The sequence below is a fragment of the Amia ocellicauda genome, chromosome 2 (genome assembly GCF_036373705.1).
Source record: "Amia ocellicauda isolate fAmiCal2 chromosome 2, fAmiCal2.hap1, whole genome shotgun sequence".
NCBI classification, from domain to species: Eukaryota; Metazoa; Chordata; class Actinopteri; order Amiiformes; family Amiidae; genus Amia; species Amia ocellicauda.
In genome coordinates this window covers 42,615,798-42,687,886 of record NC_089851.1, presented here as the reverse complement: position 1 = coordinate 42,687,886, position 72,089 = coordinate 42,615,798, and positions in this window count along the sequence as shown.

Here is a 72,089-nt window from a genome sequence, read left to right as displayed (position 1 = left end):
AGAGCATAAACAACAAAAATGCTGTCCAAAACAGAATTGAGTCTGTGGCTTTAATTGGCTGGACAGGCAATGTTCAATCCCAGGGTCAGTTTGATCAGGGTTCGTTATCCATGAAGTCAGGTTCTCATGCAGAAGGGTAGTTCCAATGCCAGTCATGTTCCTCAATTCCAATCCTAGGTCAGTGCCGGGTGTTCAATCATTTGTTTGTTTGTTTGTTTCTCTCTCTCTCCAGTCCAGTCGAATACTAGATTACATTTCAGGAGGAGTGAAATATGAAAGGTTTGGCTTGATTTTTCCCCCCCCATGACTTTCCATTATCAGTTCAATCTCTATTACATTAGCCCAGTATTTTATCTGTTTTATGTATTTTTTCTCTTTTAGTCCTGCTTCTCCCCATTATTACTTTCTCATTACATTACTTCACCTGCAGGAAGCCTACCCAGTTTGTTGTGTTTGGATTTTAACCGGCTGATTCCCCAATTGCAATCTTGAGGCCAATCCCTCCACCTAACACCCAAAGTATACATTTATGTATTTATGTATTTATTTAGTTTAGTCATAGGGACATTCATTTTTAAGATGCCATTCTATATTGAATGGTTTAAATGAATTAAATGCATTTACTCTTTAGCCTGTATTTTTCATTCTTTAATCTAGTCAGCAAAGTGTGGTGGAGCCTTTCCATAACTGAAATAAAAACAGACCCCCTGTGGTTATTGTCGCACCTGAGCTAAGATTAAACTCAACGTGTCTGTGTGAGGAACAGACAAGCACCCTACCTCATCAACACCACTTGCCCTTGCTTTTACAGCTGCTGTTTTGGTTTGCTGAAACAATGGTGCAGCATTCAAGCTTCCCATTGCATGTAGGGATTGATCACTGTAGTCAAAGCTAATTATCTTTTCTTCAGTGAGTCACTACCTTTACATCCCCCCGGTTTTCATTATTTCATAATCTGAGAAAATGTTCAGTGCCGCCAAACCAAGGAAAGTTTTAAAAGAGCTGAGCAGTAGAAATGTCCCTAGTTTGGAAGCAATCTCTTGGCCACATTTAAGTTCACTGGGCCAAGAGACAATCTGTACTGGCTAAAAGACTCCCAGTTTGTCGCAATTCAAAATTGGTGCTTTTTGGCTAGTGTTTTGGTGATGTTTTTGAAACTTTTTAATTGCGTTTTAAAGAATTTGTGTTTAGCTTCATAACGCATACACCGTGTGTAGAATTGGTCCAATTTTTCTTATACACTGTGGGTAATGTATCATTATATGATGCTTTGGCAAAAGATTTCTTTCAGGAAATAATGTTTTGAATAGCTGGTGATGTTCAATTATTAAATGTTTAAGATAAATGGTCATGCCTTCTGTTAGGACTGGTGAAAATACAATGTTGACAATTTGCAAAAGTAAAAGCAAAAGATGCCAGTGTGTATCACCTCTTTGCACTAAATCACCAAATAATAGGGGCATGTTGTGCAACAAGCACCAAGATTGGATTGCATTTAAACCCAAATCGTTTCTTCCATCAAACAATTTGACCACTGGAGGACGGTTCCTCTGCTGATTGTAACCATAGTCAAAAGCATGTACTCTACCAGCAAGATCATCAGCGCTCAGAATTACACTGAATGTACTGCAGAACAAGTTTTACCTCTAGCTGAGCAACTCCTTCTAGAATGTCGTGCATTATATCCACAGCGAAATTGTTGGCTGTGTTGAAATACTTGAGTGAATTTAACAAACATGTCCGTTTGACACCATAAACATGGGGTAGTGTAGAATTAGTTTGTAAAGTTTCACAGTGCAGAGCATGCATCTCAGATGTTTTTAGTACAACCTCAGGATTATCTTCACAGAACACAGACTGAAAGCGATCTTTCTCAAGAAGACAGAAACGACAGCAATATCGAGCCCCAAATGATTCGAGAAACCCAAACATGCCGTGCAAGCCAAGATTATCCCCAGTGACTTGAACAATAGTACCCCTAAAACGACTTCCAGTTACTGGATTCTGAACCCCCTCAATCTCAAGTACTTTCAAATCATTAACTAGAGGCTCAATTATAGAATTAAAACCATAGTGCCTAATATCCTGTGTATGAAAGAGGGCACATAAATGAATATTCACCAATGAGGTATTAAAAACTGGGGGGAAATTCCTTAATGTAAAATAGATTGCACCCAATTTGTGTATACCCCATTTGGAACCCAAAGGATTAGCGGTCTCAAAATCATCATAAAATAGCTGAATTTGTAAGGCATCCTTTTCTGTATAAAATAAGGGATTACTTTTAAAATATGCCACATCACTTAAGTCAACATAAACGCCTTCCTTTGGAACATGCCTGGGTTTAAACAAATCAGTAAGTTGCGGATTTTGTAAAATTGCCTTCAGTGTTTCTAAAATGGGAATATAAGCAAATGTATCAGTTACAACAACTTGATCAAATGTTCCTGTGGTTTTATTTCTCCTGCTGTCAAGCACTGTTTCGCTTAGTTCAATAATTCCCCATTTTTCCATAAAGAGTCTCTTTCGTTTGGCTTCAGAATTTAACAAAGTAAATGGATTTTCCAAGTTTTGAAATTAATTTTCTATCTTCCTTTTAGTAGCAGTGTCCTGTGAAGACAGACAGAGCAAAGCTACATCCTGAGCCTGACTATGAATCTCAGAAACCATTTCCTCCATTGATGAAACAAAACCATTTAGAGCAGATTTACTTAATCCTGCAACTTTTAGTTGTGCAACAGCAGACGCACACATATCAAAAGTGCTCTTATTTGACATTAACAATACAGATGTTGTGGCCACCTCTCCGGCACTGCCAATCTGATCAAATATTTCAGCACTACTTTGTCCATCTGCCTTGGCAGTCTCACGGCTATCAACGGTGTCAAAATTCTGCTCACTGTCACTTTGCTCAGAATGTTTTACGTGCAGATGTTTCCTAAAACCTGAAAAAGTACCAAACACAGAACCACAACCTGCTTCTATGCATTTAAGGTGAAGATTCTTTCCAGGAACAAAACCATGAACTAATCTGAAGTGCCTAAGAAGCATTTTTGAACCATTTAAATCAGCCTGACAAACAAAACACTTCATGAGGGCAGAAAAAAATAAGGGACTTAGCTAAGCAGCCTTGTTCTGACCTCAGCAACACGAGGAGTCTCTTTCACTTCGCCAACATCTATGTTGTACACAGTGGTCTGAATGAAAGTGTACATGTTGTGTAGCATAGTGTTGTAAGAGGTACCAAAAACAAAGTGTGCCTTAAACAGTTCGTCAAAGGCACCAAGAGAAGAGGTTGACTTGCATGGAATGGCATGCTGATCGAGAATAATGAAGTACTGGTGAACTGAATTCTTCTGAGGTCCCACAGCCAGGAGATAGGGCTGAGCACTAGCAGTGATGTCTCGAAGATGCTCCTCAATGTTTGTTCCACTCTGAGAAGACTACAATAAAAACAAAAGACAACAAGATGTTTCTCTGCTTGATAAGCAGACACCTTTCCTGGTCTCTTCCGGCCTTGGGCAGAAGGTGGGATCAGATGCAACAGTAGTAGTATAGAAGAGAGGTCAGTGTCCCAAACTGTTCAGACAGTATAAAATATGTTAGCAAAACTTCAAAAATAATGAAAACTGCTACTAAAGAATAAATATTAAAAACATTTATGGGGACTAAATACTTCACCCTTATGTTCCTTAAAATATTAAACAAATATTATTAAAATTACCCAAGTATTAAATTAATCTTAAACATTTTAGAAAAATTAACACCCTCTTCTGAGTCATCAGTAGGAGATTCAGCTGCTAGCAGGAGTTCTTCAACATCACTGCTGGTTGGAAGCTTTTTGCACTGCTGAATCACTTTTTTCTTGAAAGCAGTTGTCCACTTCTCCAGTGGCTTGCCTGACACTCCTTCTCCAAACATCAGAACAAAGTCTTGCTCAATCTAAGAAGGGGAATCATTATTAGATATTGTGGCAGCGTGAGAGTCAAGGCTGGGGTCAGGGCGGGTCTTTCTGTGGAGGAGACTACAAAACCTCTCCTCCAAGACTCCAAACCCCAGAAGCCAGCAGGGCTCCTGATGGCCACAGCCCCGCCCACAACTTCCCCTATAAAAGGAAGCAGGAAGCGAACCAGTGTGTGCATGCTTGGCTGGGGTAGCAAGGTGCACAGGAGGGCGAGAAGACAATGGCGAGAGGCGAGAGGCGAGAGGCGAGAGGCGAGAGGCGAGAGGCGAGAGGCGAGAGGCGAGAGGCGAGAGGCGAGAGGCGAGAGGCGAGAGGCGAGAGGCGAGAGGCGAGAGGCGAGAGGCGAGAGAGTGGAAGAGCAGGAGAAAGAAGGGTAAAGCTCACAGTTGATGGATTCACTGGCTTATGACCCTTTTTCTGGACCTGGACCATTCTCCCTCTTGAACCCCGGACTGTCTGACAACCCCCCACCGGTAACTAACTTTGATTACGGACTGTGACTACGAACCTGCCTTGCCCCTGTCGTGCTTCTGTTTGCCCGGTGTTCGGCTCTACCGAACCGGGCATTTACTGTTATTGTTTGTTTTGTAGTTAGGGATTGTTTACATTTAGTTCTAGCTCTGTCTGAACACTGTTTTGTTTTGCTTTTTGACACTGTGCATGCCATTAAGGGAAGCAATAAAACAACAGCAAGCCTGTTTTGTACCCTTGGCCTGCCTCCCTACTGTGTGTTTCAAGACCAGACCCCACCTACATACAGCCCTTTCTTGTGACGGGCCCCCCAACCCGTTACAATTGGTGGAGAATGCGGGCATAGGCTGTGTGGTCTGGATCAAGAAAAGACGCACATGCAAGGTTGTTTTGGGGAAAAAAAAAATGGGCCGAAAATCCAAAGCCAAACAACAAAGGCAAGCACACAAAATGGCAGCGGTGGAAAACACAGTGGAGATTGGTGCTGACTGGTTGTTTAATCCCAGCTCTCCACTGTGGCTGCAGACCGAAGGCCTCAAACACCTGCACCGAACCACTTGCTCCTTACTGTTGGAGTTTCTGTACCTGTCTGTTCCTGACAAAATGGAAGTTATCCAAGGAGGTCAGTCTGACATGAAGACAGCTGTGCAGGAGTTACTGGATTTCATGGAGAAATGGAGCCAGCAACAGCAGGAGGACAAGGCCATGCAGCCAGAGGAGGCAAAGCTCTTGCCGGTGCCCCACTTCCAGCCTGAAGGAGAAGAGGAAGGGCCTCTTCAACTGCAGTCTTCCCCAACCACTGATTGCAAGGTCTATCTGGTGTGCCTTGCAGAAGATGAGGTGGAGTTTCCCTCCCTCACAGAGCTGCAATGGGAGGAAGAGTACTGTCTGGAGCCTGAGGAGAAAGAGGAGAAGCTTCTGTCTGTCCCAGAGCTGGAGACAGAGCAGGAGACATCACTGACATCCTGCATTGAGGAGGAGGTCGAGCTTCTCTCCCTCTCCACCCCAGAGAGACGGGTGGAGTTAAATGCCTTCCCTGAGCCTGAAGAAGAGGAAGAGGACCTTCAATGGGAGGAACTGGTGCCTTGGCAAAAGACCAGGAGAAGATGAACTGTTTCTTCCACCATGGCGGGGACAAGAGGAAGACCGGCCAGGGAGAGAGGAAGAAGAGGACCTGCTGTGGCTAGAGCAAGAGAGCCTCTGGCCGTTCCTGCCGCCGGAGCCACAGAGAGCGAAACCTGAGTGTCCAGCGCACCGGAGGGAGGAGCCTGAATCTCTCGTATCTGAAAGGGAGGAGCCCGAGTGTCCAGTGCCCCGGAGGGAGGAGCCCGATTGTCCAGAGCCCTGGAGGGAGGAACCTGAGTCTCCCGTGTCGGAGAGGGAGGAACCCGAGTGTCCAGCACCCCGGAGGGAGGAGCCCGAGTATCCTGAAGATGAGGAAGAGGTGCTGCCTTCCTCGTCCCACTCCAAGGATGAGTGTTCGCCACCATACCTGGTGGAATAGTATCCGCCACCGTGTCTGGCAGAAGAGAGTATGCCCCTGAGCACTGAGGAGCTACCAGGAGAAGATGACTTCAGGAGGGAGTCACCATCCATCTCCTCCGAGGCCACACCAGAACAGGAGGTGCCTACAATCCAGGAGAAGGCATCACCTGTTGTCCCCTGCACTGAATCAGAGGGGAAGAATATACCAGGCCCTGAATCTGGAGAGCAGCCGGAGCAGCCGGAGCAGCCGCAAAAGGAACAGCTGCCGCAGACTCTGCAGTTAACTCGGTCGGGATCCTGGAAGACAGAGGAGTCCCAGCAACCAAAGGGTGAGACTCTTGTGCTTCCTCCATCAGGTCTCCTGGACAACCAGAGTTCCTGTCCTCGACCTGAGTTTCTGGCTGCAGTAAAGGAGATGGAGACACCTCAGCGTGCCCAGGACCCGCTGTGTCTCCAGGCTGGAGCAGAGACTGGAGGGGAACCAAGTGATGCTCTGGCAGCAGAGATGTCTCCGCCAGACAAGCCTGGTTCCTGGAGGGATCAGGGAGCAACAGGGGAGCCACCTTCATGGCAGTCCACCCCGAGGACCAGATGGGTGCGATACGGAGAAGGACAGGACATGGGGGAATGGCACATCCACCACGAGGATGACCCAGCAGATGGAGACCCCATCTGGCTCTTCGGCCCACCCGCCCGCCCCTTGTGTCTTTTGGAGGGGGGCTTGGCCGTGGTATGGCCGTCATCATGTGCGCCCCTGGCTTCACTCTTGAGGGTGAGGCTATGTGGCAATGTGAGAGGCAAGGCTGGGGTCAGGGTGGGTCTTTCAGTGGAGGAGACTACAAAACCCCTCCTCCAAGACTCCAAACCCCAGAAGCCAGCAGGGCTCCTGATGGCCATAGCCCGGCCCACCACTTCCCCTATAAAAGGAAGCAGGAAGCGAACCAGTGTGTGCTTGCTTGGCTGGGGTAGTAAGGTGCACAGGAGGGTGAGAAGACAACGGCGAGAGGCGAGAGGCGAGAGGCGAGAGGCGAGAGGCGAGAGGCGAGAGGCGAGAGGCGAGAGGCGAAGGGCGAGAGGCGAGGTGAGAGAGTGGAAGAGCAGGAGAAAGAAGGGTAAAGCTCACAGTTGATGGATTCACTGGCTTATGACCCTTTTTCTGGACCTGGACCATTCTCCCTCTTGAACCCCGGACTGTCTGACAACCCCCCACCGGTAACTAACTTTGATTAAGGACTGTGACTACGAACCTGCCTTATCCCTTTATGCTTCTGTCTGCCCGGTGTTCGGCTCTACTGACCCGCGCATTTACTGTTATTGTTAGTGTTCGTTTTATAGTTAGGGATTGTTTAAGTTTAGTGCACGGACAGAGCTAGGGTTTGTTTTGCTTTTTGACACTGTGCCTGCCATTAAGGGAAGCAATAAAACAACAGCGAGCCTGTTTTGTACCCTCTGCCTGCCTCCCTACTGTGTGTTTCAAGACCAGACCCCGCCTACATACATCCCTTTCTTGTGAAGGGCCTCCCAACCCGTTACAATATAAACCCTGAACAAACCCTTGTCCTGATGATTAAAGCATTTTACGAGCTTCAACACTGCTTAAAGAATGCTATATGTAGATAATACTTAAAAAAAAAAAAAAAAAAGGTAAAAGAGCCTCATCTTTGTACAAATAAAAATGTCACAGTAAAGGCAACTCCGTAGCAACAAAACTGTGATAGATGGCACAATGAGCTATGAAAAAAAGCAAAAAAGGCAGGTGATTTCTAAATTTCATTCTGTACCCTCAAATGATGCACGTCATTCTTTAGCCAGGCCTCTCTGTATAGTTTTGATTCTCCATGCCAAGTACCCAGTGCCACTCTCACTATCATAGTAATGCTCCTTAGAAAGACAAAAATACAGAAAGAGAAAAAAAAAAAAACTTAAAATTCAAGAGCAAAATACACCACCTGTATTATGGGTGTGTGATCATCAGCATTTAAGACATGTCAACACAGAATTAAAATTCAAAAACTGTGATACTTACGTAGCCATTTTTGGAGAAGGGGTCACTGAGGTAAGGGAACGAAGACACAATTCCTCTGGTGTATTTTTCTTTAACCTGCCTTGATGGTGATGTACTGTATAATTTAAAAAAAAAAAAAAAATCACCTATCTTTATCCCAGGTTCAAAAAACAAGAAAGTGATAGATCAAAGACACCAGTTAATGATATGCAGATTACCCATTCTTTTCTGTCATGTCAGCTGCCAGGATGTTCACCATTTTCCTCCTCGTTTCATCTCCCAAAGTCTTAAATCGGTTGTATTAATTTATTATACACTCCCCACCAGGTTTCTGGACAAGAATGGATTCCACCAACTTAATAATAATAATAAAAATAAAAAAAGCATAAATATGGCATGTTTACGAACAAAACATTACCTCAAACAAGATGTGTAATTAAAAAAAAAAAAAATTAGATTGATGAATTTCAACAGTCTTTTCCCCCCAAAATGTATAAATAATAACAACTTGATGCCCACCTTTTTAGCTTCATCATCTAGCCTCATCCTTTTACTTGAAGAGCTTTCTTCAATAATGGCTGTATCCTGTGAGTCAGTGGAGTCAATTGATGAAGACAGGGACCGATTTAACTGCACAGGAGAGGCTTGTGGAGAGGCAGATTCCAAGTCTAGTTGCATATAGGGTGGGAAAAGTCTTCATGATACTAATAAATAAGCACTGAGAAAATGTCTAGCAAGTAATGTAATAAATACAAACCTGCACCATGTTTTATGGTGAGAACACCAACTGAGGGATCTTTAACTACATCCCCAAAAACATCATCATCCACCTCAGTCCCTGATTCATCAACAACCTTCACATTCTCGGGTACAGTTGGGACACCGAACTTTAAAAAAGCTGGAAAAAAGGTATGCAAATTAATGAGAAAGGGTACACATTACAAGGTTGATCAGTTACTTGCTGGTAACTCTAAACATCAGAGCAAATTCAACATGTGACAGTATATATTCTAAAATAAAATGACCAAATATCAAACAATAGAAATATGTTTAACAAATTCATAAAAATACCTAAATTAATATAATAAAAGTAGAGAGTTGCACGATTCTGGATAAATTGAGAATCATGATTTTTTTTTAAATTCAAACAGAGATCATGATTTTCCCATGATTCTGAATAGACAACAAAAAAAGGCTCTGACAAAATGTTAATTGCTGCAGTCTAAATAATGTTTTTTTATTAACTTGAATTAATTATTCTACCTATTGGCGTAACGATGAAATTGATACAATCTTTATTTGAAGTGTGAAGTTATTTTCAAAAGGTGATTTGCTCGATTTTTAATCGCTACCATAGACAGTGTTTATATCCAGACAATAAACTTTTATCCCAGTACTTCTGTGATTAATTTTAATATTTGCAACACAGAAACAACGAATCTGCGTGGTTGAAAAGACTGTGAAGCTGTTTCATACCCTACACAACTGCTCTCTCTGGGTCAGCAGCAGCACAAACGCATATTTGAATATTCCGTTGTGATTTTGTCAAAGGTTTAATAGACATAGGCAATTTTGTCATTTAGAAATTAGATTGCGTGGGTGTTTGAATCGAGAACACGATATTTAAACAATGCAGTGCTATAAAAGTATATATATATATATATATTTCTTACCAGCAGACAAAAATTCCTTCAGGCTCAGCTCGGTTATTTTAACACATTTTTGGTCATCCCCAATTTCACCTTAACCAGCATGCTCTGTAATAGGTGATAGAGTTTTGACAGTGGAAACAGGTTTTGTGCCTATAACAAATAAATAATAGCAGAAATTCTGTTGCAACAGTTTGCATAGTCACCACATCGTATTTTTAACTAGGTCTTTAAATTTGAACATTGCAATTTCGACCGTCCCATAAAATTGGGCAGCTAATGCTCAATGTAGTTAGATAACTCAACGTTTAAAAATAACAATATACAAATTAACTGGATATAACTATGCTAACTGCAACCAATAGAAATACAAATTAAATAAGATTATTGACATCATTCCAGATTTATCATTACCACATTGTGACAAAATATTTCTCCACCATATGAACTCACCGCGAAAGAGCTTACCTTTCGGTGCGATGTAAAAGAAAATGGCGACGACGAGAAACTTCTGTTCAGATTCAGATCTGGTTAGCTTGAGGGGGGGAGCTTAACAGAGTGAAGTTAACGAGGCAGAATTTAACTCTGATAATTTTCACCAACACTAGGGGGTATCTTTCACTAATTGTTGTTAAATCAACTCCTTAAGAGTAAATGTAGAGTAACACTGCTCACTCGTTTAACACTGCCAGTTTTACTGTGTATTTCTCAATGTTTTTTGTATTAGTTAGGGAGGTAGCAGTAGAAATGTATATTTATTTTTCCCTTCTTATGCATTTATAACAAAGACAAGGAAACAGAATTGGCTTGTGTATGTATGTTGTGCTTGGTTGGAAGTCGGGATAGAAGGAAGGGTATCTTTTATTATGTTGCGGTCTTCCTAGATGGACCGTAACATTATTATTATTACTATCTCAGGTATAAAAGTCTGCAAAAGGAGCAAATACGGAAATAATTATTTAAGCTTAAAGTTGAAAGGATAGAGAAAGAAGGAATTTGGTAACTCAATGCCAGTCCTTGAAGGCCAGTGGCATCTTTCTGTTTCCCCTCCCCCTTGTGTTCCAAATTATACACCTGAGCAATTTATTCCCCTGCTTTCCAAGGTCTAAAACAAGTGACGATGTAAAGAGACCTGTAAAACCTACTGAACTGTGGCACTCAAGGTTGCAGGTCTAGGCTTTAAGCCATTAAATAGCTTTTCAGATGCAAAGAATGAGAGAGGAGTTGCACTTCATTAAGTAGACTATTGTCTGTTTTGCTGTTTTTTTTTTTTTATTAACACCCCTACACACATATTCTGAAACTCTTAACCAGAATGTGGATTACATCCTTGGCACTGATCTCCTGCCTTCTGAATCCTGCAGGTGACTGGTATTTTCTCCTACCAAGCCCCATTCTCCTTTTAGTTGTAATAATTAAAGTTAATTTGAATGGTTTGGATAAGTCCTGGACTTCTTTGGGTTGTCAGTGTAATTATATTTGCTAACCCTTTACGTTGTGTTCGTAGGCACATTGTATTTATGGGTGCACTTCATAATTACAGTATAATTATTTATAGTAAAAGTGGGCTAGATATTAATAGAGGTTGCATGGCACAAATGGCTATCATGCAAAAATGTGAATTATTTTCCAAATTCAAAACCCTGTTTTGCATGGCGCAATCCATTTGCGCCATTCACCCTTTAATTGTATGCAAGGTGCAAAATGGGGGAAGTGGCTGAAATTATGCGCGATTCCTATTCCGTGATTCCGTAGCTATGCGCCACGCAAAAAACACACTCTGCACACAGCACTGTTTCAGGGGACTGTGACTGGACAGCGACATTCCAACACACAGTTAACGATGCGGCTGTCTGTTTTTATTTATGGTTGTATGTGTGCTGCACCAGAACAAGTTCCTAACAGTCTTTTTTTGACAGAATGGCAATACATACATACATACATAGGAAACATAGTTAGTAGCATGCATCATGTCCGTGGACATTTAGACAGTAATGCTGCACTCTACACCTGGCAACAGCAACCCCGACATAGGCGAAGATATGCTGCAGGGTGTACTGGCCCAAAACAGACACAATTCGCCCCCCTCATACGTTCTCCATATGAGCAACCATGAGTGCATTGAATTATCATAGAGCCATATAACATACACATACACATATACACTCACCTAAAGGATTATTAGGAACACCATACTAATACTGTGTTTGACCCCCTTTCGCCTTCAGAACTGCCTTAATTCTACATGGCATTGATTCAACAAGGTGCTGAAAGCATTCTTTAGAAATGTTGGCCCATATTGATAGGATAGCATCTTGCAGTTGATGGAGATTTGTGGGATGCACATCCAGGGCACGAAGCTCCCGTTCCACCACATCCCAAAGATGCTCTATTGGGTTGAGATCTGGTGAATGTGGGGGCCAGTTTAGTACAGTGAACTCATTGTCATGTTCAAGAAACCAATTTGAAATGATTCGACCTTTGTGACATGGTGCATTATCCTGCTGGAAGTAGCCATCAGACGATGGGTACATGGTGGTCATAAAGGGATGGACATGGTCAGAAACAATGCTCAGGTAGGCCGTGGCATTTAAACGATGCCCAATTGGCACTAAGGGGCCTAAAGTGTGCCAAGAAAACATCCCCCACACCATTACACCACCACCACCAGCCTGCACAGTGGTAACAAGGCATGATGGATCCATGTTCTCATTCTGTTTACGCCAAATTCTGACTCTACCATCTGAATGTCTCAACAGAAATCGAGACTCATCAGACCAGGCAACATTTTTCCAGTCTTCAACTGTCCAATTTTGGTGAGCTTGTGCAAATTGTAGCCTCTTTTTCCTATTTGTAGTGGAGATGAGTGGTACCCGGTGGGGTCTTCTGCTGTTGTAGCCCATCCGCCTCAAGGTTGTACGTGTTGTGGCTTCACAAATGCTTTGCTGCATACCTCGGTTGTAACGAGTGGTTATTTCAATCAAAGTTGCTCTTCTATCAGCTTGAATCAGTCGGCCCATTCTCCTCTGACCTCTAGCATCAACAAGGCATTTTCGCCCACAGGACTGCCGCAAACCGGATGTTTTTCCCTTTTCACACCATTCTTTGTAAACCCTAGAAATGGTTGTGCGTGAAAATCCCAATAACTGAGCAGATTGTGAAATATTCAGACCGGCCCGTCTGGCACCAACAACCATGCCACGCTCAAAATTGCTTAAATCACCTTTCTTTCCCATTCAGACATTCAGTTTGGAGTTCAGGAGATTGTCTTGACCAGGACCACACCCTTAAATGCATTGAAGCAACTGCCATGTGATTGGTTGGTTAGATAATTGCATTAATGAGAAATTGAACAGGTGTTCCTAATAATCCTTTAGGTGAGTGTATATAGGTATATATATATATGTATATATATATATATATATATACTGACTTCCAGTACAGTAGTGGAATCATATACAACTAATTAAGACAGTTGGTTGTGGCAAATGTAGGCTACTTAAAACAGGTTTCACATCTTAATACTAATCTCCATTGGCACAGTGGTTAAGTAACAGCACTACAAACCTGGCATTTTGGGTTTGAATCCTGAAGTGGGCTGTAATTTATTTGATATATATACAGTGAGGGAAAAAAGTATTTGATCCCCTGCTGATTTTGTACGTTTGCCCACTGACAAATAAATTATCAGTCTATCATTTTAATGGTAGGTGTATTTTAACAGTGAGAGACAGAATAACAACAACAAAATCCAGAAAAACGCATTTCAAAAAAGTTATAAATTGATTTGCATGTTAATGAGGGAAATAAGTATTTGATCCCCTATCAATCAGCAAGATTTCTGGCTCCCAGGTGTCTTTTATACAGGTAATGAGCTGAGATTAGGAGCACTCTCTTAAAGGGACTCTCCTAATCTCAGCTCGTTACCTGTATAAAAGACACCTGTCCACAGAAGCAATCAATCAATCAGATTCCAAACTCTCCACCATGGCCAAGACCAAAGAGCTGTCCAAGGATGTCAGGGACAAGACTGTAGACCTACACAAGGCTGGAATGGGCTACAAGACCATCGCCAAGCAGCTTGGTGAGAAGGTGACAACAGTTGGTGCGATTATTCGCAAATGGAAGAAACACAAAATAACTGTCAGTCTCCCTCGGTCTGGGGCTCCATACAAGATCTCACCTCGCGGAGTTTCAATGATCATGAGAACGGTGAGGAATCAGCCCAGAACTACATGGGAGGATCTTGTTAATGATCTCAAGGCAGCTGGGACCATAGTCCCCAAGAAAACAATTGGTAACACACTATGCCGTGAAGGACTGAAACCCTGCAGCACCTGCAAGGTCCCCCTGCTCAAGAAAGCACATATACAGGCCCGTCTGAAGTTTGCCAATGAACATCTGAATGATTCAGAGGAGAACTGGGTGAAAGTGTTGTGGTCAGATGAGACCAAAATCGAGCTCTTTGGCATCAACTCAACTCGCCGTGTTTGGAGGAGGAGGAATGACCCCAAGAACACCATCCCCACCGTCAAACATGGAGGTGGCAACATTATGCTTTGGGGGTGTTTTTCTGCTAAGGGGACAGGACAACTGCACCCCATCAAAGGGACGATGGACGGGGCCATGTACCGTCAAATCTTGGGTGAGAACCTCCTTCCTTCAGCCAGGGCATTGAAAATGGGTCGTGGATGGGTATTCCAGCATGACAATGACCCAAAACACACAGCCAAGGCAACAAAGGAGTGGCTCAAGAAGAAGCACATTAAGGTCCTGGAGTGGCCTAGCCAGTCTCCAGACCTTAATCCCATAGAAAATCTGTGGAGGGAGCTGAAGGTTCGAGTTGCCAAACGTCAGCCTCGAAACCTTAATGACTTGGAGAGGATCTGCAAAGAGGAGTGGGACAAAATCCTTCCCGAGATGTGTGCATACCTGGTGGCCAACTACAAGAAACGTATGACCTCTGTGATTGCCAACAAGGGTTTTGCCACCAAGTACTAAGTCGAAGGGGTCAAATACTTATTTCCCTCATTAACATGCAATTCAATTCATAACTTTTTTGAAATGTGTTTTTCTGGATTTTTTTGTTGTTATTCTGTCTCTCTCTGTTAAAATACACCTACCATTAAAATTATAGACTGATCATTTCTTTGTCAGTGGGTAAACGTACAAAATCAGCAGGGGATCAAATACTTTTTTCCCTCACCGATATATATATATATATATATATATATACACACACACACACACACCGATCAGCAATGATCACCTGCCTAATATTGTGTAGGTCCCCCTTTTGCTGCCAAAACAGACCTGACCCGTCGAGGCATGGACTCCACTAGACCTGTGAAGGTGTGCTGTGGTATCTGGCACCAAGATGTTAGCAGCAGATCCTTTAAGTCCTGTAAGTTGCAAGGTGGGGCCTCCATGAATCAGACTTGTTTGGCCAGCACATCCCACAGATGTTCGATTGGATTGAGATCTGGGGATCTTGAACTCATGATTCATCAGACCAGGCCACCTTCTTCCATTGCTCAGTGGTCCAGTTCTGATGCTCACGTGCCCATTGCAGGCGCTTTCGGAAGTGGACAGGGGTCAGCATGGGCAGACTGACTGGTCTGTGGCTATGCAGCCCCATACGCAACAAACTGCGATGCACTGTGTGTTCTGACACCTTTCTATCAGAACCAGCATGAACTTTTTCAGCATTTTGAGCTACAGTAGCTCATCTGTTGGATCGGACCACACGGGCCAGCCTTCGCTCCCCACGTGCATCAATGAGCCTTGGCTGCCCATGACCCTGTCGCTGGTTCACCGCTTTTCCTTCCTTGCACCACTTTTGATAGGTACTGACCACTGCAGACCAGGAACACTCCACAAGAGCTGCAGTTTTGGAGATGCTCTGACCCAGTCGTCGGCCATCACAATTTGGCCCTTGTCAAAGTCGCTCAGATCCTTACGCTTGCCCATTTTTCCTGCTTCTAACACATCACCTTTGAGGACAAAATGTTCACTTGCTGCCTAATATATCCCACCCACTGACAGGTGCCATGATAACGAGATTATCAGTGATATTCATTTCACCTGTCAGTGGTCCTAATGTTATGGCTGATCGGTGTATATATATATATATATATATATATATATATATGTGACAAAGTGGTTCTTTAAGAATGTGCAGGAGACCAGTCTTCAAACAAAATAATTTTAATAACTATCCAACCAAACAAAAGAAACAAGGCTCAAGGGCCAAAAACCCCCACAAAACTCCCAAACCTAAGCAAACCTCATGAAAATAACTCCACAGACCAACTCAGATACTCACTCTCTGCTGCCTTTTTCAACTCTGCTGCCTTCCCCCAGATTCTTCCCTTTTATACCTGGTGGATGATTTGTAGAGTACCACCAGGTGGGCTCATAAAGGGGGAAAATGGCTGGCTGAGGGTTCTGGGACATGTAGTTTTTTCTGTGGGTGACCATTTTTTTAATCTGTAGTCTACTTGTTTTTTAAGCAACCACCTTTCCACAGGAAACATTCCCATTAACACCTCTGCCCTCTTATATCTCCCATTGAGCACCCTGCCCCTTAGATTATCACAATATATATACACTCACCTAAAGGATTATTAGGAACACCTGTTCAATTTCTCATTAATGCAATTATCTAACCAACCAATCACATGGCAGTTGCTTCAATGCATTTAGGGGTGTGGTCCTGGTCAAGACAATCTCCTGAACTCCAAACTGAATGTCTGAATGGGAAAGAAAGGTGATTTAAGCAATTTTGAGCGTGGCATGGTTGTTGGTGCCAGACGGGCCGGTCTGAGTATTTCACAATCTGCTCAGTTACTGGGATTTTCACGCACAACCATTTCTAGGGTTTACAAAGAATGGTGTGAAAAGGGAAAAACATCCAGTATGCGGCAGTCCTGTGGGCGAAAATGCATTGTTGATGCTAGAGGTCAGAGTAGAATGGGCCGACTGATTCAAGCTGATAGAAGAGCAACTTTGACTGAAATAACCACTCGTTACAACCGAGGTATGCAGCAAAGCATTTGTGAAGCCACAACACGTACAACCTTGAGGCGGATGGGCTACAACAGCAGAAGACCCCACCGGGTACCACTCATCTCCACTACAAATAGGAAAAAGAGGCTACAATTTGCACAAGCTCACCAAAATTGGACAGTTGAAGACTGGAAAAATGTTGCCTGGTCTGATGAGTCGCGATTTCTGTAGAGACATTCAGATGGTAGAGTCAGAATTTGGCGTAAACAGAATGAGAACATGGATCCATCATGCCTTGTTACCACTGTGCAGGCTGGTGGTGGTGGTGTAATGGTGTGGGGGATGTTTTCTTGGCACACTTTAGGCCCCTTAGTGCCAATTGGGCATCGTTTAAATGCCACGGCCTACCTGAGCATTGTTTCTGACCATGTCCATCCCTTTATGACCACCATGTACCCATCCTCTGATGGCTACTTCCAGCAGGATAATACACCATGTCACAAAGGTCGAATCATTTCAAATTGGTTTCTTGAACATGACAATGAGTTCACTGTACTAAACTGGCCCCCACATTCACCAGATCTCAACCCAATAGAGCATCTTTGGGATGTGGTGGAACGGGAGCTTCGTGCCCTGGATGTGCATCCCACAAATCTCCATCAACTGCAAGATGCTATCCTATCAATATGGGCCAACATTTCTAAAGAATGCTTTCAGCACCTTGTTGAATCAATGCCACGTAGAATTAAGGCAGTTCTGAAGGCGAAAGGGGGTCAAACACAGTATTAGTATGGTGTTCCTAATAATCCTTTAGGTGAGTGTAGATATATATACATACAAATAACAGAACATGAAATATGGCACTCGCCTCTGTCCAGCACACTGCAAAGTCCTATTTCTTTAATGCCGTGGCTTATTAACATATGGTAATGACTCTGTAATTGGAAACATGAGATGTAAATGTGTTCCGTGCTGACATTAAACATGCACATAGCGCAATCAAATTTGAATTGCCTTAATTACACTGAATATACCAGTTTTTGCATGATATTTGCATGGCGCATTGATCCAATAACTGCACAAAGCTGTGTTCACACAGTGGGAATAACAGAGCACGGTGGAGTGGTTTAGGTGGGTTTGTGAGGTGCAAACAGGTTTGTGCTGCACAGGAAAAAAATGCTATGTTCCAATATCACTGAAAGATTTGCGCCATGTTTGAATATCTCTCCTTTTTTGGCCAATTCGCATATTTTTTGCGCAACACACATTTTGCACGGAAATTATGTGAAGTTTGAATTTCGGGTCCAGTGTAATAGCTGTGAACATTCGATGTGTAAGTGCACACCTATATCACTACCCTGAGGTTTCAGTGATAGAGTGGTGTAGATTAAACCAGAAATCAATCAACCAGTTGTTTCACAAGAAGTGCCAAGGAGAAGAGGCAGATGGTACAAACCGTAGACATGTTCCTATCCCAATAATAATAATAATCATGTTCTGCTTGTAATTTAGGCTACCAGATTTTGTGTCAGCCATATTTTGTGTTTGGTGTTTTGTCAGGGCTATATAACAAGCAAATCAAGTCTTGTTTTTAAATAAGGCACAACTCTGTATATTTAAAACATTAACTGTTTCAGACCTGAAATCCCCTTCTGATATGTCTTATTAAGCATCCTACTTGTACCTAAAGGCTTGTCATCAAACTCTTTTTCCCCTTTAAACACTAGATCTTGACACAATATAGGTTATACAGCAACTCATGACATCCATATATGCCTTCATAATCCATGCTTGTTTTTTAAAAATCATTCAAATGTCGTATCACCAGTGGTCCAGTAAGGTATGCAGAACAGTCTCTGCAAACTGAACATGTTTCGGTCTGAGCCCAGGATGTACCAGCTGTGTCTCTGAGCCCTCCGTGACTTGGTGGAGTTGGTTGTCTTTTGGATTGAGCCAAGTGAGACAGGAAGGATAATCCCTGTTTAAGAATGCAGCTGTCACTCCTGTGGTCAGACTGACTGCTGGCTGGGTGGAGTGTGTGTGTCTTGTGTTCCGCACAAAAAACCCAGTGTGAGAAATCAAGCCACTTCAATCTTGGACCCACGAGATGCCCTCCTTTCAGGGTAAACATGTCAGTGTGGTGGCAAGATAAGATTTCCAAATTATATAATTTTAAATATAGCCTTTCAGTTTAGAAATCAACCATTATGCACCCAGTGCATGTGTATCATGCCATTTTGTCTTGATGAAAATACCATGCAAATCATGCTGCATCTCCTTCAGTTTGGCTTATTTGAATCCCACTTGACCACACTTCTGTCTTACTTCCAAATACTCTTGGCACTGTAAAATCTCAGTTTTGCCATGAAGTTAATTCCTTTCCCACTCACTTATTTTCTATTCAGCTTGACAGAGGAACTGTGGAGCCAGGATTGTTCTGGTTAAGAACGGCTGCCAGTTTTGTTCTTTTCGGTATAATTGTGTAGGGCAGAAATCAATGTGTTGTATGCTCTGTTAGACTCAGATGAGAAAGATTTAATTACTTAGTGTCATGCAGACAAACCTTATGTTTGTGTAATGTCAGTTTTGTTCACTACTAGTTGAGAAATGGTATATCTATAAATTGAAAGAAGCTTGCTTATGTACATATCTTGTACAAGTGCACTTCACAAGAAAACTTTAGGGATATTGCACATTATGCACATTTTAATTATGAACAAGCACCAATGATCAAAGTCACTGTAATGACTACATGACTCTTCTGTAGAATGCTGTGTAGTTGTAGAGATTTAATTAACAATCTTTTGTATAGAGGAAAATATGTAATTGCAATATGAAGCTGATTTATTATTATTATTACTTCTTTCTTAGCAGATCCAGGGCAACTTACAAAACACAAGAGCATTATAAAAGTGCAATACGGTATACAATTACCGATCAAAACATAGTACAAATTACAAGTTCAAAATTACATAAGTGCATAAGAAAATCTAAAGTTAACACAAATCTTACATCCTAGATTGTGAGCTAATAATTGCAGACAAGATGTGCAGTCATAGTTAATAACTCAGGGGAGGGGGGCATAGGGGAAATCAAAATAAACAACACAAGAACTAGCAATGGAAAAGCAAGTTTGGAAGAGTAGTTAAACTCTGAAATCAAACAAGTATTTTCTCTATTTATGTCAAACCGGAGGTTTGTTTGTTTTGTGGAGTTCTTTTCAGAACGAGTTAAAATCAACTTCAGAAATTAATTAAAGCTTTCTTGGATGTATCCAACTTATTTAAAGCAGCCACTGGAACATGAACACTCTTAATTTCCCTCTAGAATAAAACAGGGCAATCTTGGCTCCAGTTTAAAAGATTAGAGAAGCTGGCCCATATTGTGGTCGGCACAATGTGGGGAAGAGCATTAGTTATCTAACAACATGACCAGGTACAAGATGTGCAGTGAGCCAAATCACCAAATAGAAATGAGAAGGCAGTAGATTGTTTAACTACAATGTGTGACATCATTTTAGTCCTATATATCCTCATGGCCACTATAACAGGCATGTTGTCCGGGGCTGCACAAAATTTCAATAACCTTCTTACATAAAACTTACCAGAACTTGTTAAAGGGGTGCTACTGTACTCGATTATCATATTATGCCCAATATGTGTGTATGACTTTTGCAAACTATCACATTGTGCCCAAAGAAGCATACCAGAACTCTAAGAAAAGATCAACATGTTTCAGATCTTCTGCCAGAGGAAGCTTCCAAACTAGCACAGTGAATATAATAATCCAGTCACTTCGAGGATGCATTGGAAGTCTGTTGAAAATGTCACCGCTGCATAATTTCCCCAAACTAAAATTGTATAGTTTCCCAGTCTATAAAGCAGTCTTAATACATGCTGGCTACATCAAGATTACGATTGTCGACACAAACGTGATCTCACCACTGGGAGAGTTTATGAGTGGATCTCCATCCCTTTTCAAATACTAATGAAGTCCAGCCTTCGGTAATGGAGACTGATGAAGCTGAAGTCCCTATCACCTATGCATCCACTTTGCTTGTTGAAATGTATCCACTGTAATGATGCAATAGGGGCCATATAATGAAGTACTGCAACAGACCACAAGGGTTGTTTATAAGAGACTCTCCCCATTATTCACTTTACCCATTCAGAATGATTGCACTTTTGAGACATCTTTATTCTCCTGTAATTTCAATAATGTAGTTTTCTTTTCATTTATTTATGAGAATGTACTTTAAATATATCTAATAAACATAAATAAAAATGTTTCAGTTAGTTGCAAAAAGATTTTTGAATCTTGATTTTGTATCCCAATCACTTAATTTGCATGTTTATAAGATATGTGTAGTGATAGGTTGCATATGAAAAGTGATAGTAAATGAGGTTTGAGAAAAAAATGTTGCAGCTGACATGTAATGTATGTTAGAGATCTTATATTATTTCTATGCCAAATATGGCCCTTCTTGTATATTTGAATATATGTGATTGTTTATATATATATATATATATATATATATATATATATATTGTGGTCCATATGTTTATTTTATAGGTTGGAAATATATGGTCAGCACATTTCTAAAATATAATTTCAACACATAAAATGCATATGGATTACGGACTAAAATGTATTTATTTTTTTAATTGGAGGCTGTTTATTCCCCATCATATTGTGTTTGGTTTGGTTGGTAGAATCACTTCCCACACCTTTAAAGCTATGAATGAATGGGTTGCGTTACATCACAGAAACACTGTGTGAGGTTCCATTTTGATTGCATATTTTGTGTTTACAAAAGTGACTTAAGAAAAATGCTGCAGAAATGCGTTATCCTGATCATGTGTGCTTGTTGAAATGATTCCATGAATGTGATTATGTAATGTTTTCTGTAATCATTGTCTGTACATTATTTAGCATGCATATGTGCAGTGTATTTTGATAGTTTTTTTTCTCAATTACCTTCAATAAGATTTGTATTCTCTGTATTTAGTTATTTGTGATTATTACAATCCATTACATCATATGGTTCTGTCTTCATTTTGTAGCTTAGTTCTCACTTTTGTTAGTGGGTTGAACCAGGCATTAAACAATCACTTTGCAAACATCAGGATGAAACTATCTCCCATGATGAGCCTTATGGGTGATCCATATGTACACACTAATCAGACTACGCCACCTCAGTTTATGCTGAGCAATGAGCTCGTTATGCCCAATAAGTTTTACCAGAGCAGGCTCGATTGGACCCCAAGGCATCACAACAGGCACAGGTAAGTATTAACAGCTATATTTATTTTGTACACTTCTAAGCAAGGGCAGGGCATGAAGGCTGCACCCGGCAACACAAAATACACCAAACATTACAGGGGAAATAAGAATAATGCTAAAACCTATACTAAAACCCATCTTTAATACCCCAGGGCGATAAAATGCTAATATAATAAGTAAATTGAAAGGAAATCATAGAATAAATCTAACTAAAATTATATAAAAAAAATACAATTTAAATCCCCTTTAGCAATTATACAACATGCAGTAATAGGTCTATCCTTGTTCCTCCAGGTAGAACAGCAGCACAACAAACCACAATCAGGTAAGTGTAATGTGATATAATTCCAATACTTTTAATTCCTGAAGCCTCCCGTCTTGCTTCCATTTTTCTTAGGCAACCTAACGTCTGAGCCGACCAACAGCACTCCCAGCCAGGACTGCAGGTAAGGATATATTAATGTTAATGACACTTCCTATGCAAGAGGGGAAAGGGCAGCAATTAACTATAATAAAGTGCAAACACAAATATTTGTTATTTATATAATAAACTCATGTGTTGACATGTATGTTTCTGCCTGTGCAAGTGCAAGTGCATATGTAATTTGTTTCTACAGCACTGTCTAAATTTTTCCAAGGATCAAGTTCAAGATACTTAGCTCGCCCTGGAGAGCCCCTTCCATCAGCTCCGGCTGCCGATTGCCAAGTCCATGAAATCCATGTAAACAGGAACTTAATGATCGTTGTCTGACATTCTGTACAGCACAGTTACATCATTTGTTTTTCTTCATGTAAAAAAATAAACTCCTATGAAAAATAAATAAAATTGAGTGACAATCGATAAACAAAGTTGTTTCCGTCTTTAACCGAAAAGCGAAGAGATTGTTTGAGATCTGTTTCCTGACTTTGATTCTCTTTACAAAATACCATCTTGTCATATATAGTCACACATTCCCTGTTCTATGTTACTGACAAAACAGGGGGAATCCAAGCTCAGAATCCTACTGTCCCGGGATCTACTAGCAGTTTGACTTGAACACGCCTTGAACAGTAACAGTACATCCGTACCATTGCAGTTCAGGGTCCATATCTGTCCTACTGTCTTGCCTCCCTCATTTGGAAAAATCTAAAATGGTGATGTTGTCCATGAAAGAAAAAATGACAAAATATTATATATATATATATATATATATATATATATATATATATATATAAAATCCATTTTTTCTTAATATAAATTATTTTTCTATAATGGGACAGGTAGCAAATGCACTAGAGCAAATTTGTGGACAGACAGTTTAGATCCCATATTTAATTAAGTTTAGATTGACTTTCGGTAGTCATTACAGAATACAGATAAATTACATGTGGATTGCTGCTGAATGGTTCTATGGTCTAATGTGATCTGATGGAAGCACACTTTAATTTGCATTCAGTCTTATTGTATTTTATTATTTCTGTCCTGTAAAATAATTGACACATTGTTTCTGCTTATTCCAGCTCATTTTCATCATTGCCAAAAAGGATTAACTCTAGCGTACAAAGAAGTAATGTGAGTTTATGCATGTGGTAGGGAGTAAGTCCTTGCAAATACAGAATAATCCTTGGGAAAAAAAGAACATAAAAGCCTAGCAAGCATAGATTCTGGCATTGTGTAATTAGAATCTCTACATCTCTACATCTATACAACAGGATTACATGAAAATTCATATTCTCTTAAATGTATGACCACACAACAACACAGAGTTAATAAGGTTTCCTCTGTGTACCGCAGGAATAAATATGTTCTGTATTATTACATTAAACATAATTATTTAGAAATGCATTTGCATTTACTGGAGTACTCGGTAAACATGAATTATTGATGGATGTGATTTTTTATTGCCTTTAAGCATCCTATAACTTATGTCCAACCACCAGAATCCATTTTAAGTCCAACCTTTGCTAATATTTAAGAATTGTCATAGAAACGTAGCATTATACATTATGTTTTATATTCAGAAAATAACCATTATATAATGCAATCACTAAGCCAAGTTAAGTATGAACTACATTCTTAAATTTGTAGGTAGATATGAAATTAGCAAGCAAAGAAAACATAAACCAAATTAAACTCCACTTACTTCTAAAAAATTAAGCTCTTTGTAAAACTACAAAATAAGCCTTCACAAAAAAAAAAAAAAACAACATTTGGTTTACTTAGGTGTTCTCCAGCATGTTTTCTTTGCGTTTCGAATGTGAAAAGTAAACTCAACAGATGTTAATTTTCAGATGATCATTCAGATCATTAGCTGGGAAACAGTAATTCTCCAGTTTCTTTAACAACTCCAAACTAAATACTAAAAAACTCCATGGTTAGAGCACCTGTGTGGACAAGGGTTCATTCCCACCATAGTATTCACATTGATAGGGAAACAAAAGAATAGACAAATTGAATCAGATGAGGAACTGTATACTGGCTGTTCTAGGAGATACATCATTTACTCAGTTAAAATATTCTGTAAATGTGTATTATTGTATTATTAAAAAAAAATAAAGGGAATTTGTATTTTGTATTTAGTTCTGAGCAGTGCCATTATGTATTCAGGGGATCATCACCTCTCATTCTTATAAAAAGGAAAAATAAAACTTTAGATTTAAAAGGAGGTAAGACTTGTCAATGATGTGTTAATTGACAAGCAAAATCACATTCCATTTAATTGTAATGCACGTACTGATTGCTGATATTGTTAAATCGGTTTTCTTTCCATCTCAAGTTTAGACTTTCTCTGTAAATGTCTGCTTATTAAGATTGCATTTAATTTGATAGATATGTGAGGTTGTATGGATCAAGCAACTTGTTTATAGTCAAGTTCAAATCCATTGTGTGTTTTTCTAAATCCACAGCTTTTTTCTTTAAACACACAGCTTTTTGTCCTAATCACGACAAACACAGTCAGCTGGTCCAGTTCACCAGGCATGGAAAACGCCACACAATTAAAGCGACCAGGTGCACATCAATTGTAGGTTCATAAAAGTTTTAAAGGGTTGATGTGATGTGTGACCCCTGATCCCCTGAGTTTAGGCCTTGTTCACGGTCCCGGCACAAACACTGATTCTTAGGCTAATGACATGTATTCACCGTGACCCCAGTTCTAGCCTGTAACCTTGTCCCTAACCCTGACCTCGCCTGTTACAGAAGAGATGTGCCTCAGAACTTGCAGGAAGCTCAAATTCTTGGGCGTTATTGCTGTGGTATCCATACATCGAAACAATAGGCCTGTGCAGCTATTACTTTAAAGTGTTACTGTTAAACCCCTAATGCAAACCCCACCTTGACATAAGAGTAAACAATTTTGTCAACAAACTGACTGAGCGCATACTTCAGCAGTTTAAGGCTGGCTCTGTAATAGAGAATAACCATACAGTGTTGAGGATAGTGGACTTGAAGGTAATGGGTATGTTGTCTGTAGCAGAGGTGAGGGTTTCATTTTCCATTGTTTAACGGCACACTTGAAATCCTTGGTTTTTCAGGGTATTCACTTCCATTTATCAATTTTATTCTTGTTATTCCTAATAAGCAGGTGACCTTCTGACAGTTGTATTTTCCTAATGCATATCCATCTCCCTGTTCATGTATAGAAAATATGAGAGCGCAGAGTACTTCACATATTTCAGTAGATACACCTGTGCCACATAATAGTCTTCTGTATTTGCCACATTATCCACTTATATTAGTTCTTCACCCAAATTTCACTTTCTGTGTACAAATGAAAAAAACAGGCAGCACTGCAAATCACATTTAAACAGAGCATAAACAAACATGTTTCAAGGTCATCTTGCAGTGACTTCTATGGTAAAGGTGTAGTAAAAGTGCTTGTCTTATCTGTTCCACTTAAAAGAAACACACACAAAAAACAAGACAAACACAATAATTAAATGGTTCTTCCTTGTAAATGCTGTTGGCACATTCAGCTTTGATGTGTTCAAAAAACTAATAATGTATAGAAAGAGAGATGTTAGATGATTAACATGTTTTAATGTAAAAAAAAAAAGTGCTTCAAACAGTAAATTGTTCTCTTTGTGGTGCCTGTGCAAAAAGATGTGACACAGGGGCAAGTCTTCAGGCTTTTTCAGAAGAGCTGATTAAGTTCCAGCAGAAGAAGGCTGATAGTATTCTATCAATGCAATGTTTTAAGCAGCTGCTATTTCACAGGGCGAAGCAGATTGCAAATCAAATCACACGTTTGGGCTCTCCTTCTCTTGTGTCTTGCAGTGACAAGCCTCTGTTCAGTTTTGTCCCCCAATCATTTATTTGGGGTATTCTTGTTTGGTGCATCCAGGTTGGCTCAAAGAAATTATGTCAACATTAAAAACATTGCTTCTCACCTACAATAGCACTTTTCACTAACAATCAAGAAATAGATTTAACATCCAAAATGTAAAACTGTTTGACCATTCAAAATTAAAAATAAATTAATGTACTGGGAGAAATGCTGTTAAGTTATGTCATTACTGTAGTTGCAAATAAGCATTTGGACTGTATGTTTCAAACTAAATAGAAAGATCGTTAAAACATGAAAGTAAACAGAGAATGACTGGATTTATAATTAAAATTAAAATCCTCCCTGATCTTAAAATGTATAACATTAAATTATTAAATTATTTTTGGGGCTTTTTTTCTTCTCTTTGATGCAACTCCCTTCAAAATGTTTAAATGAATTACTCCTGACATGAACTTTAAACTGTGACTTTTGAACCTCAAAAATCAGGGAGGAAAAAAATGACACAGTCACCTACAACCTAAAGCAGAATAGCATTTGTTTAGTTTTGATTTATTGGATATGATACCTATTAAGGGTCACTGTGTACAGATGGGCATTTTCATATTGTGTTTTAATTAACTAAACGTAAGACTGCAGACTACAAACCTTTATGAATATCACAAGCCATGCATTAGATTCAACATGACAAAAATGACCTGAGGTTCAGAACAGAAATGTAGTGTCATCAGAAGGAGGCCAGAGGGGTGGCATGGGGAAAACAAGCAGCGCTTTACAGTGGCTAAGAGGACTGCATGGTCTCTTCTACAAATAAATACTGTTTCGCATTCCTTAGCACATAACACAGCGGAGTGAAAGGGTTCGCAATAGTTACATTTTGTTAGTCATTGTCATAGTTTTAGGTACAGTTAGTTACATCAGTTTGCAGGAGCTGAAATGTACAGTCACCTCCAAAATTATTGGCACTCTGGATAAAGATGAGCAAAAAAGTCTATATGAAATACACTACAAAGGTAATGAGCTCTATTATCATTTTCAATATGTGGAATATATTGCACTTAATTAATGATTCAAGGCAATCAACCAAAATTACACATTTCTCAAAAAAGAAAAGGGTCACAATTATTGACAACCTAGTTTTCAGTATTTTGTACACCCCCCTCAAGCTTCAGCCTCCTTGGCTAATATGTTGTGGTACTTGGTAAAGTTCATGGTGCCATTGACCCCAGGACATCCTTCTTTTGATGTCAAACCCTCCACTGTCGTGCATGGCCAAAGAACTGTATTTTGCCCTGCTTGTATAAATTCCAGTTATATTTTCTTAAAAAGAACACTAAGCTTTCAAAACTAAGGTCCCGCCTCCTAAAGGCAAGTAACCAATCAGAGGAATCAGATTTGTTCTGCTCCCGGAACAGTTCTGACCTATGAGCAGAGTTACTTTCCTAAACATCTCTTCACTGATTGGGTAATTTAAGCACAGAGATCTTCTCACTGGTTAGAATGATTTAAAAGAAAAACCCAGGAGGAATATTACTGGAGATTGGAAACGTTATGCAGGCAGATCGGCTGTAAGAGCTTCATGGTGAAATCATGAAATATCAGTAAAATATACTGTTTAATATATTCACATTTTGCATAGAATTAATACTGGCACTGTTGGTAGGTGTACAGAAAAGATTTAATGTTTCGAGATATCTCAATAAATATATGCACAAATCTTTTTTTAAACCCTTGTATCATTTCTCGGTATGTTATTGTGATCTTATTAAGTTACATTTTTCATTGTGTTCTGTTTATAATATCTGTAAAGCACTTTGAGCAGAAGCACTGAATAAATAGGTATTATTATTATTATTATTATTATTATTATTATTATTATTATTATTATACTTTTCTTCATGCTGAATCAGTGGTCAACTCAGTATATATTTAGTGAACAAAATACATTTAACTAATTTATTGTTTCAAATGAAAAGAGGGATTACCTTCAACTATATTTGTATGTGTCTCACATTTGATTGTGAATGGAATTCAGCATAGTCCACTGTAGGCAGGATTTAAAACTGACGTGTCAGTTTCTGATTTCCTGAAATCCTGTCACTTCCTGATGAATTTGTTTTATTTTTCACTCTATGCCACTGTGTATAGTATGCAAAAATGTATAGAAATCACCTTTGCTGTAAGCTACCCCCTACTAGGTAACTGACCAGTTAAAACATTTAATTACAAATACATTATGTTTTCTTCAGTAACTCCATTTTGAAAACTTGTATTTATTTATGTATGTATGTATGTATGTATGTATGTATGTATTTCTCTCTCTTGTTTTTGTTCTGTGTAGGGCATCTCCCAAACAGTAAAGACATAAAAACTAAAAACTAAATCAGAAACAGTGTCCCATTAGGTGAACAACACAAGAGTTTGATTTTGCAACTGAGGAACCGAAGTCATACATGTATAGCAGACATCGATAATATCACAAATAAAAAGAATAACAACCTTAATTTCACATTAAGCCTTTTAAGAAAAGGCATCAGTGCCCTGGCCTAAATACAATAAAAGAGAGAAATAAAATAAAATAAAAAAATCACAGCTAAAATGTGTTTTTTCTTTTTAACACAATGACAGACTAAACAAACTCATAGTCCCTGATGGTTTGAGGTACGTTAACAAGAGAAGGTCCCATTGATAGAAAGCAATGAACAGACTGGCATCCAAGTAACAGATGCAAAGAAAAATGCATGTAGTAGGCAGCCAAAAACCACACAGCTCAGTCCAGGACTTCACCACATCCCTTTTCTACGCTCATTACTGGGGGCTAGCAATTTTCCAGTTTCCAGTGCCAGTTTTGTTTAGTACCGAAACACCTCAGGCATGAGAAAACACCTTCCACATAGCAGATTTCCACTGAGACACTGATCAAACAAAGAAAACCACATTGCATTGCCACTGTCTTTTCAGGACAAATTCCTGTGGTTTCCAGATTGCTTAGTAAACCAAAACCTATTGCATTGGCCCACACTACTGTAGTGGTTGAGGTCAGACCCTGGATCTGAAAACACTGTCATAGGCATGTTTTTTAGCCCAGCAGCTTTGTAGCATGAACAAGCGTACACCAAGGTACAATAGATTTGTATACTCTTGGGGATCCAGAGGAGTGACATCACCATAAAGGCTTTATAGACATGACAAGCCACATTTTGCTGGATGAACCTCAAAGGTCAACATGAGCAAGCCCAGCAGGGGGTGACTCCACACACAGAGAACCAAGATCCGTTTACATGAAAGGATTGTAGTAGTAGAAGTAGTAGCCCAGATAGCACAGGACGTTGGGCCGACGTCAGCATATGGTTGGCATGGTTGGACAGCAGTATGGTCAGGGGGGTGACGTATAGCTGACGTCGGCATATGGTTGGCATAGTCAGACAGCAGTAGGTCGGGGAAGTGGAGGATGACCTTTTTAAATAACTGAGTGTATTGGATCATACAACACCAGTGAGAGAGAAAACAAAGCATTGACAAAGAGTGACTAGTTCTGCTCTTCTGCAAAATATTTCTACAAGATCAAGAACGGGCTCTGAAAACACTGAGGGCTACAGGACGAGAACAGCGATGCAACAAGCAACACTGGATACAGGATAAGAGCAAAGGATAATTTTGGGGATTTGAAAACATGGATGGACTGACGTTGGAGCGACGTTGGACCGTCGTCATTTTGAACATTGGGCCAACATTGGCCTGATGAGCAAAAAGACGACGGCCCAACATCGTCTTCCAACGTTGGTCCTACCACTCATGATCCGTCGGGCCGACATTGCTGACGTTCTGTGCTATCTGGGAGTGGTCAAAGCAGGGGATCAATAGCCAGCTCTTGTGCTCTCGCTTAACACAGCAGCAGTTACCCCCTGCTCGACTAGCACAGCTAGGAGCAGGGCCACAGAAAGCTCTACTGTGCTATAACATACAAGGCAGGGCAAGAAGACTCAAACTCATGCACCGTTGCTTACCAGAGGAGCAGCCCCCTCCAGCCTAATCAGCATAGCTAGGAGTGAGGCGACAGCAAGCTCTACTGTGTTGTAGCTGAACAAATAATGCGACACCGGAGTGCTGGAGTACAAGCACTGCGTAGGCTTAACCACACTGTGTGTGCCAGGGTTTCCAGTGACACCAGGTGATGTGTTGTTAGGAGTCCGGAGGGCCTGGGGTAAGAGATGGCCAGCCAAAGCTGGGCCTAGCCATCTACAGATCGTGGAACGGAGCAGGGCTCGATCCCAGCAAGCTGGGAGAGCAAGATCTCTTACAGCCGCAGCCAATGGCTGTAGTACTGGCGCAAGCTGGCAGAGGATCCCCTCACACGGGCCAGATCTCTTACGACAGACCGAGGCTTAGACCAAGTAGCCGCTGCGTGCACTCTCGCTGTGGAGGGAAAAGCCCTGTGGACAAAATATAGGACAGTGGCTAGTTTGTAATTAATATACTTTATATACACAATCATATTTTTAAAAAACGACTACATTTATTTTTCCCGTGTATATAAACCGAAACTGAGCATGAGGCGCAGCCATAGCTTCAGGGCACGGATGGCGCAGGATGGTATCATTAATAAAATGTACTAACTGTACATGACAAACGTAGCAAACTGGTGGTGACCAGCAGTATTTGTGCAGCCAGCCAACAGAAAAACAGTTTTTTGCACAAAAAGACAACAACGCACAGTTAAGTTATCTCACATCTCGTTGGTCCAAGGTGAAAGAGGCAAAGAGGAAATTCCAGAGTGCGCATCACATTATATTCCAACAGAAAGAGGACTGTTTGAGTGACCGTCACCAGGGCCTATAGGCAGCTTTGATAGAAAGATATTTAGATGAGGTTCCAATGGAAATGAGATAAAACCCCTCCCCCTTGGGCAATGCTTCTGACTTGAATAAATAACCAAGAAACAGGTTTTGCACTGGAACCAAAGGCTTTGACGGTTTTCTTCAATATTTTTTATTTGTGTCCACTTATGGATCACATTAATATGGATACTTCTGGAATCCTCCAAGTATAATGTATTTTTGCACCATGGTTATATGAGTAAAAAGGTGTAGCGAGTGCAATCAAACCACCCTCCGCTCGAACCTCCCACACCTCCGAGCACCCCTGCTGGTTGCCTGATGAGGGAGGCATGAACAGCTAATTAGATAAGAATGCAAAAATAATAAACCAGATGTTGAATATCATTCTAACATCCCACTCCCATACTGTTGCAAATGTCCTTCCTTAAATTACTTTACCACTTGTGGGGGACCTCTCTGCAGGTCACTGTTTGTTCCTTTCCTCTCAGAACAGCTCTCAGTGCAGTGTACAAACATTTATGAGTGACAGAAAGGGTGCAAGCACAGACTCAGTGCTCCTGCTGCTGTGGTAGGAAGAAACAGATTCAAGGACAATAGAAGTTAAAGCATTTGTTATGAATACTGAACAATGGCCGATGCTGAGATTTCCTGGCACTGCCCCAACGTCATCAAAGTGTAAACCAAAGCTCAGGTTGCAAGCTCCCTCAATTCTTGCTGGTGCTCAAAAGAAGCCTCTGTCAAACAGAAACTATCAAATGGGTTTGTGCTTTGTCATTGGCAAGTTTTGGATTTAATCTGAGTTTTGTCTTCTGGTTAACAATCTTCATGTATCCACTATGAAAAGCAAAAACATTAGGTCTCTCTGATACTGCACTTTCTATTCTTCCAAACTGGTGATTTTTTATGTAATTTTAAAATTCTCTTGTGTATTGAGAGGTATTTATAGTAGTCTTGTGTCTTTTTTAACTTGTCTGTCTAGCTGGGATAAAGTTGTGCTGATCAGAGTGAGAACCGTGATCCACATTGAATAAGGAACTCAAAAAACATGTATAAAACATAAAGCCTCTCTTATCCATCCACAAACACGTTGTTTGGTTTAGAGATTCGGCCAGACATTATCTGTCCTAGCACTGTGTGTGGATCATAATGAGCCAAGCAGGGACTATTTATTTTCTTATCTTATGTATGCCTATCACAGCTGTACACAACATGGTGTACAGCAGACACTGTATGAAGTTATGCAGTGGCAAGAATAAATAATACCAAGCGATGTCTCTATGGATTCCAGAGCAGTGTTTGTAAATATGTCTCAGAGTTCTTATAATCTAGCTGAATGCCTACTGGCCTTATTATGAGGCACTGTTAGAAAGAACCAGGAGCCTTAAATGGGAAGAGAGACAGCTAAGTAGGATGTGAGGGGCTAGTTTCAACTTCTGTTCTGACCCAACAAAGATTATGGGTGAATCTACAAGGGAGGAAATCCATGGTGTGTTGATTGGACTTTGCATCGAATTAGGTCTAATCCATCGTTTTGTTTGTGTGGTTCAAAAGATGCTGCAGCACGGCCAGCCTGAAAATCAGATTGGGCCTGGAAAACTGTTACATGGACAGAGAGGAATAAATAGCGTGAAGGCAAGTGAGCAATCAAGGTGAGGGGGGAGCATCAGACACTGGCATGAATGGCACTGATTAATATTGAAGATGAGCAATGGATCTGTTAATGCACACAAGTGTCCATCTTCTCTCCAGACGTTATTATCATCAGCAAAAGGGTCATTATAGTTATGCAGCCCCCCAAAAAAACAAAAAAAAAACAAAGCACTTCAGAATTCAACATCTCTCTCCTGATCATAATGATTAAATATTGTCAACTCAAAATATGTTAAAATGTAAAAAAGTGATGTGGTTTGGGGTGTTTTTTTGTTTATTTTTTAACAGATTTGCATTTTCCTTATTTTGTTGATGAATTGCTTTGAAAGCTATTCACACCTGACGAAGAGTCTTTTGTTGGTTATTATTATTATCATTGTTATTATTATGCCTGATAACAGTAGATGTAGATCAATAGTCACAGCTCAGATATTAATTGCTGCTACCCTACAGAGATTTCAAAATTGTTGTTCTGTTCTGTTACACACCTGAATAATCAACCCTCACTTCTGTATCCACTGCTTGAAACATGCCAGGACCTGACAGTACTGAAATGCACATGCTAGTTCTTATCATGTATTCTTATGTCAGACAGAGAAGGAGCAAAAAGGGAAAATTGATGTACACGAGTAAAGCCATGTAGAGTTAAACATGCAAAACAACGGAGGGAAAATGGTATGATCCAATTTAAAGAGTTTGTTAATAATGACACTTTTTTTTTTCCAATAAGGAAGTGATGAAGAACAATTTACAGCCTTGGATAAACAAAAATAAACATAAAGTTATGTTGTTGTTTATTCCTTTGGCCTTGCACCATTCATGTTTCCCGATTATGTTTTCTAAGTCATGTTAGTGTTGAACACCGACCCAGAACGCACAGTACTTCATCTTGACTTCTGACATCCAAAGCTGCTGTAAGGATTCCAGATGTGACACTCAACACAGCGATTACAGAAATTGGTATAATACATATAATACTATATATTTTTTTTCTGTTCTGCTTTAATTCCTGTTATGTAAACTGTAGAGTCTTCAAAGCTCAGGCCAGTGTTTGAAGTCACTAATGATAATGAGTTGGGTTTTGTATTCCATGAGCACGTTTTTATTTTTTTATAATTCTTATTATTATATTAAAATTGCAGAATGAATACAAATCCACAGGGAAAACTATGTATCTTCCTACAGAAGCCTACAATGTAATCAGCAAAGAGGAAAACTCTCCATAATTATCATTGCTTTCATTTTACACCCTCTTACTTTCTCTCCCCGAAGAATCTACAGCCACAAAGATAAGTCCCATCCATGTATAGGTTTACCTATAATAAATTCAACTCACTGCTAATATTTACTTATATATTTTATTTTTGTTGGTTGGTCTTTTTTATGTTGTTTTAAGGCAAATGTTGAAAAAGGCCATTTGAGGAGAACAGACATTTCTTAATTCCCCAGGGTGCTTGGTACTGTTGTTATACTTTATATTATTAATGTTGCATCAGTTCTGCTGTTTTCAGAAGACTATTTGTTATTATTATTTGTTATTTGATATTTGTTAACACAATGCAGCTCAAGATGATGCAATATTTATTTTTATTTTTATTAATTTCTAAAAAAAAAAAAAGTTTTTCTGGTAGATCGAGTGGTTATTTAATTATTCTAATTTGAATAGTTGATAAGTTTACCTGCAATTTTGGCATAACATGTTTTCCAGCTGCAAAGAATTATGGGAAGGAAGATTAATAAACATGGCTGGCACAAACCATTTGAAACCATACCCATCTCACAGGTGTCAACATTTTGAATGATTGTGTCAAATAAACTTAATTTTAACCTATCAATATGATATTAACTGATATTGACTGAAAATTCTGTATTTTTTTTCCCTAAGTTTCCTTTCTGGATGGCAATTTTAAATGAGAAATTGTCAGAACAGGCCTAATCAGTCCTTTAGGATTATGATAAAAACTCTGAGAAAATATTCTCCAACATTGATTAAAAGAAGGCCACACGCAATTCCCATGTCCTTAGTCACATAACGTTACTCATCTCTCGCTACGTTAGAGGTACTTTTCCCCCACAGCCATCCCATCTTACTATAAATAGCCTAGATACATTACATATAAACCATAAGCTGCTTTATTTAAGAAATAATTATATAAATATTTAACTGCAGTGTTGTGGGAATTACAACTTGGGACACCTCTTTTATTTACAAAACCTAAAATATTTGCATGAAACTAGGGGTCATTTTGTACAGTTTTACAGAAAACTGACTGATTTACATTGCTCTCTATGGTGATTCATGAGATCCACTGATAAAAGAAGGAGGGAAGGCTTCTTAATTCCTTTCAGTACTACTTTACTTAATTCAGAGGCACAGTTAGAAATCCCAACAGTGGTCCTCTCACATTAATCATTACAATGGCCTTCAGATAATCTGAATTAGAGATTCCTTAGGGCATACTTTCTCCTTTTAAGAATGGCTCCTGATATCATTTATGCCATCCCTCAGGAGCAGCCTAAACATAAAATAAAACATAATTTAGTGAAATGGTCTGAAATACTGTGGCAATAATTGGCACTTAGAATCTTCCTTCCCATCTTCTCACTCATGCATTTTTAACTACAAATCTGCGAATTGATAATCTTTAAGCATGTACTTTTTTTTTTAACCTGCAGGAGGCTTATTGGTCACAGCATCTCTCCATCTTTCCTTTTGTAGTTTACTGTGAATAATGACTTTTTAATGCTAGTCTTAGTTTTTACACCCCTAGTCTCTGTATTGTGCCCGTCAGGTATTTTACAATGACACACATAATGAAATATGTAGCATAGTATAGAATTGAGTCTTCTTTACTTACCTGATACTGTTTCAAGGACACTACTAATGGGTACAAACCAGCACTGATACAGGTGTCAATCCCTGGTTTGTTTACCCACAATATTCCAGAATATTCTCCTAACTGACCAAACCCTCAATAATAGTGGCCTAGATTATCATTCTGATCTCCTGACACCTCTGTTGTACGGCAGCAACTCAGATGTGCTGAAAATGACCTGCTTATAACTCTTGAGGGTAAGAGTTACACTTCGTGAAATTATTGTGCTCATTTACACTCTGGAAAAACTTGCCTTTCTCTTAATATTATCTTGACCCTCACATTGATCACATCTATAAATAACACACTTTTGTTGTCTCTGAAATAATCTTAAAGGTCTAGTGTTCCCCAACATGTTTTTGCAGATTAAATATCATTATTTGTCTCAATTTCTTTTTACTGCAGTACTATATTGTGTGCTGGTAGCAAAATAAATGTTTTTGTCTTTGAAGTCAAAATGCTATTGCTCATGCAACAGAACATATCAGATTCCAGGTATGTGTCTCTGTACAATTATACAAAAATAAAACATAAAATGCAAATTTTCACTCATATGGCATACAGATCTGATGTCTTTCACCAGAAAAGGTGACATTCTTGTCACTAACAAATATTAAATAACATCCATTGGTCATTGCATATAAACATTTCTTACATACCATTCATACATGGAATACCCCCCATTGACTGTCTGCGGATACATTTATTTTAGAAAGGCAATTTGTTTTCTACGGAAGTGTTTTGCTGCCACCCGAAAAAAAAAAAAAACATATTTTGGGTATTTGTTCAGGGTATTTTTTTTTTTTGCCGGCGTGTTGTTGCCACACAAAAAAAATGTAGTCCAAGATCATTTGTAGTTCTTATGGGTAATCTCGCGATATGACAGCACTGACTAGGAAGGATAGAAACTTAATAAATCTTACACGACTCCTTCAGGATCCAGTGTGTGAAGAAGGCGTCTTCTGACGAAGTTGTGAAGTTTCCACAAAGCTCTTTTTAATGCATTTAAGGTGCACCATTTTAAACCAATGTAGCTTCTCCTGTTTACCTATTTCTGCCATCACAAATAATGCTACTTCAAGTAAAGCTGACATGTTTTTCTACGTTTTCATACTGAGCACAGTTCTGTTTACATGGCTCAAACATTGTAATACATCTTTATGCTTAAGACCAAGGTGGAAAATGTTTGACACACTTGCAATACTGGTTTACCTAGTGAAACGGGGCACATATAGTATATGAGCACATTACAAGTGACTTAACCAATCATTAAAAAAGTCAGTACAGTGTTAGGCCATGTTGTGAAACCAGGTTCTTCGGTGTAGCAGGCTTAACACTCTACTATGCTAGAATGGCGTAGCTGTGGTTCTTTTGGTGTGTGGTTTGAATCCCAAGCAGGGAATTTCAGCTACACTTGCAATTAGCATTTTATCTGGTACATGTTTCTAATTGGAATTTTGTGGCAGCATTTTGTTTTTGTTTCATGACAACACACAATGAAATACATAAACTAAAGAGACGCATTCTACAGTTTTTTTTTTGTTTGTTATATAAAAAATATATATAATAATAATAATAATAATAATAATAATAATAATAATAATAATAATAATCCCCTGGCAACAACACACCCCCAAAATAAAAATAAAATAAAAAATAAATATATATAGACATTCGAAAGAACATTACAACTTGGCTCACTATTGCAACTGTAAAAGTTGTGTAGTATGTGTTCTGAGTTTTAAAAGTTAAATTTGTGGGTGATTGTGTTTACAACAGTTTACAACTGTACAAAGAAATGTTACCTTGCCACCGAATATCCGTCATTTTGCATGAAGAGAATGGTGGGTCTCTGATCTTATTCCATTTCCTCTGAAACAAATATGGTTCTTCATGTTCAGGTTCAATAAGAAAGTAATCATAGCAGAATGCCACAATCAGCAAGCAAATAACCATGCCCGAAGTGCATCTTAATTGTGGCACTAATGACACCCCATATGGAGCAATAACCATTGTGTAATATACTTCTGTGGATCATCCACAAGATCTTTAGATATTTATGTAGTTATCTCTCTTTTTCTTTCTTTCTATTTTTTCTTCTTAAACATAATGCAGAAATGCAGAATGTTACTGCATTGATGGAATACTGTCATTATGGAGTGCTGTGGGAAAAAGCTAATGCTGTTGCAGAGCTAATGGCCCTATTGCTATCCAAAATATTGGATCAAGCCTAAAACAGATTTCCAGAAATCTTAACATCAACTGGACTTCCATTTTCCAAAAGTTTTATTATACCAGTATCGAGCTTTACATATAGCAATGACAGCTTTTTAGCAATTGTAAGTTTCCAGAAGGTATGTTGAGTCTTTTAGCAAAGTTTAATTAATTAGCACAATTGTCAGAAATGTTTAATTGTTTCATTTGTAAATGATGGCACAACAGTGACATAAGAATAGTCAAAATACATGCCAACGAGGTAAGAAAAAACTGGAATCATAACATGATGTTAATATTGAAGTGCCTACATGCAGGGAGACAGGCTCCTAAAACAGCAGCCGCACAATGGTAGAGAAGAGAGTGGAGAGGGAAGAAGGCAGGCCCATCCCTTGATTAACAGTGAGAAAAAAGACTTAATTTAACTAAATCTGGGAGGAAAAGTACAATTCAACAGAGTGACTGTATTACCCAATCAGTGTCAAAAACATTCTGTCAGTTTCAAAAGGCAAAACTGCATCTGCAATAAATAACCCTATTAAAAGCAAGACTTCCCACAGTCTACAAATATTAAGAAGAGTCAGTCAAAATTTAACGGCAATTTATGTGTATTAAGTATATACTGAAGAATATGTTCTCATTAGGAATAATCTAATTTGCATTTTCCATGTTGGTTTTATTAGATTAAAGTCCACCATTTAATTGATGTTCCACTTTTAACATCATCTTTTACATAATTGATATATACATGTATATATGTATATTTTTACATCTATAATTTCACAAACTAGGAGATTTTAGCTTCATTGAAACCAGGAATTTATTCCGGCAATTTGAATAGCTTTAACTATGATAAATATGATAAACACCTGAAGATTATGTTGCATTTTAATATCAATAGCACTAGTCTCTATTGGTAATAGGGGGATTAGTCTGTCTTTATACAAATAAATACCAAGTTTAAATTTGAAAACTGAAAGCACAGAAAACTTCTATAAAGCAACATTTTGTTTGGAACAACATATTAAATCAAAGGCCTGAATTAAATCACAGCTTCAACCATCTGTCCAATAACAGACTAAACTGGAACCCTGTAACCAATGTCTGCCTCTTATTTGCCAGAATATTCTTTGTGTAACCCAAGGGAAATCTGCCATCAAGCAATGAATATATAATTTGCAATTGGCAGACAGGTCAAAGTTTTTATTTAATCCAGGCCAAAGTTTTAAAATAGGGACAAAGTTATTATTATTTTTTTTCAAGCATTATAACAACATATTATTTTCCAGCTTTCATCTTTCTGTTCTCTGAGATACCATCCTTCTCCCATCTACATAGTTTCAGGTTCATAGTTCTTAGTTTAGAAGTTAAGAGATATTATGGTAATATGACAATAATAGCCAAGGAGGCTATTCTAAAAGTATTTCTAATGCCACCAAAATGTTTAACTATATCAGTTATGACAAAGTTTTGCATTTCAAAGCTTGGGTAATGCACATTAAAAAGAAGGAAAAAAAAACAGTTTGAAACTATTCCATGACAACTCATTTGTCTTGTGTTTGGGTTTTTCAGAAGGACCTTAAATTACCACTGATAGGCAAATATACTACATAAATGTGACACTCATAAACTTGATTAAAGTGTGCTTTGATCTTGTGTTAGGATAAAACAAACACTACTTATAGCAATATCCTAAGAGTATGTGCCAAATGTATATATATTACATCAAAGGAAGACCTGTCACTTAAAATTACAGTTGAATTTAAAAAAAAAATACAAAGCAACAAATGAATTCTGTCTTGCACAGAGACACATTGAAACAAAAATGTGTTCATGATAACACAAAGGTCGATATGACCAGTCAATCAAAATGTTTTTTTCTCATTTTAAGTAATTGTGAAAACTGTGAAAAGATCTAAAATGTATCCTTTGTTCTATTCCAGTCCCATTTTATGATTTGTAGTTATAAGGATTTTACTTGAAAATAAATGTACAGGGTTACCAAATGGAAATATATAAAAAGTAAATATCACAGTGTTTCTATTTGAATTGCAATAATTATTAAAGCACATTCATGACTAAGTTAATATGTGTGCAAGGAAATATTGTTTTTGTATTAATCATTTGACTGAATATAGACTACATGATGAAGTAAGGAATGTTCTGCAAACAAAACATAACAAATATTTCAAAATAATACTAAGAATCTGGGTAACAATTTAAATTAAATGTGTAATAATCAAGCTATTCATAAAAAATAACTATAATCTAAAATATAAATAAATCACAGTTTATTTAAATTTAAATTGGACTTGAATTTAAGTAAAATCTGATACTACTGTTAATTATTAATGTAGTGAATGTAGTTTATTGATATACAATGTAAAGGAAACACCATGAGACATTTACAGCGGGTGTATAATGGTATAATTATTATGTTTTCATCATTTTTCAACTCATTTTGTGATTCTTTTCTGACATCTATGAAGTTATTTATGATAGGTGGGCTTGCAAATTGATTTCTTGCTGAAATTCATATGATTTGGTAAAGTTCATGAATATATTTTCATATTATTTCCATCAGAAAGTCTCAATGTCAATACTAGGCTAAACTCTAAACGCATTCTAATCATTTGATATTTATAAATAATGGTATATTATCCTACTGCTGCCTGGAGGAAGTTTCAGGCAAACAATATTTAATAATGAACTTGTCCTGTGTAAATAAATTTACATAAATGATTAATGTCAAAAGAATGTTGTCATATACTTTTAATTACAGTGCTGCTGCCTTTTTCATGAATAAATACATAATTGGGAAGATGCTGGAATCCATTACCAAAAGCCAATAGGATTTAAACAAACCTATAAACAAGCAACAAAAAATATGTTTCACGGAAAGGAAGGAAGAAACACTGGTTGTGTTTGTAGTACAATTAATGCAGTCTGACCTCTTGTAAATCTCACATACAATACATATAATCTGAATTTAATGAATGCCAATCACTTTGGCATGAATTGGTTCTTATGTGTCAGGCTAATTGTCTGCTCACTAATGAATGACAGTATGGGCAAGACAGTTTCAATCAAGCTAAAGGGTGCAGTAACACAATGCAATGTCATTATCTGTCCAGTCAAATGTGCTCTCTCTTTGGCAATTCAAGAGTAGAAAGGTTTAATGGGGGAAATTAAATATCAATACTGAACAACAATTACACTTTTTCAATAACATGAGCCCTTAAAACTGAGTCACATGTCTGAAAAGCCAAGAGATGCCAAGAAATAAAAAATACTTACAGATTATCTTTTTTCAAATTTCAGTTTTGATTGTACATTTTACGAATCACATACAGCTCACATAAAGTAAGAGGTTATTCAGCTAATATTGAAATTTAAAAAAAAAACATGTAAAACATGTATTAAATTAGAAAGACATCACAGATATAATTTTTAAGTAATGTTCAACCCTGATCCTAGAGAGCCCTGATCTGATCCAGTTAGTTGTATAAGTCACCCCAAATATGTAGCTGTATTTTTCATGTCTACCAGTCAATAATAAATAAAATAAAACAATAACAACAACAAAATAAACTATTTATTCCATCAGTTTCCAGGCTTGGTAATTAATTTGGCAGTTGTAAGGATTAGGGTGGGAATCTTTCCAGTGTTGGTATTGTTCTGCGCAACATTTAGAAACTGGTGTTCTGTATTACAGCTCAGTTGGCATATATTATGTGAAGATAACATAGTGGTGTATCTGCAGAGACGGTGGCTGTGACTCTATCTATCTGTCCTGGAAAGTGGTGTTGATGTTCTCCTTAAGATTGACTAGAGCGAATTACTGTTGGTAGCCCTGCCTCACCCCCTATCCTTTGTGTTGAATGTTGTATCTGGCCCATGTAATTATTGACTGTGTGTGCAGTTGCACCGACAAGCCAGCAGGTGGCAGTCATCATCTAAGCCTTATTGCCCCCCCACCACACCATCACCCTATGTTTTTTAGTTTTGTGTGTGTGTTACTATTTCACTTTTTTTTTGTTTGTTTTTGTTTTGTTTTGTTTGTTTGTTTATTTTGCCACTTTTTATGCGACACCTAAAAATGGAGTCTCTAGATCCCTGTTGGGGAATCCGTGAGTCGGGCTTAAAATACATTGCTCCTTTTCACTCAAAGATTTCTTATTTTCTTTTCCTGCAGTTTTTTTTCCTCCTCAGGTTTGCAGAGACAAAAGCACATTTCTTTTGACTCCATGCCTGGTCCTAACCAAAGCGTATTCATCGGTGTGTGTCATTCCTGCTGCCTTTTCCTTCATTTATTCAAATATATGAACATTCCTTCCATTTAAATATCCTTCTGCATCAGTTTTTTCAGCAGGTGAGCCAAGAAGCAGGTTTAAAAAAACAAATGTGGATTACAACAGTCATGGTATAGTGCAGTGGTTTTCAAACCGGTCCTTGAGTACCCCCTGCCTGCTGGTTTTAGTTCCAACTGAGGTCTTAATTGCTTAACAGAATCCTTAATTGACCTAACAAAGCAATATAGCATTCAATTAAGTAATTAAGGCCTAGGTGGGAACAAAAACCAGCAGGGCAGGGGGTACTCCAAGGCCGGATTGAAAACCCCTGGTATAATGGATGCTCTTGGTTCTGATAGGCCTTACTCCCTGCATTGAACCAAAACCAGTGAGGTGTTGACAGTAATCACTCTACAGAACACAGCTAATTGCATTAATTAAGATTATGATTCACATACTTGAGCTCATCCCCCAAAGCAGAGCCTTCTAGTCTTCAGTAGAACCAGAGGAGGAGGAGGGTGGGGAGAAAGAAATCAACCTCCCTGACTGACTCAAACCATTATTTCAAGGCCATAAAGATTTTGGTGACATGTACAGCTCTGGACATTTGTTTTCAAACAGTATCTATCTCTGCAGCATCAGTTCTATGATAAGGACATTCATCAAAATAATAAGGACAACATTAATTAGTTAGACCTAAGGCAAGGTGATCTATGGGCTTCTCATCTTCCCATAGGTTTCCAACTATTAGGGCTCTAACTATGCCTCAGTGCCTGGTAATCTTTCTAAATATTTCATGTGCCTCTTGGAATGAGCTATTGCAAAAAGGTAGGTCAACACAATTCTCACTCTCAATTTCTTTCTTCAGTGAGGTTCAGAGTCCTTTTCTGAAATGAAGATTAGATATAGCCAGGAAGTCTAGCATGGAGAAATTGGTAAATTGGTACATTTGCTTTTATCATTAGCTCACTAATTAATAGGAGTAATTCCTAACAGAAATATTACATATGGTTCCATTTTATCTACCAAGACTACAATATATTCTTTATAAATTAAGAATAAGTACAAACAGCAACAAAAAAAAACATTTATACCCAACAATTTGGAATAGCCAGTAATTATTCAACCCACACTGACTGCCACCATCCCCACACACTGGCTTTGGAGATATGAAAACAAGATATACATCATCTCTAGTCGGGCTCCATCTCAAGCTCTGGTGACAAGCAGAATATTCATATATATTTTACCACCAGTGGGATTTAATCTACATCACAAAAGGCACATCTCACAATTCACTGGCAGCTCCCATAGCACTTAACATCATAAGCAATGATACTATTATGATATGGAAAATAATAAATGCTTGTGTTTATGCCACGTAGAAAATACAAGCACAAAATAAAAAAAAACTAAAATCAACCAAAGATTGAACTACGTACTATTTTTCTTATGAATTGTATGATAAATAATTTAACTAATAATAAAATGTATATGTACAGTGCCTTGCAAAAGTATTCACACCCTTCCTATGGTGTGCCATTTTTTGAAATTACAAAATGATGTATAAACATTTTTGAAAGAAATACAGTGGCTCTCAAAAGTATTCACCCCCTTGGACTTTTCCACATTTCACTGTGTTACAACATGGAATCAGAATGGATTTAATCAGGAGTTTTTGCCACTGATCAACACAGACAATGTCCATTATGTCAAAGTGATAAATATAATCTACAAATTTATCTACATTAATTACAAATACAAAACAGAAAAAAATTGAAAGCAGTTTAACTGACAACTGAATTTCCTCTTTTTAGCAATCACATGCATTATCCATTTAATGACTATAATTATTTTGAAAATATTATATATATATATATATATATATATATATATATATATATATATATAATTTCCCAGTTCTGATGAGACAATTTCACCAGTTTTAGATTGCTGGAGTTTTTGCCATCAGCAATATAATTTGTATTTCATTCAGTACCAAAGCACCACAACCAACATATGTAAAAAATAAAAATATGTTCATCTAATTTCCATCTCTGTTTGAAATAACATTTAACACAGAAATAGAGATTGAGGGGGTTATAATAAACAAAGAGTGGTATTTACCTTGTGTTGAAGTTATATTGTCAGAAATCATCAAACTGATTTTTATTACATGTGGCCATGCAAATCGTCAGGTTAATGCAGGGCATCCAAAACACAGAGGAGAATAAAATAAAAATGACAGTCAAGAATTACATTGTCCAATATCCCCCCTCCTCCACTTCCCAATATAAGTAATACAAAGCTCTTGAGGAGCATCACACAGTGCTTTTATAATTTTAAGCAGTTATGCAAAGGTCACAAAAATGTAAAGCTAACAGATCTTACTGTGGGAAATAAGTGAAAACCAAGAAGTCAAATTTTATCATATCTCCAGTGTACACTGATATTCACACAAATAACATCCACAGTGCTTGATCTCAGAAATGTGCCTTACTCTACCAATTTCAGACAACATGCTTCTTACAGGAAAAGCAAACAAGCTATTCTTCCAGGCCATTCATAATCGACTGACCTTAGATAAATAATCCGACCTTTACAAACATGCAAAACAACATAATGTGCAATCGTTTACTGAATTAATAAACATGTAATATGACCTAATGTATCTTGAAAAAGACTAATAAATCCATTTTAGTTTTCCAAAATAATCTTTAGACTTTATACTTCAATAAGTTTCCTCACTCACTCAGTTCAGTCACTATCTAGGAAAATATTCACCATGGTTTACATTTATTTTCCGTTTTTTGCCACATATGGGTTATTGAAATGTAATTACAAAGTAATACATTAATTTGACATATCAGATAAACTATGGGTTAAATTGGTTCAGTTCAGTTTCTTCTTAAAGCAATGTACATGTGATTAAATATGCATGACTGTAGTTTATTATTATTATTATTATTATTGTTATTATTATTATTATTATTATTATTATTATTATTATTATTATTATTATAACATATGAAGACAACTGTGAACTGACAGTCAATGTAAGCAACTTTTAACTTTCGGATTGTTACTTGCACATAGAAAAACATTGCTGCCCTTTGGCAATCTTGCTCAATGTTCAATTAAGTAAAATAGGCCACGGCTTTATTATTATAATTTTTTGTTTGTTTATAAAAAATAGAAAACTAAAACTAAATTAAATGTATAGAAATGTAACAATTAACCGTGGTTATTTTAGAAATAAAAACCTCTGAGTAAAATGCAGAGTGAAACACGTAAGGCTGCCATCACTGTATAGGAAGGTGAAGGTACACAAATACAAAGCTTCTTGACATGTTATGCAGACTGGATGTGTTGTGTTCACCTACTGATGCAGGTCCAATGTGATAGCTCACCATTAGTACGCTGAGCTTTCTTAATCTGGGATCAGGGCAAATACAGTGGCTTTGGACCGTGCCTTGCATTAAGAAAATAAATGTAAGATGGTGTAGGAATCGTGTAGAACAACTCAGATAATTGATGCAAGAATAAAACCCCAAGACTACTTTTTCAATATTTAAGCAGTGAGATCTATTATAGAAATGAGATCCGATGTGTAAGGGACTGCAGGGAAAACACTGTAAATAATTATAATGTAATTGCTAATACCAGGTCTCCAGAGAATCCTTGTACTTGGTGTTTTTTACTCATTAAAAAGTAAGTGAATTACGTATGACATTTAGATTTAGTATAAAAAGAATATGCATAGCACTTTTGCGGCTGAGCTCAAGTGTCCATTCTATTAAGCTTCCTGTGCCTTGTTGCTTCCTTTTGGTCAGTTGTGAATATACTGCCTACAGCAGCCATAGATCATGTAAATTTCAAAACAGCCGACTATAGCCCGCCTGAGATACTGTCAGAAACACATAACTAATAGGCCAGATTTTCAATTCAGTGTGAGTTTTATTCTCGATTGGGAGGAAATTGGTGCCATCTTTGTTCCCCTTCAGGTAGCGCAGCAATGTGCCTGTCTGCCAAAAAAATAATGTTTGACTATTATTATTGATCTTATTATTATAATGAGAAGGAGGAGGCTGTTTATTATTGAACATAATGTGATTGGAGTCAGGATAAGTAGCAGCACCATATAGCTAGTTAGAAAATGCAGGAAGCAGGGGCATATTTTAAAATATCTTTTCACACTTTGGAGTTTTCAGTTTTCTGCAGATTGTCATAGATGCAGCACACTTACAGGGAGAATTAAAGCAAGGGAATGACATACTTGTGCCACTTGGCATAACTGTGCATTTGCTGGCAATCCCAAGATGTGAGGTAACTGACACAGTTGATAAATGTACCCAGCAGATGTAGAGGATTTGTAGACATTGATATATATAAGACCCAACACAGTGGACCATATCAGGCATATTCATATTGCTTTCATACTCCAAAGGTTACACCACAAGAATCACACATTTTATTTGTGAACACCCCAAAAAGGGAGGCCCCAGTTTAAAATGGTAACATATGCTACACATCATAGAACCAGTGTACAAAAGTACAAAGTTGTTCGAATGCCTAAGCTTTATTAAAAGTAATGGGCGAAACAACTTTGTTTTCCTGCACCGTACTCCCCTTCCACCTTTGTCTTGCTTACTGACGCACTGGCCTCATTAGACATTATGTGCTTCCCCCTTTGCTGTTCCTCACTCTGTTGTGCTAGGATAATGCTGCCCTTTTGTCAGTCTCTAAATTAGCCATGTATTTTCATGCCGAGCATATGCAGCATAGTACAAATCAACCGGTACGCAACCTTTAAAAAAAGAAAAAAAAAACACAGAAAAGGAAAAAAAAGAAAAAAAACATTAACATAACTCAATATGGCAATTAAGATAGAAAAATCAACACTAAGCTGTGTGGACTATCAGACTCCTCAGGGAGAGAGCACAGTGATGTGACTTCCCTGTCCAAGCAGTTTAGTTAGTCTCCAATTAGCTGAAAAAGTCCCTTGATTAAAATGCATAACTAACCTAGCCAACATGTCCCCAACCCCTCATTATTTAAGTCCTAATTTCAGATGTTGCTCGCAGTATCTCCCAAGATGTAAGACTGACTTTTAATTACATTGCTTGCATAGTGCTCCGAGTTGATAAGTTTGAAGGACAGGTGGCTCTAGGGCATATGTGAGGGGAGGTAAAAAAAATAATACCACGAATGCTTAATCACAGACAAGTCAGGCTCTGCAAGTACCTTTTTAGCACATCTCCTTTGGCAATATCTCTCAGAATATGAGTTGTTGTTGTTTTTTTTTCCTTATCTACACAAATGTTTTCTACATTTCCACTGAGAATTTGCATCCTTTGAAACACATCAACTTATATTTTTGTTTAGTTTTAGTTCTTATTTTTATTTGTTTTCCCCTAGTTTTTATTTGAAGACACAATAATATCCTGGACATTAACTGGTAAAAACGTAGAAATGCTTACACATTTTCTTGTGAAAATTGAATATATCGACAGGGAATTGATTTGAATTAGGTTTACATTGAATATATTGTTGCATGGACAGACACCTGACACAGGCAATAAAGTTAGACAACATTAATTTGAATTAAAATTATAAAAGAGATGCCCCCTCTGTCTCAGCCTTTAAATTATGGCCCCACGCCCAAGCGCAGATGAGACACTACCCTGTCCAGAGGGGCCCCCACTAGAGGGAAGACTACAGATAGTCGCACCATTTAAGAACTTTCTCATCTTCGTGCTGCTTGTTTGACAAGTTATACTGCCTGGAGGGGAGGCAACCATTAGGCCTAGGCCTTGAGCCACGGATCTCCAGAGATTTATTTTCTACTGTCTGTCATCCTACAGCAGTTTTTGTTTTTCTCTCCTTCAGGCCTAATGGTTTATTTTATTTATTCCTACACCCCTTGCATTGAAGTGTTTAAATCTGTAAAGCACTCTGTGCCTACCTTATAAAGGGTGCTATATCAAAAACAAGTTAATTGATTGTGATAATAAGAGTTGTGTCACAGGTGGTATGTAACCCCTCCTCCTAATGAAAGTGAATATGCCACCCCTGAATTTAATGAGGTTGGGGACCTCAGACCCCAGATCACAAACCATAGACTACAACTGCACAGGCAGCAGAGCGACAAAGCAGACTGACGTAGCAGCACCCACAAGCCCCCTCCTCCTCTTCCTCGGACAGGCAGCGAGACATGGCCATCCTGAATAGCAGGATGGACCAGATCTGCGCCCTTCTGTCTGCGCAGGCAGCACAAACAGCAGCCCAGCCCCCCATATCACGAGTCTCAACCACCGACCCACATGCTGCTAGACTCTGAAGCGGAGCTCATGGAGGGGGAAATGGCCTCGCACCCCCCCCAATTCCATTTAGTGACAACAGGACCAGGAGTTTTGGGCGGTAATCCAGAGGACCGTGGACTGGTTGCAGATCCCCTGGCCCTCTGACCCCACCCCCCCACACTCCAGGTTCGAGAGGAAGCACCAATCCCACAAACTTCCCCTGAGTGAACTCCACCAGTGCCATGCTGTTCTCCTTAACCCCACTGTTCATGGTGTCACGTGATTTGGTGTGTCCTAACACCAAAAGCCTGCTGGCCCTTTACCTGGCCCAGCTGGCTGAGGCCCCAGACACAGCCACTGCATCACAGGCCCCACCCCCTATTGTGTCAACGTGATACGTCACGGCAAAGCCATGGCCTACGAGTCCACTGGGACCCCGGTTGTAGAACCGTTATTAATGTTTTATATAAACTGTATTATGTTTTATATTAGAAATAATAATATGCAGACTGAGCAAAGTAGATTTGTCAAGCTAGCAACAGGCAGTTATTCAGGGCATATCCTCTGGACATTCTCCTTTCCACTTTGACTTCTGTTCATTATGATAAGAGGAACACCCAAACAGATCAATAGCCCACAGATACCAGTTTGCTTAGTGTTTGTTTGGGGTTTCCTGAAGATTATATTATAGTAATTGATTACCTCATTGTCCATTGCTAAAGAGAAACTGTGAGATCGGGCAGTTTGTATACCATAACAGGAAGACAACTGCCTCCATGATGACTCCCTCCCTTCGGAAGAGTGTCCTACAAACTTTGCAGAGCTTGCACCTTTTGAAGCTTTTAATTGGATGAATGGCCACAACATTCTATGTCATCTTCCTATAAAGCTGCACTCATGTTTGTAAACATTTGTAAACAAGAGTCCCTACTGAGGTGGGAAGCTTCCATTTCAGGCCCCTTCCAGTCCTGGCATGTTACATAAATACATTTTATCATCTGTGTATCAAGACTGGGTGCTTGGACACCTGGTGGCCAACTCTAATCGAGGTGTTGCCACATCGTGGGCCCTTTTTCAAGGCGCCCCCTTGGATATTTGTGCGGCTGCAGCTTGGGCTTCGCCGCTCACAATTGTCCGGTTCTACAGGTTGTACGTGACGGGACCGGTCCCTTCCATTGGGAACCCAGTGTTGGCTTCAATCAAGCCCCTGTAGCCTGCGGGCTCTGGTTCCTGGTCTCTATTCCCAGTCTATACCTGTTAGCACTTCCTGGATGCAGCTATTTTGAACCGAGTTTTCCCTTCCTACCGGACTATGTCTTCCAGTTGAGCATCCACGGGAGCTGCTCCTGGACTTGCTGACTGCCCTGTTGATGTGTTCCCAGGTCTGTCACATGGCCTCCAGGTACGTTGCCTTATGAGGCAAATATAGTTTGTTTACTATTGCATTGTGCAGCATTGGTGCATTACCCCTCTATGTATATACTATGTGTAGACAGCAGGACTGTGGCTTCATCCTAGCTTGGCTAGTAGACTGGAGCACCACTGCTGCTGTTCCCAGACAAGGGCACTTGAACTGTACTCGCATCCTCGCTGTGTATATAGTTCCTTGGTCAGCAGGTCTGTGGCCTGCTCTATGTGTGTGTCATGGAGCAGGGGACTACTGTTGCTGTGTACCTAGTTCATTTGTTTAACAAAGTAAGAGCTGCCATTGCCCTGCATTAGCTGTGCTAATCAGCAGGTCTCAACTGCTCCTGTATTACGCGAGACATGCATGAGCTGGCTCCTGCACCCCGTCGTGTATATAGTTTGTTTGGAACGACACTGTAGAGCTTGTTGTGGCCTCGCTCCTAGTTACTAGTAGAGCAGGCGGCCACCGCTCCTGTGATTGTGCGGAGGATGTATGAACTGTTTCCTACATCCCGTGATGTATATAGCTCCTTTGTTTCGACATTGTAGAATTGGGAGGGATGACCTCTGAAGGCTCTACCTGCTGATTAAGGAGTGTCGCTGTTGTGTTAAAAAGAAAGTGTGGGTATATGTAGATTTTTTGTGCCACAAATACTGCTTCAGAGAAAGTGTTCAGTATGGCTGCCAACATTTTCACCCCCGTTAGATCTTGTCTTAAAAGTGGGATATCATCATGTTTTTTTTTTGTTTTTGTTTTTTTTACATTAAAAGTTGTACCTATATTTTCTAAATATGCCCTGAAAGTTTCATTAACATCAGTTGCTTATAAGATGGAAAAACATTTTTTTTGTTTGACTCCTGTACCCAGAAGAGCAAGAGTGTGAGACGTCACACCAGGTATTTCACTGATTTAAACCAATGGCAAATGACGGGGAAAGCGATGTTACTGGGTCGGATATTTTGTGTGAAAGTGTTGATGTGGAGGATAGTTCACTCCCACAGTGCCCGACATCAGATACAGGAGAGCAGGATGACATATACACTTTTTTTTTTAATTTATTTTATTAATATGCGATGGGGTGCTGTTGTAATCCTGGCACGCTTTTGAGACAGACTCCTTAACTGAGAGAAATTAACCTGCCAATTAGCTCCTACACCTTCGCTCAAATTAATAATAGTGCTTAATTATCATGCATGGCAAATACTGGTATGATAATAATAATAATAATAATAATAATAATAATAATAATAATAATAATAATAATAATAATATATTTACAATATACTTTTTATGGATTTCATTATTATTAATCATTATTATTAATAATGTTATTATTAATAACATTTCCTTTGTTCATAAGCAGACACTAATACGTTAAAGTAGTTTAGTTTCTGTTTGTTAAACTGTTTTATAAATTGCCATAACGTACAATTACTCTCCCAAGCAGTAACATTGCTCAGCTGTTCAGAGGTGGGATGTTGAACTGATCAGTTTTGATCAGATCAGATTGTTTGTTGTCAGTCAGTTTAATGCAACCATATATTATACACCTATTTACCATGATATCTCTCGTCTGGGTGCATTATTATTATGTTTGGTAATGGGTTTTTGTCAGCACTAATGCAGCAATACCTGGTGTGATGTCATGCATAAGAAGAACATAGGAACATAAGAAAGTTTACAAACGAGAGGAAGCCATTCGACCCATCGTGCTCGTTTGGTGTCCATTAATAACTAAGTGATCCAAGGATCCTATCCAGTCTATTTTTAAATGTTCCCACATTTTCAGCATCTACCACATTGCTGGGGAGTTTGTTCCAGATTGTGACAACTCTCTGTGTAAAGAAGTGTCTCCTGTTTTCTGTTTTGAATGCCTTGAAGCCCAATTTCCATTTGTGTCCCCGGGTGTGTGTGTCCCTGCTGATCTGAAAAAGCTCCTCTGGTTTGATGTGGTCGATGCCCTTCATGATTCTGAAGACTTGGATCAAGTCCCCACGAAGTCTCTTCTGTTCCAGGGTGAAAAGGTTCAGTTCCCTCAGTCTCTCAGAGTAGGACTTTCCCTTCAGACTTGGAATAAGTCTGGTTGCTCTCCTCTGAACTGCCTCTAGAGCAGCAATATCCTTCTTGAAGTGTGGAGCCCAGAACTGTACACAGTATCCAGATGAGGTCTAACTAGTGCATTGCACAGTCTTAACATTACTTCCCTTGTTTTAAATTCTACACTTTTGACAATATACCCTAACATTGTGTTTGCCTTTTTTATTGCTTCCCCACATTGCTTGGATGGAGAAAGTGAGGAGTCCACATAGACTCCTAGGTCTTTCTCATGCGATACTTCATCTAGTTCTATTCCTCTCATAGTGTAATTATAGTGGACATTTTTGTTACCTGGATTTAATACCTTGCATTTGTCAACATTGAATTTCATCTGACAGGTGTCGGCCCACAACTGAATATTATCCAAGTCCCTCTGAATAACCTGTGCTGCCGAGACTGTATCTGCTGAGCCACCTATTTTAGTATCATCTGCAAATTTGACAAGTTTGCTGACTATCCCAGAGTCCAGATCATTAATATAGATTAGAAAAAGCAAAGGCCCTAGTACTGATCCCTGTGGAACTCCACTAACAACCTCACACCAGTTAGAAGCAACTCCTCTAATCGACACCCTCTGTTTCCTACACATCAACCAGTTCATAATTCATCTACTTACATTACCCTGAATGCCTACGGCTTCCAATTTGAGGATCAGTCTTTGGTGTGGAACCTTATCAAAAGCTTTCTGACAATCTAAGTATATCATATCATATGCTTTCACATGATCTACAGCTGCAGTTGCGTGTTCAAAAAATTCTAATAAATTAGTAAGATATGATCTGCCTCGTCTAAACCCATGTTGACTGTCTCCAAGAATATGGTTTTCAGTAAGATGCTCGTCTATTTTCTGTCTAATAATTTTTTCCAACGTTTTACAGGTGATGCAGGTGAGACTGATTGGTCTGTAATTTCCTGGCTCAGTTTTGTCCCCTTTCTTGTGGATTGGTATGACATTTGCTGTCTTCCAGTCAGTTGGCACATGCCCTGTTCTAAGTGTCATTTGGAATATTTGACTTAGCGGCCTAATTTCTTTAAGTACTGTTGGAAATATACCATCTGGCCCAGGTGATTTGTTTGTTTTTAATTCTGCTAGTCCCTTTAGTACCTTGCCTAGACTGATTGTTAACCTGTGGCATGTTATCCATCTTTTCGTTTGTAAAAACCTCTGTGAAATACTCATTTAGAACATTTTGACCAGATGGTATATTTCCAACAGTACTTAAAGAAATTAGGGAAATTATTTATAGGCTGCTAACAAAAAATGTCCAAAAGACACAAGAAAGGGGACAAAACTGAGCCAGGAAATTAAAGACCAATCAGTCTCACCTGCATCACCTGTAAAATGTTGTAGAAAATTATTAGACAGAAACTAGAGGAGCATCTCAATGAAAACCATATTCTTGGACATAGTCAACATGGGTTTAGACAAGGCAGATCATGTCTTACTAATTTATTGGAATTTTTCGAACATGCAACTGCAGCTGTAGATCACGTGAAAGCATATGATATGATATATTTAGAGTTTCAAAAAGCTTTTGATAAGGTTCCACACCAAAGACTGACCCTCAGATTGAAAGCTATAGGTATGCAGGGCAATGTGAGTAGATGGATTATGAATTGGTTGATGTATAGGAAACAGAGGGTGTCGATAAGAAGAGTTGCTTCTAACTGGAGTGAGGTTGTTATTGGAGTTCCACAGGGATCAGTATTAGGGCCTTTGCTTTTTCTAATCTATATTAATGATCTGGACTCTAGGATTGTTATCAAACTTGTCAAATTTGCAGATGATACTAAAATAGGTGGCTCAGCAGATACAGTCTCGGCAGCACAGGTTATTCAAAGGGACTTAGATAATATTCAGTGGACAAGTGCAAGGAATTACATGCAGGTAACATAAATGTCCACTATAATTACACTATGTGAGGAATAGAACTGGAAGAAGTAACACATGAGAAAGACCTAGGAGTCTATGTGGACTCATCACTTTCCCCATCCAAACAATGTGGGTAAGCAATAAAAAGGCAAACAAAATGCTAGGGTATATTGTGAAAAGTGTAGCATTGAAAACAACACGGGAAGTAATGTTAAGACTGTACAATGCACTAGTTAGGACATATATAATTAGGACATCTGGAATACTGTGTACAGTTCTGGGCATCACACTTCAATAAACAAATTGCTGCTCTAGAGGTAGTTCAGAGGCGAGCAACCAGACTCTTACAGGTTTGAAGGGAATGGCTTAAAGGCATTCAAGACAGAAAACAGGAGACACTTCTTCATACAGAGAGTTGTCACAATCTGGAACAAACTCCCCAGCAATGTGGTTGAAGCTGACAATTGTTTGTAAACTTCCTTATGTTCTTATAAGTGAGAAGGAGTAGGAAAGGTCAATATTGTGAAAGACTGAGAAGTGGTCTATTCTGGCCATCACACATTCATTTTGGTTACTTTTTAAAATTAAGTTATTACTTATGGCCAAGTACTTATGTTTATTAATTCCCAGTGTGCATTTAGGTTAAACCTAAAATGCAGGAACTTATTTTATACTTCATTGTAGTATAAAAGTTAAAAAAAAAAAAAAAAAAAACGTTAATTGTAATTATTTGTATGACAATTTATCGTCAAACTTAATTTTGTGATCCTTACAGCCCTGAGCACCAGAGCTGTAAGGTAAGCCAACACAGACAGGCAATGAACACTAATATGCGCTTTTCATTAACTCTCCTTTTTCCTACTTCTCTGCAGACAAAAGGCTACCGGAGGGGATTCAACCTTCAATAGCACTATCACAGCAGCGAGCAAGGGCAGGAATAAAAGCCGTTTGGACTTTCCTTTGTCTGGTTATTATTATATGCACACACAAGTTTTCACACAGCAAGGCACTTTGCTTTTTCACACAGCTGGACCTCATCACAGCTGTAGCCTCAGGAAACCACAATCCTGGTGTTTCCTTCAATCCATAGTGCTCACTGTCCTCCTCCATTCTCACTAAAGTTCTCTACTATGCTGCCCACTCCAAGACGCCCGTCCATGGTCTCTCCACTCTTCGGTTTCTGTTTTGACTGCTGGTGTCCTTTGTTCAGCACTCCCCTGCCCTGCAGTCACAGTCAATCAAACAGGAACAGGTGTGTCTGGAGTTCATGAGTGGCTGAGCCCTACCCAAATTAACCCTGGTGGGCCTAATTACCCGCAAGAGGCTCAACTAAAGGGATTAATCACAGTCGCATAGCTCAGCTCAGCTAAGTATCGTTTTTTCATGTTTACTAGTTTAGCTTAGAGATACATTGGTTGTTTACATGTTTACTTTAGCCAAGAAATATACAGTGCTGTGCAAAAGTTTTAGGCAGGTGTGAAAAAATGCTGTGCTAAGTTGCTAATTAACTAACAAACAATCACTGCCGTTACTACAATACAGTTGCAATATATAGTACTGTGCAAACGTTTTAGGCAGGTGTGAAAAAATGCTGTAAAGTAAGAATGCTTTCAAAAATAGACATGTTAATAGATTATATTTATCAATTAACAAAATGCAAAGTGAGTGAACAGAAGAAAAATGTACATCAAATACATTTTTGGTGTGACCACACTTTGCCTTCAAAACAGCATCAATTCTTCTAGGTACATTTGCAGAAATGCAGCCCCAAACTTGTAAGGAACCTCCACCATGCTTCACTATTTCACTTCACTCATTCATGTACCTCTCTCTTCATCAAAAAAACTGCCTTCTGCTACAGCCAAATATTTCAAATTTTGACTCATCAGTCCAGAGCACCTGCTGCCATTTTTCTCCACCCCAGTTACTGGGTTTTCATGCATAGTTGAGTCACAGGGTCCCACTGTTTTCTGCCAATTCTGAGCTGATGGCACTGCTGAACATCTTCGGATTGCAAAGGGATGTAAACATGATGTGTCTTTCATCTGCTGCAGTAAGTTTCCTTGACACAACGTCTACGGTCCTCAACGTTGCCCGTTTTATTGTGCTTCTTCAAAAGAGCTTGAACAGCACATCTGGAAACCACTGTCTGCCTTGAAATTTCTGCCTGGGAGAGACCTTGCTGATGCAGTACAATTACCTTGTGTCTTGTTGCTGTGCTCAGTCTTGCTATTGTGTATGACTTTTGACAGTAAACTGTCTTCAGCAACCTCACCTTAGCTAGCTGAGTTTGGCTGTTCCTCACCAAGTTTTATTCCTCCTACACAGCTGTTTCTGTTTCAGTTAATGATTGTGTTTCAACCTACATGTTGAATTGATGATCATTAGCACCTGTTTGGTATAATTGTTTAATTGTTTAACCTGACTATAGCTTTTGCTTTACAGAAACTATATGGATCTATGGACAAACTGCGCTAAGTAAGTTGCTAATTAACTAACAAACGTTAGTTAATTAGCAACTTACTTAGCGCAGTTTGTCCATAGATCGATGTAGTTTCTGTAAAGCAGAAGCGGTTACATTGTAGGCTTTTATTATTTAGCATTGTTACGAGCTATTCATCAGTGTAACTGTGTGTGCCTGGCACTGCCCTTGTCTGTATTCAAATCTAAAGCGACCAATAATTGTGCTATTAGCAGTCCTGACTGGGAGGGATTGTGCCATCCTGACAGCCTTGTGTCATTCAATGCAATGCATGTGTGTACCCTCCTAATTAGTTACAGGTGGAGTATTTAACAGCACCCAGGAAGTCTGTGCCAACAGTCAGCACCAGCAGCTTTCAGTGCCCCCCTTCCAAAGGGCCACAATTCCATAGGGCAGGGACTCTAGCTGTGGAACTCCAGCAAGGAGAAGACTGCAAGGAGACACCACACAGTAACAGCAGGCAGCCATGACTCTCTCCGATTCCAGTCCTGCTCTCTCCTTCGTCTCAGCTTGTACCTGCACAACATTGCCCCCCTAATCCCTCTAACCTCATCTCCCTGCCTCTCCCCTCCTCCTCCCTCCCCTCTGTCCCCCTCTCTGGAGGTCTGTGGAACTGCCACCCAGCTTCTAACAAGGCTGACTTCATCTCCGCCTCTGCCACCCACCACTTTCTGGATGTCTTCGCTCTCACTGAGACATAGATCTACCGAGATCTCAACCACCCCTATTGCCGTTATTGTTTCTGTATGTCCTGTCCCACTCCCCTCATCTTACCAGGCGGGGAGGAGGAACAGGGCCCCTGCTCTCCCCTTCTCTCCTCTTCTTCTGTCCCCTGCTTTCTCTCCTCTATCATGACTAACAGCTTTGAATTCCACACAGTAGAACTCACCTCTCCCTCTCACCTCTTCCTTCTAGTTTTCTACCAGCCTCCCTGTGGCCACCAACTAGATTGCATCTTCTCTAGAGGCTGCTCCCCTTCAACACTCTCCGTGACACCCATGGACATCTCAGACCACCACTTCATCTCTTTATTCCCTTTCTCTCTTCAGTTCTCCGCTCAACCCAATCCAGTCTGTGCGCCGCTGAATAGAAGTGGAAGTGGTCCAAACTCCCAGCTGCCCTTGAACTCTACTGCTCTCTACTATCCACATTCTCCTCCTCATTCACCTCAACCAAGAAGTCTTACTTCCTCTTTGAATCCTCTGTCAACCCCCGCAAACTCTATTCCACCTTCTCCTCCCTCTTTGCCCCCCTCCCCCTCCTCCTCCTTCCTCTCTCACTGCAGACGATTTTGCCTCCTTCTTCTCCTCCAAGGTCACAGACATCCACAAGCTCTTCAACAGTCCCCCCCTTCTCTCCCATCTTGCCCAAGTCTCCCAACAATCAAGCTTCCTTTTCTTCATTCTCACCTCTCTCAGACTTTGAACTTTCCTCTCTTCTTCTAGGTCACAAACCCACAACATGTGCCCTGGACCCTCTCCCCACTCGCCTCCTCCAAGCGACCGCTCCTGAACTACTCCCCTTCATCTCCTCCCTCCTCAACTCCTCCCTCCTCTCTGGCTGTTTCCCCTCTGCATTTAAACAAGTTGCTGTCATCCCACTCCTCAAGAAACCTACCCTCGACCCCACCTCTCCTCAGAATTACCGCCCTGTCTCCCTACTTCTCTTCCTCTCAAAGTCAATTGAGTGTGCGGTCCACTGTCAGCTCTCTGCATTTCCTTCCCATCACTCACTCCTGGATCCTCTGCAATCCGGCTTCCGTACAGCTCACTCCATTGAGACTGCTCTCCTGGCAGTCACTGACTTCCTCAGCTGTGCTCAGGCGGCCTCCCTCTCCTCAGTCCTCATCCTCCTTGATCTCTCCGCAGCATTTGACACCATTGATCACCTTGGAATATCTGGGACTGCTCTCACCTGGTTCTCCTCCTACCTCAACGACTGGACTTACCAAGTGACATGGCGAGGCTCCTCATCCATCCCCCAACCTCTCCTCACAGGCATACCCCAAGGTTCTGTCCTGGGCCCACTCTTGTTCTCTCCCTACACTCGCTCTCTGGGCCCCCTCATCGCATCCCATGAGTGCTTAAAACAAATAAACCTTTTCTACCTTAGGCCATATCTTACCACCTCTCAACTCATAACCTAGGTACTTGGTTTCCTGTGTAGCCCATGCGCATTTCTTTGGATTCAAAGTCAATCCTGCATGAATTCTCTGCAAGACTTTCAGGTGCTCCAGGTATTCCAGCCAGGAGGCACTATGGATCGTAACACCATCAAGGTAAGCATTTGCAAACCTCTCACATCTCAAAAGCATGCAGTCCAATAAATGTTGGCATTGCCAACCTGATCCAAAAGCTCATCTCTACATGGCATTGGATATTAATCAAAATTTGACACTGCATTCATTTTCCGGAAGTCAATACAAAACTGCATTGTGCCATCGTTCTTTGGCATCATGACATCCAGACTGGTTGTCACTATACAATAGCTCAATTACTGCCATCTTTCTCATGGTTTGAACTTCTGTAGGCAGGGCTGCAAGCATTCGCTCTGCAACCCTATAAGGAGTTGGATTTTTTTTAAATGAATGTGATTTACTGGAACTAGGGGGAAAAAAATAGATCACTTTTTGAACTGGTTTAAGATTTCAGGCACAGGCACATTTATCATACATACAGTGGGGGAAAAAAGTATTTGATCCCCTGCTGATTTTGTACATTTGCCCACTGACAAAGAAATGATCAGTCTATAATTTTAATGGTAGGTGTATTTTAACACTGAGGGACAGAATAACAACAAAAAAATCCAGAAAAATGCATTAAAAAAAAGTTATGAATTGATTTGCATGTTAATAAGGGAAATAAGTATTTGACCCCTTCAAATTAGTACTTGGTGGCAAAACCCTTGCTGGCAATCAAAGAGGTCAGACGTTTCTTGTAGTTGGCCACCAGGTTTGCACACATCTCAGGAGGGATTTTGTCCCACTCCTCTTTGCAGATCCTCTCCAAGTCATTAAGGTTTCGAGGCTGACGATTGGCAACTCGAACCTTCAGCTCCCTCCACAGATTTTCTATGGGATTAAGGTCTGGAGACTGGCTAGGCCACTCCAGGACCTTAATGTGCTTCTTATTGAGCCACTCCTTTGTTGCCTTGGCTGTGTGTTTTGGGTCATTGTCATGCTGGAATACCCATCCACGACCCATTTTCAATGCCCTGGCTGAGGGAAGGAGGTTCTCACCCAAGATTTGACGGTACATGGCCCCATCCATCGTCCATTTTTGATGGTGGGGATGGTGTTCTTGGGGTCATTCCTCCTCCTCCAAACACGGCGAGTTGAGATGATGCCAAAGAGCTTGATTTTGGTCTCATCTGACCACAACACTTTCACCCAGTTCTCCTCTGAATCATTCAGATGTTGGCAAACTTCAGACGGGCCTGTACATGTGCTTTCTTGAGCAGGGGGACCTTGCTGGAGCTGCAGGATTTCAGTCCTTCACGACGTAGTGTGTTACCAATTGTTTTCTTGGTGACTATGGTCCCAGCTGCCTTGAGATCATTAACAAGATCCTCCCGTGTAGTTCTGGGCTGATTCCTCACCATTCTCATGATCATTGAGGTGAGATCTTGCATGGAGCCCCAGACCGAGGGAGACTGACAGTTATTTTGTGTTTCTTCCATTTGCGAATAATTGCACCAACTGTTGTCACCTTCTCACCAAGCTGCTTGGTGATGGTCTTGTAGCCCATTGCAGCCTTGTGTAGGTCTAAAATCTTGTCCCTGACATCCTTGGACAGCTCTTTGGTCTTGGCCATGGTGGAGAGTTTGGAATCTGATTGATTGATTGCTTCTGTGGACAGGTGTCTTTTATACAGGTAACGAGCTGAGATTAGGAGCACTCCCTTTAAGAGAGTGCTCCTAATCTCAGCTCGTTACCTGTATAAAAGACACCTGGGAGCCAGAAATCTTGCTGATTGATTCCCTCATTAACATGCAAATCAATTTATAACTTTTTTGAAATGCGTTTTTCTTGATTTTTTTGTTGTTATTCTGTCTCTCACTGTTAAAATACACCTACCATTAAAATTATAGAATGATAATTTCTTTGTCAGTGGGCAAACGTACAAAATCAGCAGGGGATCAAATACTTTTTTCCCTCACTGTAGACAGGTACATCACTTCTGGGCCTGTTGAGCATACTTCAGGTGTTCTTTTGCCATCTCCCGATGCAAAACTTATGAGACCATACCTTGGGGTGACTGTGGTTAATTTTCCCCTGCCTTCTCCTACGAATATCTAGGGGACCCCTCACCTGTCTACCATACAAAAGCTCAAAGGGCGAAAAATGTTTTATAGGCTTGGGGAACCTATGTGAACAGAATAAAAGGAAACCATTCATTCCAGTCTTTACAAATATCAGACACAAGTTTATGGTGCATGCCTTTAAGGGTCTTTTTAAAACACTCCACTATACCATCTGTAACTTTGAATGATAGGGGGATGTTCTTAATCCCTTCATCCCCAATTCCTTATATAGCCCCTGCACATAAAGAGAGATAAAGTTGGTTCCTTGATTGGTTAAGATCTCTTTTGGTACTCTGATACATGCAAACAACTGTATTTGAGTGGCTGGATTTATCCCTTGTCTATCCCAGAATCCCAGGCTATTGAGGAAGCACTTGACCTTGGTCTCATCCGTCCCAACCTCCCTAGCAGCTGCAAGTTTATTTTTCATTGCCAAGAAAGACAGTGGACTATGACCATGCATTGACTACAGGGGACACAACGATCTCACAATTAAGTATCGCTTCCATCTACCCCTGGTACCTGCAGCTCTGGAGCAAGTCCGAGGAGCGCAATTCTTCACTAAGCTTGACCTGCAAAGTGCCTATAACTTAATTTGCATTCACGAAGGAGATGAGTGGAAATCAGCATTCATCACTACAAGCAGTCATTATGAATACTTGTGTTCCATGCATTCATGAAAGAAGCCCTGAAAGAATTTCTAAATCACTTTGTAATACTGTACATAGATGATATTCTTATCTACTCCTCGACCCTTGCAGAACATAAGTCTGATACTGATGGATCATCGCAACCTGGAATACAGTGGGCTTTATTTTTTACCAGGTTCGTTACCGGGTTGTACAGACCCCACTCCAAGAACATCAAGGCTGATGCACTCTCTCGACAATTCAACTCCTCTGCTTCTCCTATCAGCACAGAACCCATCTTAACCCCGTCATGCATTGTTGGCCCTGTCAGATGGGATATTATGGCACAAATCTCCCAAGCCCTCAATTCCGAACCAGCTCCCCCTCAGTGTCCAGCAACTCACACCTTTGTACTTACCTCCATACGCCCCCAACTTCTCCACTGGATTCATTCCTCTCCCACTTCAGGATATCCTTGAATCCAACTAACTTTGTCCCTTGCCCCAAAACCAATTATGGGCCTGAGGAACGATCCTAGGTCCCAGCATTGGATATCCTGGACCCGTCCCTCATTCATGAGTTCCATTGTCCCCATCCAGCGGACCCTGCGCCCCGGCCCTGGGGTTGGCCCTCATCATCCTCAGAATTCTAATCCCAGCTTCTGACATTCCACAGCAACATGTGGAATCATCCAATTAACATTCCTCATCACCATGTACACTTCTTCCATCAACCATCTTCTACCATTGGTCTACACTCCCTCCTCCATCTCCTGCTTCCCTCTGCTCCACATATATATACCCCTTTGTTTCACTTGCACGTTGCACTTCTGAGCCTTGTATCCCTGTGTAACCTCCATGTATCTTTTGACTAGTGCCTGGGTCCTCCTCTCCTGTCTCACGCTCCGCATCACAATTAGGGTAGGGGTAATTTGTTTGGTTGTTTTGGGGGAAAGCTTCAGGGTGGCATAATCGCACACCACTAGAATATAACTACAAACTGTGTTACGTTTCACTATTGGTCTCACTATGTCCATAGATATCCTTTCAAAAGGAGTGCTAAAAAGTGGCTGAAAGGGAGATCTCCTATCCTATCTCATATCTCCCTTCTTACCCAGAGCAGTCTATTGGCATTAAGGACACATACGACAGTAGTCCTGCATGTCCTTATATGCATTAGGCCAAATAGAAAAAGCTGCTTCTATCCCTTGGTACGTCTTCTGTTGACCAAGGCATTCTGCCCATGGAAATGTATTTGCAAGATGCATAACTATCTCCCTACATTGTTTTGGAACAATTAACTGAGTGTACTGGGACCAAGATATAACATGTCTTTCTCTAATACACATCCCTCACAGTTTGGTGAAAAATCATCTTGTACACTTTTACCAGTTATGCAGATTACTTTCTGATAGAGGGATTTAAGGGTAGGGTCACTAACTAATTACCTTATATTCACATTAACCTGTCATTGAGATTGTATGGACATCCTCTCCTGTGGCTTTGGACCGGTTAAAGGAATGTTTGTCTCCCTGTTGCTTTTAGTTTGAAAACTGCTATCTGTGGCTTTACCGTAGTTTTGGCAGAGCCAATCATCTGGATCTGGTAATAGCTCTAAACCCCTCTTAGCTTGTGCCCTGGTCATGACAGCAGATACCACAGTGCTCTTCACCAAATTTGTTAGGATGGGTATAATTCTGGCTCAGAATAACCTCATATGGAAATCTTCCCACTACCCCCAACTTCAGCAAATAAGCTTGATCAGCTAGTTCCACCCTTACCTTTGCACTGAGATATTCTCAGTCCTCCCCATGAATAGCTTATACATGTTATACAAATGTGTAATCAATAATGGAATGGTCCAATAATGCCTCCCTGATTAATGTTCGAGTGCTACCTGTATTTAAAAATGCAGTAAAAGGTTTCCTAATAATCATTACTGCTAGCATTATCCTGCTCCCCTAAACTAGCCATGTGTGGAACATAACAAAGTTTAGCAGTTTTTGATTTATTTAAAGGGCAGACTAAAGCCCTATGCCCGGCCTGATTACAATAAAAACAAATCAAATCCTCCCTAGTGTCTCTTCCCCTGCTCACCCTTCCCGTTGTCTTCACTAAAGCTTGAACTGGAGCTGGAGCTGGAGCCAAAGTACTGTGCTAGTGTGACGTGACGGAGGCTCATTATATTTCTTTATCAGTGTGTGGGTTGTTTAATTTGTTATAGTTAATGACTTGATTATTCACTGATTATTTTATTTCTTATATTGATTATTCCGTTTGTTTGCAATGTTTCCTGTTTTGATGTATTTTCTTTTATTATTCACTTATTATCATCTGTTTATTATTGTGTGTTGTATGTTTCTGAGCTCTGACTGACTGGACACCCGCCTGTGCTATGAGGAATGTCACCCGCATTCTCACGCCGCTTACCCATTCCACCTGCTCCCCTGCACTAATTACCCACCCCCGAGTGCTGTATAAGGGGTGTGGTGTAGATAAACAAGAGAGTGCTTAATTTTTCATGGAGATGTGAATGAGAGGAGATCAGGACTGTGATCAGGCTGAGAACAGGGATCTTGCAACAATTGAGACGCTGAACAAACAAGAGCTTTGAGGCTGTGCGAGAGGAGCTTTTTGGGGCAGTGTGTGACCGGAGAGACTAAGCAGTGCTGTATAACTGTGAGAGGGACCGGGAGAAGTGCTGGAGTCAGGAGGGACACGCCTGCCTTGTGCAAGTTATGTGTCATTGCTTGTCATTGCCTCGCAGCAGTAGAAACAGACCACTGATGAGAGAAAGGGAATACGTACTTCTAAGAGAGAGGGTGATTGGAAGGATCTTTATTAATGTGCTGAGGTCTGTGTTCTAATGCTCCCTGTTGCCCCACTGGCCATGCCTTCCTTTGTTTACAACCTAAAAGAGTAAAAATAACAAAGGTTATTATTATGGTTATGATTTCTGCCCTGTAGTGCCGCCATTCCTGCCTGGACAAAGCTGCCATCCGGGTTCTGCGTGTATCTCAGCCCTGAAAGCAAGGGGTGCACTGATGCTGAATTCACAGGCTCTACCTGGAGAAGCATAATGGCCTTGCCTTATAATTGTGGGCGGCACAGCAGGGCGATCTGAGACGGCAGTGTTGGAACTATATTTCTATCGAGTCTGCGTGGGAATTTGGACTGGGTGCTTTATCTTTTGATTCTATTATTTTTCTCATTGTTGAATTGTGCCATTTAGATATTTTAGCTCTCATTATTATTGGTGAAGACTACTTGAGTCTTTTTATTATTCTTTATTCGTTTTAGGATACGTTTAGCCTGTGTTATTAAAGGCATTTTAATTAGCTGTTTCAATTCTATAATTTAGTAGTCTAGCTGTTGCCCTGTCTTCTATTCATTTTATTCTCTCCTGGGGTTATATTGTCCCAACATTGTTATTCATTGTACACAATAATTGATTTACATCACGTCTACTGTCCTTGTTTGCTGGGTGTGTTAGGAGTTCGTGTCTGGCTGTGCGGAGAATATTGGGTGGTTGAGGTCCCCCCGCTTCGGGTAATCTTTGGGGTGGCGTGGATGTTTGAGTTTTTATGTAGGGCCATCACCACCCGTGACACTGGCTTAGTGTATGCATATTGGTATTCTGCCATTTTAGCGGACACTGCACCACTAGTAGGCATATGTTCTTTAACCCAGATTCTAATGTCCGGTCGCAATGTTTGTAGAAATGACTTCCTTGGACCACTGATCTGGTTGCATCCACCTCTTATATAGACCATTCACACAATTATAGGCTTCCTGGGGCAGTTCTCCAACTGCAATTCCAAGTTCCAGAACCATTGTCGATAGGTCTCCTCACTGATCTGTAATCAAAGTTGTGGTTCATAATCAAAGTCCCGTTATCTGTCAATCCTTCTCATTCTTCTGAGTACTCAAAAAACAACACACCCTCCTTCCCAACCCCAGAAAGTGGATCTCTTCACATTTTATGAAGTCATGTAGCAGGTGATTGAGCTCCATGTAAATTGTCCCCACAAGGGATGTATTCTGCTGTTGTTTTGTTCATTGTTCTGAAAACTATTTGATTTCTTAAAAATGGATTCCTTCTTAATACATCTATCGTGGGAGTAGTGCCTACTATCGAGTAAACATAAAACCTCACCCGTACTTACTACAAAGTTGTGTATATTCAGTCTATATCATATATAAGGGGGGTGTTTCCATGCATGATACATTTGGTATTAGTTTAAAGTTTTACACATGACAGAAAGGTGGGCTATGTTCCTGTGTTTAAAATGAGAAAATTCACTCACCAGTGAGAAACAGCTTATTCCAGACGGGTATATCCAACAGAAGGGCAAATATAATGCCGGCCAGTATCCGTTTATATTAGGTTAGCAGACATATATTGTTGTTAAAATATATCAGCCAGCTGAGCATTCACTGTCACTCACATCCAGATTAATTAATTTAAGTATCCTTTCTTACAGTGTATCTGTACCGTAGAACATCGTGCTGTAATGCACTCACTGCAGAGTGAATGTGTATCTAATGTGTATCTAATGTATGTATTTTGTAACTGAAGTCTGGACATATCAGGTTTTCAACAATTCATGCATATCTCTCTATATGGAATAAACGTGACTTTTAATGACACTGCATCGAGTGGCACTGCTGTCAGCGGCTGTAACGTAAACATACAGTGTAATTGCAATTATTCATATTTACACGAATAGGTAAAGCATGGAGACGTCTGGATGATATTTAAGGAATACTGTTACAGGCTTATATATATGCGAAACTTACAAGCCAACACATCCAGTGTATGAGGTTTGTGCACTGCATATTGGGTGGATTAAATAAATAAATAAATAAATAAATAAATAAATGATCCGTTAAAGGCAAACTTGCAAAACGTAGGGGATACATTAAGGATTGGAAACAAATCTCATCTTAGAAAAATAACTATCTGAACAGATAATCTTCTAGGGGGTGGTCAATGTTTTGCCTTTATCCCAGGCACATTATACAAAGTGTAAGTGATAACTATACATGTCACATTGACACACACATACAGTACACAAAGCAGGCTTGGTGGTCAGTCAGACCACGCACACACACACACACACACACACACACACACAACCGGACATATTACAAAGGTGTACTGTAAAGAGTATTTATGTATGGAAATGCAGTTTAGACAATGGTACAAGTGTAAATATATCTGTGTAACACGATCATATATTTAAACATTGAACACTGGTTTCTTCATTACATATTTTGTCAGTGCGCAGTGCACACCGCAGGGCTTAACACTACACTTATTTATTCGGAGGGTTATGTCACTTGTAATGTGCTCATATTATAAGTGATGTTCAATGAGCTAAAACTACTTATTTGCGCTCCACTATGACAGAAGAACATCTTTATGGGCAGCGCACCTGTACATAAGGACTCACACTAATGTCTGCTGATGTTATTGATTAATTCGGCGTCACAACAGACTTGCATTCACATATGCCCCGTTTCCACTGGCTGAGCGGCCGGACGCGCCGTGTTTAGTGCCGGTTAACTTGCTGGTGCTGGACGCGTCCGTAAGTGTCCGTCCACTGAGGACACGATTCGCTTTCAGAATTGGAGGAGTGTGTTTGACTTGAGACACAGGGAGGAGATCAGAGACATTGTATCGGAAGATATAATCTCAAGTGCCGTGTGCGATCACGAAGAAATTACAAGTTTATTAGCAACATGGCGTGAAATCCACGTCCAGAAACAACGACTGCTTACAGTTAATATCCGAGTGCATTAAAAACGTGGATTTCACAGGACCGGTGCAGTGCCCTGACTAGTTAAAATAAACTGAAGGATAATAATCGCATCGTAGCAGCCGGTATTATTAATATTGTATGAACAGCTGGCCGGTGTTTCAGGCTGTTGTGTGAATGTGTGCAGGACAATCAATCCGCACAGACAGTCAGTGTGAAGGAACACGATTCATTAACGTGATACATTTACAAGATAAACTAATGAATAAATGAATACAGCAGATCTGGGTTTCCCTCTAAAACATTAAGGGCTGGTTTAATAAATGCGTCCATAATCGCCATGACTGAGACGTGCACACTTTAGTTCAATTATAACCGGCTGTATTGTAGCTGGATGATTCATCGTTAAACGTGTGTATTTTGTTCCAACTGTAACTTGCCCGGGTTAAGGACGTCTGATAAGTACATTATAAATAATACGGCAAATAGTATCGTTTGCAGCTACAAATCTGTAATAAGTAATACATGAAGGGAGTCACGCTGTGCCGACGCTTAAGCCAGAGGAACCGAGGCAATAGAAACTCCAACATAGCGGCGGAAACAGCTGGTTTCCAATGAACAGTTGCTAGTTTCTTCCAATGATACATGTAACCACTTAGAGTGTTGTAGTCAGTGCGTCGCAGTTTGTTTTTAATCTGCACCACTACACATAACCCAGCTAACACACAACGTTGTAGCAACATAATTCAACATTGTGGCAACATTGTGTGTTAGCTTGGAAGTGGACGCCGAATATAATATTTACATTGATCTGTTATTCACCCAACACACCATTGATCCACCTGCTAATAGATAATGGCATCCGCCAATAATAATAATAATAATAATAATAATAATAATAATAATAATAACTACACAGCTTTCATCAATGGCAGCTTTGGCTTTTATTTTATTTATTTTTTTATACTGTTTTATATTAAGTGTCAGCACGGAGAGCCATATCGCTGTGTTTCTCTGCTTTATTGACCCATCGCCGCTTCTCGCAGGCCGCCCTGCTCTTCCGCCCCTCTGGTTTCTATTCAAATTCAGACACTGTGATTGGCTCGCGGTGCCTCTCGCGCTGCCCGCCCATCCCGGAAGCCACGCAGCAAAACACGTCTCCTCCCCGCGCGCAGCTCCTCAGATTGTAGATTCAATTCAGCGAGGAGCTGAGCTGCGACATTCCCTCCTGCGACTCTTCATTTTTGATTTAATCCTGCCCTTAGTCTCATGGGGTGGTCTTTCAAAGTGCTGCCTGGCACTGCATCACAGTGCAATACAAGCCTTATTGCGGTATTGCATATGCGTCATACAATGAAACGCATATGTATCCATCCCCAAGGCCGTTTGCACATTTTCCAACATGGAATCAAAATAGATTTAATGAGGAGTTTTTGCAACTGATCAAAACACTGAAAGTCCACAATATTAAAAAGAAAAATAAAATCAACACATTGTTCTAAATGTATTACAAACATTAAAAAATGTATTGCCCCTTTGCTATGACACACCTAACTAATCAGTGGTGCAACCAATTGCCACTAGAAATCACATAATTAATTGAATGGAGTCCACCTGGGTGCAATTAAGGTGTTTCACATGATTCCAGGTTAGATACACCTGTATCTACATAATGATGTGCATAATGGAACTGTCAAGTATGTAGAAACATCTGTGCACACATTCTAGAAGTTACAAAACAGAATTTAAAATACATAACACTGATGTTGTTTTCATGCTGTGCTCCTGCAGTTCAACTCCACCTTAATTAATTTGCATCCTCCTCAGTTTTTGTAGAAGGGAAAATACATTTGTCTTCAGGGTGTTTCCATCTATTAGATACATTCACAAAACTAAAAAAAAACTTAATACCATTCAGTGTGCAGAACTTTTGTTTTACTCTTCTGGGTACAAAGTCTAGTAAATTATGAATGACAGCTTCATCCATGTTTTTCCACTTGTCAAGCATAATTTTCTTGAGCTGAAGGATTCTTGTTGTGCCCCCCCCCCCAATCCCTGCATCATGAATGCCTTTCTTGCTGCTTTGAAACCCATTCAGTCAGATTGAAATCTAGTCTTTGAGGTACCCATGGTAATTACTGCATTCCTTCATCTTTCCATGGCTTATCTTTTCTGGCTCAAATCTCTGGTGTTTATTCTCTGCATTTCTCCACCCAGTGCATTGGTCTGCTTGTTGATAGCTAATACGTGCATTGTGCGGTCAGAGTTTGTGAGCTGAAGAACAATTAAGGACATCTGTTGGATTTGTAGGAAAATGTATTGTGAGCATTCTGGTCAGTTCAAACTAATTTTGAATCTGCCTATAAGACTCTTCTCCCCTGCTTTTTTGACCACACAATCTCTTTACAGTGTTCTTCGAAATGATACAATTTTGATGGAGCTTTTCAATTAGCAGCAACATTTGCTGCTGTTAATTAGCCAGGTACCCTTGGACATGTTAACAGTCTTGCTTTCCCTTCTTGCCTAAACTACATATGCAGTTCAATTTAAGGTCACTTCTGTACTTTCTCCAGACAGAGACAAATGTCAGAATTGTGACATTGAAAAGAGTTGGATATAGCCTATATTTTTGGGGGGCAGTGGTGTAGACAACAGTATATTTATTTAAAAATACTTTAGGAAAAAACTTGGATTAGCTGAATCATTGAGTAACCACAATAAGGGAAACTGAAATAATAGACCGTTTAAAATATCACAAACAATAAATAAACACACATACACACACACACACACAAATAAATCTAACAAAGAAAATGCATTTTCTATAGGCAGTACAAATTATTATAGTAGTAGTAATATTAATTATAATACCTTGCCAGTTCCCTGTGTGAATTCATCCAGTGTTTATTAGTTTTGAGTCAAACACAAAAAGCAGCTGTCCAACTGTAGTCTGAGAAAGCAAAATACAACTGAAATTTAGGAAAAAGTGTGGAGAGGTAATTGTACAGAAACAACAGACTCTGACACTTTTGAGATTAATGACTTTTAAAGCACTTATAATGAGCTAATTAGCAAGTTAACTTGAGTAACTGCAAGTTAGAGTCTCACATTAAAGCTCAGTTCCAATGCAATTCTCAGCCTTGACTGTTTTGTTCTGGTAGGAAAGGTACGGGCCTAGCCTGTTCTGAAAGTTGAGATGATTGTTGAGAACAGAAAATCACTGTTCCTCAGTTCAGAAAATGTTGAGTTCTCTAGGCAGTTGATAGCATGATGTAGACTTTTCTCCCCATCTTTATCTTTCCTCTGAAAATCATCTTTAATTGCAAACATGGCATTCAGATGCCCTTCCCTCACAGTCATATTGAACAGGAACAGCTAAATATCAGATAAGAATGAATAAGAGTTTATATACCAGAAGGTGAAAGAACAACAACAAAGAAAAACATCTTTGAAGTTGATTCCTTATTCCTTATTTTCCACAAAATAAGTAATGGATACTTATTACTTATTTCTGATGTCTGAAAATAAGTAATGATGACTTTTTATATACTTTTTCCTGTTTTACAAGTAATAAGTATTGGACACATTTAATATTCCTTTTTTCAGTTTTTCGACAAATTAATGAATGGATCCTTATTTCTTATTTCTGAATCACAGTTTCCAAAAAAATAAGTAATGGGCTCATTCCTTATTTCAGATTTTTGCGAATAATAAGTAATGCTACCTTATTCCTTATTTATTTTTCCCTGTTCTTTCCAGAGTATAGTAGTTTTAGTTTTCCTTGTTGGTTATTTTATTTTTATTTTTATTTTTTTAATTAAATACGTTTTTTTTTTTTTCTATTTCTAGTTTTATCAAGAAATAAGTAATGGTTACTTATTTCTTATTTCCTATTTCTGAATTTTAGGACATATAGGACAACACCATTACAAACACCGATACAGTAACATATGACAATACTTAATGGGCTGACAGAGACACAATGTAACGTGGTTTTCAATGAGTGATACTTACTTAATCTTTATTTCCATTCACCAGATTAAGGACACTTATCTCTACTAATAAAAAGTAAGATACAGCATTGTTTACTTCAGTATTTCAGGAAGCCGGCTGGCCCTGGACGTTCTGTGGCCCTAGGCAGTGCTGACAGTTTTTTGGGTTCAGTTCCAACTGGGAGGGGGGGGTGCTGACGGTGTTTCTTCCACACTAGCGGTAGGGGGTTGATGGTGTTTCTTCATGTTAGCGGGGGTGACTTCTATTATTTGGGTGCGCCTATGGATGGATGGCGTCCCTAGTATTTGCCTAGTCTGCCTATACCACGGGCCGGCCCTGCCCCTATAGAAGAAAGTGGAAGACATAGTGATTGAAGTAATGGAGGTATTTTGGCTTGAACCCGTTGGTGGTGGAAACAGCCAAAGACCCCCCACCCCCAGCTCCCTCTTGAGTTCAGCGAGAGGCAGTGGTGCTGCGGTGCTATGGAGCCTCCGGCGCAGAGAAGGGACTTGTTGCATTGTATCTCTGATGGCGTGCTTGTGTGTTTTTCAAGATTTTTCTACATTGTATATCTATAATGCTTCTTATAAATGTATTAAAAACAAGGAAACATAAATAAATAACCATTCCTTATTTTTTTTAGAACCGTGAAACAATAATGGGTAGGCCTAATCATTATTAATTTTTTACAAACCAGGATACAGAAATATGTTATGATTACTTATTTTTTTATCAACATTTTACTTTTTATAGTATTGCCAAATGCTATTTTATTGATGTTTGAAAAATAAGTAATGAGAATTGTTGTCTGTGTTTGCTTATAATATTGATGTACTGGAGTTTAGACCTAAAGTTCATTCACGCTTCATTCCTGGTACAAGCGCAACCAATGAGATGCACACCTTAAGAGAGTTTTTTTTTAATTATGAATGCAATGCAACAAATACAATGAAAACAATACAGAATAACAGTGTTAAAAAGCATGCCAAGGGCATATACAATACAAAGAGTACAATATAGAAAAACCTTGAAAAACACACGAGCACGCCATCAGAGATACCATGAAACAAGTCCCTTCCCTGCACCGGAGGCTCCATAGCACCACAGCACGGCCATCTCGCTGAACTCAAGAGGGAGCCGGGGGTGGGGGTCCATGGCCAGGCTGCCAAGACATAATAATAATAATAATAATAATAATAATAATAATAATAATAATAATAAAAGATACCTCCATTACTTCAATCA